Here is a 72089-nt window from a genome sequence, read left to right on the forward strand (position 1 = left end):
TATAACTGCACAATGCCAAAAGTTTGCTGTCTTTTCAAAGATAATGCTCTATACCATAGTACAACAAAGGATGCCAAAAGAAAAGAAAAAAAAAGAAAAAAACAAATTACAGAAGATGACCGAGACTGGTAAAAATTGGCATAAGAAACTACCGCCTACTCTCTATGCTTACGCTGGGGCAAACACCTTCAATTCCAGTTGTTTCAAAGGTTCCAACCATCATACTTGGAATGGGTGCATTGTTTGGCTTTCCTGAACAGTCTGATGTGCCGTCAATAGCTACGATGGTTAGCTCCAGGCGGTGGCCATTGATTTCCAGCTATGGGGCATCAGGCCGTACACAGTCTCTAAAGCTTAAAATGATAGATTCTTTCTTCAAAACCAGAGTCTGACAAAGTGGATAATGGTATCATGAAGGAAGCTCTCTTAGACTTCTATACAAGTTCAGGGAAGAGGAAACCTGATCAAATCATTATTTTCAGGGATGGGGTTAGCGAGTCTCAATTCAATCAAGTTTTGATCAAGTTATTGAGGCTTGCAAGTTCCTTGACGAGAAGTGGAACCCTAAAGATTGTGGTTATTATTGTACGAAAAACCATCATACCAAGTTTTTTAAGCAGGGATCTCCTGACATTGTGCTACATGGTACTGTCATTGACAACAAAGTATGCCATACAAAGAACAATGATTTTTAGTTTGGTACCCATGCTGGAATGATTAGAATCACGACACAGACCCACTATCATGTTCTCTTAGACCAAGCTGGGTTTTCTACTAATGATCTGCAATAGTTTGTTCATTCTCTATCCTATATGTATCAAAGGAGCACCACAACCATATTTATTGTGGCTCCTATTTGCTACGCTCATTTGGCAGCTTCACAGTTGGGGGCAATTTATGAATATTAGGAATGCTTCAAAAACATCATCGAGTCATGGTGGGATGTATGCTCCGGGAGTAATCTCTGTACCTCGGCTTTTCAGGTTGAAGGATAAAGTCAGCAACTTCATTCTTATCTGCTGAGAATCATTGAACCATCTTTTTGTAGGGTTTGACAAACAACAGCCAGGACTGCTGTTGGGGCAATCCCTTTCTCATAGGTTTATGAATCAAGATTTTTCCTCCAAGCTTTGATGGAGTCAAGAACTGAATACCTCTAGTAAACTTAACTTGAAAGTATTCATCCTAAGCAAATGTACCAAGAATGGATGACACAGACTTATGACAAAGAAGGTTCATCCAAAAGAATTTCATAAAGGAAACCTTGTGCTGAAAGAGATCCTTCCCATGCAAAAGAATACCGAATTGGAAAGGGCCATATGTTGTGAAGAGGGCTTTCTCTAGAGGTGCACTGATTTTGACAAGAAATGGATAGGAAGAATTTATCTGATCCAGTGAATTCGGACTCGGTCAAGGAGTATTTTGTCTGAAGGAGAAGGGAAGCCAAGGTGAAAACCCGCAAAGGGCACTTTGGGACTTCTATTTCAAAAAAAATGGAAAAAAAGAAAAGAAAAAGAAAATTAAAAGGAAAAATAAAAAAAGAGAAAAAAAAAAAGAAAAAATGGAGAGGCCAAGGTGAAAACCCGCAAAGGGCGCATTGAGACCAAAGGGGTTTTGAGTTGAAAACTCGAAAGGGCAGCTCAAATTTGGAAAGTCATGCAGTGACCTTGCTATACCGGATTTGACAAGAAGTGAAGTATGTTACATATCGAGGCATCATGAATTACTTTAGATCTTTTAAACACATGTTGAACTCAAGAAAGTCTTCATAGAGCTGGTGTATAGACACTCAAGCGGCGATATCTGGAGCATCTGATTTCTGTCCTATTTACTATCTTTGGATTCTTTTTCTTCGCAAAGATATATTCTCAGGTTAATCTTTTTGCATTCCTTCCAATAATTTGTCCAAATCTAATTATCCTCAGGATCAATTTATTTGTCTCCCATTATTCATAAAACATGTTGCATTGAAATAATGATAGATGAACTAAAATATCTTCACAAATGAAGTTTTGCATATTACTCTGGAAATTTCTAGATAATACAAGAAATTGAAACAAGACAATTGTTTAAGGAATTCTCATATGTATGGGTTGGAAATACCCGAGAGATTTTTTTCTTCAGTCCAAAAGGTGGTTGGACGTTTTAAGCAATATTGATCTTAAGAAAGGATCATTTCATAAATATCTTCAGTTGGTCGTAACATTCGGGGAATGGTACGGTAGACCAAATTGATAGAGAAGATTCGAGGCATACGAGCAGAGTATGATTGATATGTCGAGAAGAACGAGGTGGAAAGCTCGATAGATGAATGAGTGATGACGTCCGAAATAGGAGTTATTTTCATAAACATTCTGCATCATAATATGTTTAATTAGGAGCATTTGACTCATTTTGATCATGGCATCTTAATTATTTGGCATAAGCATAAATTCCAGGAAATCAATTCTACAGGTGGATTCCCAGTGGACAATGTAGCAAGATTGATTGAAAATTACAAAATTCAGCGCCTTGATCCCCTAAGCAGTAGGGTAACATGTTAAATTTGCAGATCTTATCTCCCTAAGTAGTAGTGGAGCAGATCGAAGACTCGCCTTAATCCCCTAATGTAATACCCCAAAAATTTTATAGTAAAATATTATCCATGATATAGTAAAATAAGGAAATAAAGTGACAAAAAGGGAAATTTTGAGTTATGTCAATATTGGGAAGTATATTATGACATATTGATTCAAGAAAAGATTAAATTGTAAACGTGAGAAAAGTTTTGTGGCCCAAGAGTAAATACTCAAAATTTGAAGGATTAAAGTGTAAATATGAAAATTTGAAGGACTAATAGTGCAAATATTTTAAGGGTGGAATGATCTAGAAACCAAGGGAAATTGCTGAATTAGGACCAAATTGAATAGATGAAGAATTATGAGGGACTAAATTGTAATTTTACCAAATTAAGTGATGACTCAAGAATGGAATTTTAAAAGATCACAAAGGGCAAAATGGTCAATTGGAAGAGAGAGAAATCTAGAGACAATGATGATGTTGGAGATATTTTAGATAAATTAAATAAAAATTGATTTTTAAATGATATTTTATTATTTTATTATTATTTTATTTAATATATATATATGAAAGGAAAGAAAGGGGAGGATGATATGATCACCTTTATCATGCAACTAACGTGAGAAGAAGAAGAAGAAAGAAAGTTTTCTTTTTCTTACAATTTAGTCCTTCCTCTAAAAATTCATTATTTTCACCTAAAAATTGAAAAAATTTCCGTAGCCATCAAGAGATAAAGATAGCAAGGAGATGATGGAGAGCAAGAATATCAAGTTGGATTCAAGAAATAGAAGTTGGAGGAGAGAGAAAAATCAAGTTAAAGATTGAAGTCAATAAGAAAAGGTAAGTACATCAAGATTTCAATATGTTTTTAAGTTTGTTATTATTAACAAAGCATGGAAATAATGTTATAGTAGAGTTTTCTTACATAAGGTCCTATGTTCTTGATATGTTAGTGAAGAGAAAATAAGAGAAAGTGATGAGCAATGGTGTAGAAAAAGAAAATAAGGGTGTTATAACATGGTAATTAATATCTTGCACTAAAACAGTTCTAGACAGCAGCAGTAGTCTAACTTTGAAAAATCACCAAAAATTTTAGAAATCGAATTACAGGATGAATAAAATATGAGATTAAAGCTTATTGAGTCTAGTTTATTATAGAAGAAACAGTGTAAGTAATGGATTTGTAAATCATGAGATTAAATCATAAAAAATTGGATAGAAATAATTAGGGGCTTAAATTTATAATTTTAGAACCTTGAATGAGTCTATTTTCAATATAAATAAACAGGAATATCATTTGAATTACATACGAGGAGATAATTAATTTTTAGTGAAGAAGGGTCGAATCATGGACAATGTAATATGGGTAAATTTAAAGAATAAACTGTACTTATTGGCTAAACCAAAAATTCTGAAACTTTTATGGAAAGAAGATATATGAGCATAGTTTTAGGGAAAATTAGCGGATCTTAATTTGGAGCTCTATAGCTCCAAATATAAATAATTTAGTGACTATGACACAGATGGACAGTTTGAATATTCATAAAAGTAAATAATAAAAATTATAAATGATGTTACTTCCAATTGTGTTATATACATTAAGGATGTGGAATGGAGAGGAGGAGGAGGAGGAAAATATATATGAATATTCAGCTAGCATGGCTAATATGCATGTTTTAGGCTTAAGGACTAAATTGAATAAAAGTAAAACTTCAGGGGGCAATTTTATAAAAATGTCAAAATGACCAAATTGAAGGGAATGAATTGTTTTATTATCCAAATTAATTAATTGAATGAAATTGTCAATTTAAGATCGAGTGAAAATTGGGAAAATGGTAAATTACCAAAATATCCCTGAATCTTGATATTTTTGCAATTTCGCTAGGTAAGTTCGTATAACTTGAATTATATTCTTAAATGCTTGAAATGTATGTTATTGATGTGAATATGATTTGAAAGTTCATTGTATGAAAATTTATGAAACATTTATATATTTGATAAAAAGGGGAAGAAATCCCGGTTGAATGAAAGGAAATTTTGATGGACCTCTGAGAAGGAATTGACGGTAAAAAGGATCTAGCCAGGACGCCTGATATAGCCCTCTCGAAGAATATGTGGAAAATGGATTTAGCCCAGACGGGTAATCCGAATTAGGGTCTGAATTTAGCCTGGACTGGTAATTCAGATCCAAGCTCATTAGAGTAATTGTCGTTGCAGGGGATTGAGCCTGGACTGGTAATCCCGCTATAAGGATGAGGTTCGCGGGAGTGTGCTCTTTGATATGAAATGTGTAAGACCATGGTTGAAAGATACCATGGCAATCTGATATGAAATGTGTAAGACCATGGTTGAAAGATACCATGGCAATCTGATATGAAATGTGTAAGACCATGGTTGAAAGATACCATGGCAACCTGATATGAAATGTGTAAGACCATGGTTGAAAGATACCATGGCAACGTGATATGAAATGTGTAAGACCATGGTTGAAAGATACCATGGCAACGTGATATGAAATGAATAAGACCATGGTTGAAAGATACCATGGCAACATGACGGGAAATGAATAAGACCATGGTTGAAAGATACCATGGCAACGTGATATGAAATGAATAAGACCATGGTTGAAAGATACCATGGCAACATGACAAAAAATGAGTAAGACCATAATTGAAAGACACTATGACATCATGTCAAAGATAAATAAGACCGTGGATGGGAGACGCGATAACATCTATTGAACAATTGATATTCAGGTAATATGCATTAGATGACGAATGGTTATATAAAATGGTTGTGTGAAATGTTTACAAGAACTGGTCATATGGAAATATATGTACAAAATAGTTGTATGAAATAATTATGAAGATAGATAAACGAAATAAGAATAAGTACATGGAATATAATTTATGTTAAGTTTGATATAAACTTTACTAGGAATAAATATACATAAAATATATGGAAATGATGGAGCATGAAATATTGATACAATGAAATGATTGATATATGAAATGATTGATATATACTTATGAAGAAACGGTAAGAGAATGATATGTTTCATGACATGTACATATATGATTATCTTTGATATGTTGATACAAGGAAATTATGTAAGTAAAGACAATTATTAAACTCAAGTGTGACTTGTCGAGAAAATAAGTATATCAATGTTGAATTTATATAAAATATGTGCAAGTATACTAATAATGATGTGGCTTGACGCTTAGACAAGTGTCAAGCTATTGATTGAATGGTAACATGTTTAATTATAAGAAGCATTGAAATAGTAAGTATTTAGATGAAAATAAAATTTAAGATTTTGCGAATTTTTTTATGATCCCGATTTAATTCCGGTTGGTTTTTAATGTATGTTTGGGGCTTCGAGGGCCCAATAAAGAGACGTTATGATTATTTTCAAAATCTGAATAATAAATGACTCAGAATTATCCAAAAATGTTAAGTAAACTCCGGTAATGCCTCGTACCTATTTCGGCAATAGATACGGGTAGGGGGTGTTACATAGCAGTAGGGTAATAGGTTAAATTTGCAGATCTTATCTCCCTAAGCAGTAGTAGAGCAGATCGAAGATTCGCCTTAATCCCCTAAGCAGTAGGGTAACGGGTTAAATTTGCAGATCTTATCTCCCTAAGCAGTAGTGGAGCAGATCGAAGACTCGCCTTAATCCCCTAAGCAGTAGGGTAGCAGGTTAAATCTGCAGATCTTATCTCCCTAAGCAGTAGTAGAGCAGATCGAAGACTCGCCTTAATCCCCTAAGCAGTAGGGTAACAGGTTAAATTTGTAGATCTTATCTCCCTAAGCAGTAGTGGAGTAGATCGAAGACTCGCCTTAATCCCCTAAGCAGTAAGGTAGCAGGTTAAATTTGCAGATCTTATCTCCCTAAGCAGTAGTAGAGCATATCAAAGGCTCGCCTTAATCCCCTAAGCAGTAGGGTAACAGGTTAAATTTGCAGATCTTATCTCCCTAAGCAGTAGTGGAGCAGATTGAAGACTCGCTTTAATCCCCTAAGCAGTAGGGTAACAGGTTCGTAGATCTTATCTCCCTAAGCAGTAGCGGAGCAGATTGACGACGACTCGCCTTAATCCCCTAAGCAGTAGGGTAACAGGTTAAATTTGCAGATCTTATCTCCCTAAGCAGTAGTAGAGCAGATCGAAGACTCGTCTTAATTCCCTAAGCAGTAGGGTAACAGGTTCCCAGATCTTATCTCCCTAAGCAGTAGCGGAGCAGATCGACGACAACTCGCCTTAATCCCCTAAGCAGTAGGGTAACAAGTTAAATTTGTAGATCTTATCTCCTTAAGCAGTAGTGGAGCAGATTGAAGACCCGCCTTAATCCCCTAAGCAGTAGGGTAACAAGTTAAATTTGCAGATCTTATCTCCTAGCGGTGAGTGGAGCAGATCAAGACTCGCCTTAATCCCAAGCGGTAGGGTAACAAAGTTAAATTTGCAGATCTTATCTCCCTAGCAGTAGTAGAGCAGATCAAGACTCGCCTTAATCCCCAAGCGGTAGGGTAACAAGTTAAATTTGCAGATCTTATCTCCTAAGCAGAGTGGAGCAGATCAAGACTCGCCTTAATCCCTAGCGCAAGAGGGTAACAGTTCGCAGATCTTATCTCCTAGCGATGGCGGAGCAGATCCTCGACAACTCACCTTAATCCCCTAAGCAATAGGGTAACAGGTTAAATTTGCAGATCTTATCTCCCTAAGCAGTAGTGGAGCAGATTGAAGACCCGCCTTAATCCCCTAAGCAGTAGGGTAACAGGTTAAATTTGCAGATCTTATCTCCCTAAGCAGTAGTAGAGAAGATTGAAGACTCGCCTTAATCTCCTAAGCGGTAGGGTAACAGGTTAAATTTGCAGATCTTATCTCCCTAAGCAGTAGTGGAGCAGATCGAAGACTCGCCTTAATCCCCTATGCAGTAGAGTAACAGGTTCGCAGATCTTATCTCCCTAAGCAGTAGCGGAGCAGATCGTCGACAACTCGCCTTAATCCCCTAAGCAGTATGGTAACAGGTTAAATTTGTAGATCTTATCTCCCTAAGCAGTAGTGGAGCAGATTGAAGATCCGCCTTAATCCCTTAAGCACTAGGGTAACAGGTTAAATTTGAAGATCTTATCCTTAAGCAGTAGCGGAGCAGATCGAAGACGATGCACCTTAACCCCCTAAGCAGTAGGGTCCAAGATGATTTGGTATCTCTGCAATGATAGGGAATAAGTCAAAGATAGTAGATTTGGCGTCTCTGTATTAGACGGGGAGCAGATCAAAGATAGTAGGTTTGGTGTCTCTGTATTGTCAGAGAACAAATCAAAGAAACATATTTGGCATCTCCATATTTGACGAAGAGTAGATCGAAGACATAGCAGATCTAACCTTCAGATGTTTTTACTGAAGTAGATCCAAGATGATTTGGCATTCTTGTGTTTACAAGGAGCAAATCGAAGACATAGTAGATCTGACTTTCAAATGTTTTCACATCAAAGCAGATCCAAGATAACAGATCTAGCGTCTCCATATTCGACGGAGAGCAGACACATAGCAGATCTAACCTTCAGATGTTTATACTGAATCAGATCCAAGATGATTTGGCATTCTTGTGTTTACAAGGAACAAATCGAAGACATAGCAGATTTGACTTTCGGATGTTCTCACACCAAAGCAGATCCAAGATAACAGATCTGGCATCTCCATTTTGACGGAGAGTAGATACATAGCAGATCTAACCTTCAGATGATTTTACTGAAGCAGATCCAAGATGATTTGGCATCCTTGTGTTCACAAGGAGCAAATTGAGGACACAGCAGATTTGGCTTTCACGTGCTTACGCTGAAGCAGATCTAAGATGATTTGGCATCTCTGTATTGTCAGAAAACAAATCGAAGAAGCAGATTTGGCGTCTCTGTGTTCGATGGAGAGCAGATCGAAGATATCAACATGACAATCCTGAGTTTGCAAGGAGCAAATTGAGGACCATGAAGTCTGAAGCTGATGAGACCGGGCAAAATGGGTCCTTTTATAGTCTTTGCTCTATTCTCGTTACACGAAAATGAGCAAAGAGGGGCAGCTGTAATAGCCCATTTTTGCCCGGCCCACTTCAGTATTTAAAATAAACCCTCAAAAAATAAATATAAAACAAAGTCCAAGTCCAGTACAAAATTACAAACATATAATTTGGCCCAATCGGAATGGCCCATTACTTGAAAAGATTTAAGGTCCATCTATAAGCTTGACTCATATGGAAATATAATCTTTAAGGATATGCAATCTTAGATATGATATGCAATCTTAGATATGATACAACCTTAGATATGATATGCAATCTTAGATATGATATGCAATCTTGAAGATATGATCTTGTAATCTTGGAGATTTAATTTGTAGATATCATTTAATCTTAACCGTTGATGTAATTGATCTGTACCGTTGGATTTGGAGAGGCTCAACTATAAATAGAGGCCTCTCCCTTCATTGTAAATCACTTGAGTTTTGGGAAGCAATAAGAATTCTTGAGAGCATTCACTCAAATTTCTCTCCCTCTTGCGTTCTTACTCTCTGTGGTTTGTTCTTATTTTATTCTTTGTCTATCTTAGTTTTTCAACCTTTTCTTTTTATTTTAATTTCTTCATTTTTCAAATATGTATATTTATTCCTATCTTTTATACATTTGATTATGTATTTTATATATTATAATATTTAACCTTTTTATATAGTTTATTTTCAAATATATATTTTCTATGCATGTATATATATTATATTATCATTTCATGTATTTTGAGCTATTGCATTATATTTTTTGTAACACCCCTCGCCCTCATCCGATGCCGGGACGGGGTTCAAGGTGCTACCTGACTTTTACTAACACTTCCATACTAAAGCAGGCCATGAAATCTCAAATAATTAAAAACTTTTCTTTTCACATGCAATCATCCCTTATGCGAGCTTACGAGGCCCAATACATGCATTCGGGGCGGTTCAGGACCCAATCGAGAACTCATAAAAAACTTAGAAAAATCTCTTGCGTTAAGGCTTCACACGCCCATGTGCTCAAACCGTGTGGCCAGAAATAGGCTAATTATCAAGCCTTTTGTCACTCTCACACCACATGCATAGATACATACTTATCCAATAACACACAACGTGGCATAAATGAGCTCTTAAACATCTACAAACATGATATGCTCAAGTTATTTTCTTATGTAATAAATATTATAGAATTTGCCCATATCATTACCACATACTAGACATAACTATCATTACATCACAAACCATTCATGAAGCATTATTAACTATTTACCAATCACTTAATCCTGCATTAGTTACTAGCTCATCAATGAATCTCAATTCAATCTCTAGGCATACATGTTGTAAGCCACATCACAAGAAATAATAACATAAATGCATAAGAATAATCATATGGGCCCATAACGTCATTAGCCGACATAGGCCAATTTACATGACTAATACTACCTTAATAACAAGCCAATGCCTTTGGCTAAATCATAATATTACATACTCACATTAAAACCCTATACATGCCATAGACTCGAATCACTTGAGTTTACTTACTCCGATAACGTTAACTCGATAGGGTGATAATATCTCCGACGGCCTCCAACCCGAGCTAACCTGGAACTCTAGAAAACATGGGAAAGAAGGGGTAAGCTTTAAGCTTAGTAAGTTCATATGAAAACAATAAGCAACTCATTAACTTGTTTTATCAATGTTTACAACATATTTTCAAGTTCACTACAAGCTGTCTTTCTGAGCAACGGTCACTAAATTATTTATATCTGGAGCTACGAAACTCCGAATTAAGTTCCGTTAATTTTCCTGAAACTAGACTTATTTTATTTTTTCCATAAAATTTCCAGAATTTTGGTTAAGCCAAATAGTACAGTTTATTAGTTAAAGTCTCCCTGTTTCAGGGTATAACCACTCTGACCCCTGTACACTACAAACCGAATTTCTCCTGTACAAAATTCCAACGACCATGCCGTTTATTCCCCATAAAAATAGACTCAATAAGGAATCCATTCATGTAAGGTATAACTCTTAATAATTTTTTACAATTTTGGTGAATTTCTAAAGTTAGAACAGGGATCTCGAATTCATTCAGACCCTGTTTCACAAGAATTCAAATATCAAACAATATGGAATTCTTTTCTTCCTCTGTTTCTTTCATGTGAAAATAGACTCATTAAGCTTTAATCCCATATTTTATTCTGCCTCTAACTCATTTTCCACTATTTTTAGTGTATTTTCAAAGTTACACTACTGCAGTAACTCAAATCTGTCAAGGCTAAATTACTCATTCATGATCATTGTTCATAATATTAATACAACACCATTTTATCCATCATGGTAAGAATACATATTATGCATCATAGATCATCACATATCAAGGCATTCTCATAGGATTAGTATACATACTTGCACAACTCGTAACATAACTCGAGTGCATACTCACCAATGACTTACCTCATTGAGACCATCATTAACTCTTTCCTTGGATTGCCCGTTGAACACTTGGAATACTAATTAGATACTCGGAAAAGCCTTTGCACATAAGTGCTTCAATTGTAGTTAAAGCTACCTCATATCTCATGACATTTCAATGCTCACTCTCGAGCTAGTCATCTAGACTCATAATTCCTAGTGACATGTCACTCGTATCCTATTCTATTCCTAAGGTTCAAGCGGGATTTTTCCTCGTCTATTAAGGCTTTGTCTTATCATATTTCTATTAATTACATACACATTAATATCTGTACAATTCATGCAATGATAACATTTAAATACATGTATAGCATGGTATTGTTTACATCTGAACTTACCTCGATACCACAAATGTGAAAAGGACATACTCGTCCATAAATCGATTTCTTTCCGTTCTAGGTCCAAGTCTCAATTTTCATCATCTATAACATCACATTTAGCCTACCAATCAGTCACAATATTCATATGGGTCTAAAATCATATTTTTACAAATTTTCATTTTGACACCAAAACTTTTACATATTTACACTTTTGCCCCAATGCTCGTAAATTAATTTTTATTCAATTTCTATAAGGTTTAAGACATGCTGAACATTTTCTCTTCTATGGCAACTCCAAATTTTCACTAATTCACACACTTATGACCAATTTGTAACTTTCACAATTTAACCCTTTTGACATTTTACCAAAATTCATTCAATAAAACTCATATTTAACACATCAAACATTCATTATCCACTATAAATCATCAAAACACAACCATATCATGAATGGGTAAATTTTAAACTCTAATTTCTCTTCAATCAATTGGTAGAAATAGAAAATTTAAGCTTCGGGATCTCAAAATACGAAAATCATTAAAAGCGGACAAAAACCATACCTATATAAGCCATAAAAGCTTGGCGAATGGAGCTCATCCATGGCTGCTATTTTCTGTTCTTTCCACGGTTGAAGAAGAAAGAATGAAAAAAATGATAGCTTTTATCATTTGTCTTATTAGGTTATTTTAATTAATTTACAAAATTACCCTTTTATTTCAACCAAATTTCAAAAATACCAAACAAATATCCATTAACTAACTTATTAAAGGAATAATTGTCACATAAGGACTTTCAATTTAAAACTCATAACAATTAGGCACCTCATATATAAAGAACTCAACTTTTGCACTTTTTACAATTTAGTCCTTTTGACTAAATTGAGTGCTCAAACGTCAAAATTTTCGAATAAAATTTTTACGAAATATTTTCATAAATTTATAGACTATAAAATATAATAAAATAAATTTTTTTCTCGTCGGGTTTGTGGTCCCGAAACCATCGTTCGATTAGACCCAAAATCGGGCTATTACATTTCTTCCCCTTTAGGGATTTTCGTCCCGAAAATCTTACCGAAAAAGTTGTTCTCTACTTTCACGAGTCACTTATATCTTTTCTCACAACTTACAAAACAATTCCACACAAGCTCATACTTAAGATTTCCTATAGCTTTTCCATAGTTGAGGTATAAACCTAGGAGCTCAATTTGAAACACTGGAGACTGACATTCTTGGAACTATAAACTTAGAAACATACAACTCAGTCACATCGGTTGAATAATATATCTATACATACTAAAATAATCATGCAGACTTCCATCATCAATCTTTCACAATTCAACTTGCATCTCTCCTTTTTCCTGGAAATGAGAGACATCCCGATACGAAATTCATAACAGTCCTTTATCATTTTCTTCCCTTGTCATCATCGACAATAATAATCTCTAATACATTTGATATTCGACTTTACCCTATAGACAATTCGACATCCTTTGAACGAATAAACAAGATCTCTTTGTGAACTCAGACTCAATTCTCTATATACCCGAGTTTCTCAAGATGAAATCTTACTCGAATTAATAGTAATAGAAACCGAAATCAAATCCTCCTGCAATTCCAAATTAAAAGTCGAATCATCTGTACTTGTTTAATTTACCACTTATAGCCACATTTCTATACTCGATCATCAACTGTTTAGAAACTTTACTAACATGAATCAAATGATTCCAACTTCATAGATGTGGTCTTTTATTAATCAGATAACTATACTTATAACATCTCTCGAACAAGAGAAATCCAACTAATATGTTTCCATAACATACTTTCAAGAATAAAACCCATCATTTACATTGTCGACTACTTACCAAAGAACACGAACGGTATTCTCGAACCGGATAATAAACTTAAATGCACATAACTCGATTTACTTTTGCGAATAACCATTCTTTACCCGAAATTTTAAAGAAATCTAAACCTTTGAAATCCCCACACTTCTATGATCGAGCCAGAAGCTTAATCATAACAGATTCTAATATCGCAAGTCAAAGATTACTCGTAAAGATAAACCAAGCTTGATAATTCTCGAAACAAGAACGATAGAAAAGCCAATATAAGAAATTCCAAGATATAAAGATTATACCAGAAATCTGAGAATATAATCCAGAAGAAAATAATAAAGATGATCCGAAAAATCCCTCGAGAAAACCGAAGGAAACTACATCAGTATGCTTTAGAATTTCTCATAATAGAGATAATATAATTCTCGCATATATAAACCATAATCAATAGAACATCAGAATAATCTTACATAGATTTTTACTGTCAACTTCATTCCAATATATCAGAATAGAAATCTGAAGAGATGGGGAAATGTAGATCATAACTAACTGAACCAATAGAACTTTTCATCTAATATCACAGTCTCCAGCATCCTCACACAATAGAATTCCCACTCGAAAGGGATAACCATACGTATTCCCTAGAATAGAGGAAAACATAGAATACTCAGAAGAGAAAGATAGCCATCACTTTTGTTTAATTGAATTTGTCATACTCAGACATCTGTGCAAGTCCGACATTATTCCTCTAACTAATTCTGTCTTCGCTAATCTCATACTATTCCATTTTTGTACTCTTCAGTTTCACTTTTGCAAGCTTATGCAACATATCTCTCGAGAATCTCATCGTATAAATCTATTCTGGTAAGGGGTGAAGATTGTAAAGCCTCTAAACTTTTGACTCTCAAGCAAATACATATTCAATAACAGCATAGCTTTACGCATATTGATTCAAACATTTCAAATTTCCAACTTGTTATAAACACATTTTCACATATCTCAGTAATACATGTAACTTTATTTCATGCGAATATTAGCTAAACATAATTGAATTTATCATAACTCAAACTTTCATTTCTTTTCTCGAATTACCCTTAATGTTTTATCAAATTCCCATATTTAGTCTTAATCACTTGCCAATATTTATCAAATTGGAGAACGTCTTATGGTTTTGAGTACATCGCTACTTGATGCCATAGTTCAACTATGGTCTTGTACTAGCTCTCATCCATCGTGTCGATGCCGTGTCCCGACATGTGTCTTACACGACACATGTAATCGTCTTGACGCATGTCCCGGACATGTCTTACACTAGCACATCTCGTAGTCGACGCATGTCCCGGACATGTCGACATCGCTATCATCTCGAGGTCGATGCATGTCCCGGACATGTCTTACATCGCTCTCATCATGGGTGATGCATGTCCCGGACATGTCTTACACTAGCCCTCGTCTCAATGCCAATGCCATGTCTCATACATGGTCTTACACCGCACACAAATCTCATGTATTGCCATGGTCCAACCATAGTCTTTTCCGTCAATTCATTAGTGAACGATCGTACTCATTCCTGCGTTCCACCCAATTTGATCTTTCATTACAACTTTCATGCTATTGTGACATTTATGATTACAGAATCGAGATTATAAAGCATAACATTATTGCATATTGACTTCATCAATCTAGACATAAATGTCAACCTCATGTATATATCGATTATTAATCATGCAATAAAAGCATTCATACATACATTCTGTCATTTCAAGCAAATTTCTTTCTTTTCCTAAACACTTGACCAAATCAAGTTGGACATTTAACATCGTATGAATACTAACATGCATAAAAGCGTTTTCACAACTTAACGTGTTTTACTCCACTATTTCACATTCTTTATCTCAAGAGCATCACATAATGAAAACTAGTTCATATAAAAAAAATCATGGATTTCTTTTCATACCTTTCCAAATTTTCAGCATATCATAAGCATGATTCAATAATCTCAACTTTACTCTTATCTCTATCAAGATTTGCTCGGTTGGAACTCATTCTGTCTTAATCAACAGGTTTCTGTTAGGGCGAGAGATATCACACTATCACGAGTAATACTATGGCATGTATAGCTAGACTCTCTTACGCTAGGTTAGTCCGAGAACCGACTAAACCATGCTCTGATACCACTAAATGTAACACCCCTCGCCCTCATCCGATGCCGGGACGGGGTTCAAGGTGCTACCTGACTTTTACTAACACTTCCATACTAAACAGGGCCATTAAATCTCAAATAATTAAAAACTTTTCTTTTCACATGCAATCTGTCCCTTATGTGAGCTTACGAGGCCCAATACATGCATTCGGGGCGGTTCAGGACCCAATCGAGAACTCATAAAAAACTTAGAAAAATCTCTTGCGTTAAGGCTTCACACGCCCATGTGCTCAAACCGTGTGGCCGAAATAGGCTAATTATCAAGCCTTTTGTCACTCTCACACCACATGCATAGATACATACTTATCCAATAACACACAACGTGGCATAAATGAGCTCTTAAACATCTACAAACATGATATGCTCAAGTTATTTTCTTATGTAATAAATATTATAGAATTTGCCCATATCATTACCACATACTAGACATAACTATCATTACATCACAAACCATTCATGAAGCATTATTAACTATTTACCAATCACTTAATCCTGCATTAGTTACTAGCTCATCAATGAATCTCAATTCAATCTCTAGGCATACATGTTGTAAGCCACATCACAAGAAATAATAACATAAATGCATAAGAATAATCATATGGGCCCATAACGTCATTAGCCGACATAGGCCAATTTACATGACTAATACTACCTTAATAACAAGCCAATGCCTTTGGCTAAATCATAATATTACATACTCACATTAAAACCCTATACATGCCATAGACTCGAATCACTTGAGTTTACTTACTCCGATAACGTTAACTCGATAGGGTGATAATATCTCTGACGGCCTCCAACCCGAGCTAACCTGGAACTCTAGAAAACATGGGAAAGAAGGGGGTAAGCTTTCGCTTAGTAAGTTCATATGAAAACAATAAGCAACTCATTAACTTGTTTTATCAATGTTTACAACATATTTTCAAGTTCACTACAAGCTGTCTTTCTGAGCAACGGTCACTAAATTATTTATATCTGGAGCTACGAAACTCCGAATTAAGTTCCGTTAATTTTCCCTGAAACTAGACTTATTTTATTTTTTTCCATAAAATTTCCAGAATTTTTGGTTAAGCCAAATAGTACAGTTTATTAGTTAAAGTCTCCCTGTTTCAGGGTATGACCACTCTGACCCTGTACACTACAAACCGAATTTCTCCTGTACAAAATTCCAACGACCATGCCGTTTATTCCCCATAAAATAGACTCAATAAGGAATCCATTCATGTAAGGTATAACTCTTAATAATTTTTTACAATTTTGGTGAATTTCTAAAGTTAGAACAGGGATCTCGAATTCATTCAGACCCTGTTTCACAAGAATTCAAATATCAAACAATATGGAATTCTTTTTCTTCCTCTGTTTCTTTCATGTGAAAATAGACTCATTAAGCTTTAATCCCATATTTTATTCTGCCTCTAACTCATTTTCCACTATTTTTAGTGTATTTTCAAAGTTACACTACTGCAGTAACTCAAATCTGTCAAGGCTAAATTACTCATTCATGATCATTGTTCATAATATTAATACAACACCATTTTATCCATCATGGTAAGAATACATATTATGCATCATAGATCATCACATATCAAGGCATTCTCATAGGATTAGTATACATACTTGCACAACTCGTAACATAACTCAGTGCATACTCACCAATGACTTACCTCATTGAGACCATCATTAACTCTTTCCTTGGATTGCCCGTTGAACACTTGGAATACTAATTAGATACTGAAAAGCCTTTGCACATAAGTGCTTCAATTGTAGCTAAAGCTACCTCATATCTCATGACATTTCAATGCTCACTCTCGAGCTAGTCATCTAGACTCATAATTCCTAGTGACATGTCACTCGTATCCTATTCTATTCCTAAGGTTCAAACGGATTTTTCCTCGTCTATTAAGGCTTTGTCTTATCATATTTCTATTAATTACATACACATTAATATCTGTACAATTCATGCAATGATAACATTTAAATACATGTATAGCATGGTATTGTTTACATCTGAACTTACCTCGATACCACAAATGTGAAAAGGACATACTCGTCCATAAATCGATTTCTTTCCGTTCTAGGTTCAAGTCTCAATTTTCATCATCTATAACATCACATTTAGCCTACCAATCAGTCACAATATTCATATGGGTCTAAAATCATATTTTTACAAATTTTCATTTTGACACCAAAACTTTTACATATTTACACTTTTGCCCCAATGCTCGTAAATTAATTTTTATTCAATTTCTATAAGGTTTAAGACATGCTGAACATTTTTCTCTTCTATGGCAACTCCAAATTTTCACTAATTCACACACTTATGACCAATTTGTAACTTTCACAATTTAACCCCTTTTTGACATTTTTACCAAAATTCATTGAATAAAACTCATATTTAACACATCAAACATTCATTATCCACTATAAATCATCAAAATACAACCATATCATGAATGGGTAAATTTTAAACTCTAATTTCTCTTCAATCAATTGGTAGAAATAGAAAATTTAAGCTTTGGGATCTCAAAATACGAAAATCATTAAAAACGGACAAAAACCATACCTATATAAGCCATAAAAGCTTGGCGAATGGAGCTCATCCATGGCTGCTATTTTCTGTTCTTTCCCACGGTTGAAGAAGAAAGAATGAAAAAAATGATAGCTTTTATCATTTGTCTTATTAGGTTATTTTAATTAATTTACAAAATTACCCTTTTATTTCAACCAAATTTCAAAAATACCAAACAAATATCCATTCACTAACTTATTAAAGGAATAATTGTCACATAAGGACTTTCAATTTAAAACTCATAACAATTAGGCACCTCATATATAAAGAACTCAACTTTTGCACTTTTTACAATTTAGTCCTTTTGACTAAATTGAGTGCTCAAACGTCAAAATTTTCGAATAAAATTTTTACGAAATATTTTCATAAATTTATAGACTATAAAAATATAATAAAAATAAATTTTTTTTCTCGTCGGGTTTGTGGTCCCGAAACCACTGTTCCGACTAGACCCAAAATCGGGCTATTACATTTTTATAATTTGTAAATGTTCTATTTATTCATTTTTTCAGTGTATGTCATTTATCTTATTTGTGCATAGTTTCATTTTTTTTATATGCTATGTTATTTCTTTTATGTGCTATTTTATGATATATATTGTTGTATAATTTTTGCATGTATTGTGTTTTTCTTTTAGTTTACTCATATTTTTATTTGTTTATTATCTTATATTTACCCTAGTATGATTTTTTCATTAAACGTATGTTCATGTTATTTAGTTTTGTCTTAATGATATTATTTATGTTTGTATGGAAATGTTAGAATATTTTGTACATCTATGATTCATGATGCATTAATATGTCATCCTAAAACGTTATTTAAAATAATATTCCAAGGTTTTTTAAAAAAAAATAAAAGGCAATGCTTGATGTTTAGAAACTTCGAGAAAGTTAGTGCCCTAACTTACTGGGTTGCGACTTTTCTCGTTGAATTCGAATAGTCAAGCACCCTTCTAAGTGATTTTGAGTTTTCAAAACTTAAACAATTATTTCGAGATTTCAAAACATAGTGTCCTAAATTACTGGATATGGCATTTTGATGTTTCGAGATAAAAATTTTCGAAAGACGAGCTTAGTTTCGAAGGTTTTAAAATGTTGCGTCCTAACTTACTGGATGTGATGTTTTGACTCGTTTAAAATAAGTGAGCCTTAATTTTCAAAATTGAGACATTCTAATTAAAAGATGTTTGCATCTTAAAACTTTCAAATTTCCGACATTAAAGACACTTGATAATCAATTAGATACCAATTTTTGGGCGTTACGAGGGTGCTAACCCTTCCCCGTACGTAACCGACTCCCGAATCCGTTTTCTCGACTTTCGTAGGCCAAAATTAATGTTTTAAAACAACACATTTTATAAGGTGATCCAATCACACCTAAAAAGATTGGTGGCGACTCCTGTTTTTGTTTTTCTTAAAGTCGATTCTCATTTTCTAAAACTCGATTTAAAAATGGTTTCGACAAACCTGATACAGTTAATAGGGTTTCCGATTCACTTTTCAGACACAACCAATATTCAGTATTCCACTGTCACAAAACTCACATTTCAATACCAATCAATAATTTCATCAATCACAAATTCATATAATCTCAATTCAATATCAAGATACTAATAAACAACACTCACCTTAATTACTTACCATACACATTAATTTAAAATACAACAAATAAAAATTTCTAAATTCGGATTATAGAAATACAAACTGTAATTCTCGAGCTACTCCTCGTTAATCTTGTCTTTTCCTTTCTTAGCCAAGGTCTCTAGCACAATGTTAGCTACAGAAATTAAAACAATTTAAAATCATTAATGTACACAATTTCACATTGAATATTTAAATTTTTATTCAACTTTTGCTCACATTTCAATTTAATTCTTAATCAAAACTAACTTTATTTATTTAAAACTAATTTCCATTCAACTCCCACTTTAGAATAATTTCAACCTTCAAATTTCACCGTAAACCCTAATTTTGAAATTCTCTCAATTTTGTCCCTATTACTCAAAACTTATGATTTATTTTACAATTCAATCCCTTTTTCACTTCTAACTTGAAATTCTATCAATTTAACCCCTAACACTTCAATTTATTCATCATGATCAACTTCTAAAAATTCACCAACTTCTAAAATTTCAATATAAATCAAGTAGTATTTTGTTCTAAGATTCTAAAAATATAAAAATTTTAAAAATTGGACTAAATTGACTTACCACTTTGAGTTTGAACCTTAATACCCTAAATTTTCTCCTTTCTTTTGTTTCTTTCTTTTTTTCTTTCTTTCCCTTGTTTTGTTCCCCAATTCTATTCTTTCTTTTCTCTTTCTTTTTCTTTTATGTTTTGTTATTATTATTATATTATAATATAAGATATATATTTTACATATAATGTAATATAATATAATATAATATAATAATATTTTCTTAAATAAGAAGTAAGTATATATAATTATTACAAGTATATGTAATATTGTTACACATGTAATTTACTATTACCATACAATTGTAAAATTTATGGTTTATTTCTTAATTAGTCCCTTTACTTTTTCTATTCTATTATTAAGTGTCACACTTTATTCAATTTAATTCTTATACCTAATTAACTTTAATTTAAATAAATTCACCTAACCAAAACCTAATTAATTACACTACTAATCGCCGTAAATATTTTTAATAAATATTTACGAATTCGTTTTTTGAAAACAGAGACCCGAAAATACACTTTCCGATACTTGTGACTATTGGGTCGTTAGAAGATGAAATGATAGTTTGGCATGTGTTTAATGTATGGACTTGTGAATTTTGAATGCAAATAAGTTTGGTATGAAATATGGTTTTGGTTTGATAATTGAATTGTGGTGTCAATGAAGGCACATTGGTTAAACACTTAAATTGTATGTTTTGGTATGCTTTAAGCTTGTTTGAATGTGCTTTGAAGATATATAGATGTTTGGTTTTGGTTTGGCTTGACACTTAAGAAATGGGTAATGTTTTGGCTTGTTTTAGATTTCATTTTAAGTGCACATAGCCTGGGACATGGGTTATCACACGGCCGTGTGTCTTATTCATTTTAGATGCAAGATTTTTCACACGGCATCAGCCAGTTACACGGCTTGGCAACACAGGCGTGTAGGGTAGCCACACGGCCATGTTTGAGGCCACACAGGCTGGTTTCTTTCACACGGTCTGGCCACATGGCCGTATGACCCTTATTTTCAAAAATTTCAAAATTTTCTAAAATTTTTCTGTTTTATTTCAAATTAGCCCCTGATTATTTTCAAACTATTTTTAAGGCCCCGTAAACTCCATTTAAGTTCCGAAAATGTATTTATGCTATGAATGATATTTAGATTTGAATATTGGTTATTTAATTTAATAAATGAATGGTTAATGATGTTAATGGTTTTAATAGTGTCATAATACTCCATAACCTTGATCTGATAATGGAGACGGGTTAAGGGTGTTACACCAAAACTAAATAACAACACCATTATATTGTTTTCCATTTCAATAACAACAACAATACCAACTTATGCCAGCTATCACATAGGCTAGTTTTTCATTTTAACAACAATATTACAAATAACAACATCAAACATCATGTTTTTCTCTCCCTTCTCCTTGCATCCTTCAATGTTTTAACTTGTTTCAAAACACCTAACAATGAAATTCATGAATGGGTGTCAATGGTGGATCAAACCAAGTGAAAAAATGACATGAATTTTGAAATTCACTCCAATACTTCTTACACCTAAAAAACCTCTTACCTGGGTTGTCATTAGACCAAAAAGTCTTTAAATTGGCTGGGTTTCCACAATAGCACACTAGAATCACGGTTGACATCTCTATTTCTTCTCTTTTTCTTATTATCATCTTATTCTCCTCCTCCTCCTCATCTTCTTCTACTGCCCTACTAAGGTTATTAAATGAGATTATTTAAATGACAGCAAACCCTCCAGTTGGCCAATTAAATGACAGTAAGGAATTAGTTAAATGCCAGATAACTTTTCCATTACGTCTGTAAAGGAAACTAGTTAGTGGGACTGATTTGTTATTTTTTGAAAGTTGAACTAAATTGAAAGTTGAGTGACTGTTGGTGTACTTTACCCTATTTTTTTTATCATCATTATATATATTTTGCCATGTAAATTAGATGGACGAAAAATGTTGATGTGCTTTCTTAATTGTTTTTAGTTGCTGATTTTTGAAATTAATAAGATTACAATATTTTAAATTTTTTAGGTAAATTACATCATTAGTCACTAAATAATGGGTAAGTTTTTGTTTTGGTCACTTAAATAAAAAAGTTACGATTTGGCCACTGAACTATTCAAAAGTTCTCATTAACCCACAAAATTATTTAAAAGTTTTTATTTAAGTGATTAGGTTGTTATGTTTTTTCTTTTAAAAAAATTCTGCCAGCAAGCTCCAAGTGATGATTTGTCTATCAATACAATGGATCAGTACTCATCGTCGAGTAGAAGAACATACTTTAGATCCAAGTCGATCTAGCAATCAATGTCGGAATCGGAGAAAAAAGTTGTTTGGATTTTCGTTCACATATTCTTGACGTCTAAAGTTTTTCATGAAAGAAATTGAACTATAGAAGAGAAGGGGAAAGAGAACTTTCTATTGGTGCATATAGTACGAACAAAGAAAGCTATATAACATTGATTTTAACAAACCCAATAACTTAAATTAAAACTTTTGAATAGTTCAATGACCAAATTGTAACTTTTTTAAGTTAAGTGACCAAAACAAAACTTATCCTAAACCTACCTAAATTTTTAAAAGAACCAATTTGTTAAATCTTGAAATTGAAAGGAACCAATGAAGAGCCTTTACCAATAAAATTACATACAAATATATATATATATATATATATATATATATATATATATATTGTTTAAAAGCAAAATTTACACTCAAACTATATCATTTTCCTGATTAAGATACTTGAATTATTTAGATTAAATCTAGTACTTAGACTATCAATTATTTCATTTTACTCATAACACAATAACAACTAATATGGACGTGATATTTTATATTTTTGGATAAAATAAATCGAAATTAATATTTTAAGTATCACTTTTAATCAAAAATTAAGTACCTAAATAAATTATATTTAAATTTATATATTTTTATAATGTTTTATAAATAATATCAAAGTGTATTACGTAAATGAACCTATTAAAATAAATTATATCGAAATGAATTATATTAATTTCAAAATAATTATCTTTAAGTTTAAAACCATTTAAACTAGATCCAGCCCATTGTTTCCATCCTAAGCTTAAAACCACTTAAAATTGGTCCAGCCCATTGTTTCCATCCCAAGATGCACGTGGTTTTATAAAAAGAAATATATTTCAGTTTCATCCTCTATACTTTTCATTTATGCGAGTCCTTAATTCATATTTTTATATTATTCAATTACAATCAATCATTCCCTAAATTTGTTGATATGCGTACTCATGATGTACAATACACTAATGAATCGAATTATTTATTACACAACATTAAACAGGTATAACCTTCAAACATTCTACACCTTTCACCAATTTACTTATAATTACAATAATAATAAAAAATATTCTTTCTTTGTCACTTATCAGATATTTTTATTATCATTGATATATATATTTTACCACGTAAAATAAATTGACAAAAATGTTGAGGTGCTTTATTAAACGATTTTAAAATTAATAAAACTAAATTGCTTTAAAAATTTTAAAAGAACCAATTTGTTAGATATTAAAATTGAAAGGAACCAAAGAAGGATTTTACCAATAAAATTATATATATATTTTTTGCTTAGGTACAAAATTGACACTTAAACTATATCAATTTTCTCATTTAGGTACTTAAAATTTTGGAGTTAAATATAATACTTAAACTATCAATTTTGTTTTATTTTATCCAAAACACAAATACCAACCAATAAGAACACTAGATCATATGCTTTTTGAAAAAGAAGGAGATGAAATTGATATTTTAAATATCAGTTTTAACCTCCCAAAAATTAAGTTATATTTCAAAGGTAATAAAAGTATCATGGAGGGTTTTATGCTAGAAGTCATATTACATTTTGTACCTTTTATTAAAAAATAAGTAAATTAATCCTTATACGCTATATTAAATAGCAAATTAGTCGTTCTATTCAAAATTTCATCCACTTTTATTGTTTATAATTTATTCATGTATGTCAAAATGAGGTACACCTGGTACGTCATGTGTGATTGTTTAATTATTTTGTCAGTTATAGTAATTTTTAATAGTAAAAATACAAAAAATTTTAATAAGAAGGATCAATTTACTAATTTACTTATTTTATCATCCATGTTACGTTTTACCTTCAAACGCCAATTTTATAATTAAGCCAACTGATTTTCCTTCTAGACACCTGTATAAATTTTCCGACCCACTCTGGATCTCTCTCACATCTTCTACCTTTATTCTCTGAGCCAATCCCTCTCTTTCCTTCAAGTTCCAAACAGACCAGGAAATTAAATAAGGTAATTATTTTTGAAACCCTAAATTTGAACGTTTCTAATCGAGTTATCTGGTTTTGATTTTTTCTCTTTTGGTTTTTCGATGTTTATGCTTGTTACTCTGTCTTATCTCATGGTTTTTTTTCTGTTTACTTTGTTGATAAGGAGAATTTTTTTACGGAAATAGCGTTTACTGCCGTTATTTCCGATAACACTACTGCCGCGATCTTTAGCGGTGGTGGAGGACGGTGTCGCTACACGAAATAGCGGCAGCGATGCCGGCATTTGAAACTCTGGCAATAAGTATTTATACATTTCTTAAAACTATCCATCAGCCTGAACCGATATTATGTCCTTAAGCGTATTTGAACTGTAATAGCAATGGTGTCAATTTAGGACTCAATAGCCTTTAATTATTTACTATAATTTGTTTTGCATAATAGATTTTCCTTTTAGAAATTTGAGTAGGTGATATGATTCGAATGAAAAGTGTATATATTGTGACGTAGCGTAATTGTTTCTTATAATATTTTACCGAATTCTTATTTATAATTATCATGTTTGTTATGAAGTCCTAATATAAACATCGAATGGACACGCAAAAGAGTCAACCCGACAAACAATCGTCGTCTGCTGCTGCTCCCCTAGTCTCGACTTCGTGTAGGAAGAAAAAGAACGAAGAGGCCACCTTCCTTGAAGACTTGAAGGATCACATCGATGAGTTCATTAATGCTTCAGTGGAAGAGCACAAAACTTGCTTTAAGAAGACCATCCAGAAGGTTCTTTCCTTGATCTTTCGCGCTATCGTTTTTTCATTGTCCTGTGCAAGCTTTTGTGTTATATATATATATGTTATGTTGATATTGTTGTCTTAAAAGAATTCGGGGTCCTTTTCAGATGTTTGGGATGTCGAAAGTTGTAGCAGAAAGGAGTGCGGCTGAATCCAAGGAAGCCGAAACCGTGTCGAAATAAGATTATCTTCTTACCTCTTTAGTAATGTGACTTGTGGACTACATTTATATGCATTGAGGTTGCACTGAAATGTAGCTTTTGGTTTGGTCTAAACCGTGTAGCAGTGCTTTCATTTTGCTTTGGTTGCACTTTCCTTTCCTTAAATTAGTTTTTGTTTTTATAATTATAAATGCCTAAACCGATTCTGTAAGTTTACCGTGGATTCATGAACAAGGTTTTGTAAGAAATGAACTTGTGCTACAGAGATTGGTAGAAAATTTTGGCATGAAACATGTTGAGTGTTAGTATAGCTAGAGGCAAAAGAAAGATATTGTGGCTTCAAACAATTTGACTAAGTACATGTATATTTCACCATAACTTTCCCCAATGGAACGAGTCTTGTTGCTCCTCTGGTGTCTTTTTGTTGCTGAGCTTGAATGCTGTGTACTCAATAAGGTTAAAGGATTGCATGGTGGATTATTTATAGAGTTGATGTGATTCTCTAGAACTATACCACAGCAAATACATATTTTGTGTATATACATGGTTAAAATATACTCCCAACTCTGTAGTTTTCACTTATGTGGAACTTAGTCTTTGATTTATTTTCATGAATTTAGTACCATTACTTTTAGATTTTAAATTTATGGTTCAATTATTAATACCCATTTAGTACTTATACTTTTCGGATTTTAAATTTATGGTTCAATTATTAATACCGATAAAATTGTTTTGTTGAATCTATTGGTGTGATATTTTGAAATAAAAAATACTAATCTAGTAATGATGTAAAAGACATGATGATGTAACGAATATAAATTTAACAAAAGAGTTTTAACGATGTTAACCATTAAACTTGTATTTTCAATCTGAAAAGAGAGGGATTACTTTTTTAAACATAGAAGTATGATTAAATTATAGAAGTATGATTAAATTTCAAAAGTATGAAAGAATACAATAACTTACAAACATGCTTTAATCTATATATTTGTTTCCATTGTGTAGCTTGCTAGTTGCATTATTAAAATAAGGGTAAACTATAAAAATAGTCACTTTTATTTGTCTTAGGTTATATTTTAGTCACTTATGTTTGAAATGTTACGTTTTAGTCATTTATGTTATTATTTTGTTACGAAATGATCACTCTTTCGTTAAGTTCTGTTATCTCCCTAACGGTAATCCTACGTGGCAGTCTAACTAGATTTTAAGTGTCAACTTGAATTTCCTAATGGGATGAGAATAAATTTTTTATTAAATAAATTTAATTAATTAAAATTTTTAAACCCTAAATTTTAGTTAAAAAATCGTTTATCTCCCCTTTTTTTTAGTTTTCTTTTTTAATTGACTAAAAAGGCTATTATTATCAAAAAATTTTATTCACGTACAAAAACAAAAGAAGATTCAATGGAGGGTCCAGGTATGTCTTCTTCGCTGATAAATTTATGTTCTAAAACTTAAAATGAAGTTGTTGTCGACAAATAATAAGATGGTAATCATTTTTGTTCCTAATCATTGTATTTTCCAATTCTTCATGTTCTTGAATAATTAGTTTCTCAATCCGATTTTTTTTAATCTAAATCGGTTTGTTTGTTCACAATCCCTTTGTGGGTATCCTTTTTTTTTATCTAAAATTTTTTTAGTTGTTAATATTCATATCAATAATTTTAATTTAGGGTTTTCATTAAACAATAAAAAATCTAATCTTTTGTTTTTCAGTATTGAATAAAAGAGATAGTGGAATGCAAAGAAGACATACCTGAACCCTCCATTGGATTCATCTTTTTGAAGCAGTCAATTTGATTTCAACTATTTTGATCTTAATAATAATTTTTCCAGTCAAATGAAAAAAAACCATTGAAGAAAAAGAAGAGAGTGAAGAAAAATTAAAAAGAGGATATGAACAGTTTTTTTTAGTTAAGGTTTAGGTTTAAAATTTTTAATTAATTAAGTTTTTTAATTAAAAATCTATTTTCATCCCATTTAGAAATCTAAGTTGGCATCTAAAATTTAGTTGGACTGCCACGTAGGATTACCGTTAGAGAGATAACGGAACTTAACGGTAGAGTGATCACTTCGTAACAAAATAGCAACATAACTGACTAAAACGTAACATTTCAAACATAAGTGACTAAAATATAACCTGAGGCAAACAAATGTGACTATTTTTGTAGATTACCCTTAAAACAAAGTAACTGTTTATGTCTTGGCGTTGAGGTACATTTGTTTTAGCAATGTGATATTTTCACCTAAAATATCCGAAATGTTTTCACCTAAAATGTCTATTCGGAAAGCTCTCACATAGTCGGGTTTGGAAAATGGTATGATTGGAAGCTTACATTCTTAAGGCTTAGTTTGGATGGGCGGTGTGTTTACCTTCGGTGAGGTTAAAAACAGCTGTGGCGGTGAGATTAGTTACTGTAGCAGTGAGATTAGAAACAATGGTGGAGTGTGTGTTTGGATTCAAACGCGCTGTAGTGGTGAGGTGAGAATAAAAAATGACTATTAAGGACATCGATTAGAATTGATATATAATAGAAGTTTTTAAATTATTTTACTTTTTAAAATAATTAAAATATGTGAATTTATAAATTCATTTAATAAAATATTGAAAAGCATCTTCTAATATTTTATTATAAATATTTTAATGAATTATATGATCAATTTAAATTATTTATTAGATAAAATGATAATTATTTTTAATTTTTATAGTTAAATATTCTTTTATAACAATGATAAATATTATTTTCACAAATAGTAACATTATACTTGGATCAAATTTTGAAGTATCTAAACGGATGATTTTAATAAAAAAATAGTAACATAAGACATAACAAGTTTCATTATTACTAGAAATTAGGTTATGATACAAAATAGTTTTATAAATATGGATTCATTAAACTAGTTGCAATGGTTTCCCTTAACATCGCAATTTTAATGTCACTTTAACTGTTAGAAGTGTAAAACCCATATTTTACCCGGCCCAAAATACAAAACTATTGCATTTTAAACAGGCCCAAAAAGTTTTACAATGGCCTAATACTGAATGAAATGAACCAAGCCCAGTAGGCCCAGGTTTTTGGAGTTTTCAGAACCCTTTCCCTTTCCCCCTTGCGTTGCTGCTGCCTTCGTGCCAGCCTCTACGCACGCCATTGCTTCAGCCCACGCTTCCACCTCCCATACTTCACGTTGACACGCCCATGAACGCCCTCTTCACATCTCCACGTACCTGCAAAATGGAGAATAGCAAGGAACTGCTTGTATTTTGGCTATAAAAGCCTTCGATTTTTAAGTGTATGGGTTTTTTTTTCAGAGAAATAGAATAGAAATCGAGTACAAAAATTCACACGAGATACTGAATACAAGCAAAAAACAGCAAGTGAATATTAGTTTTTATTTTGAAGGTGATTGCATATTTTATTTCCCTCTATTACTTTCAGCTCTTCATTTAGATTCTTTTGTGTACTAAAGTATAGGGGAGAGAGGGAGACTTACCGCTTCGTTGGAGGGCCTTGCTGGACATTAGCCATTCGGCTGGAGGTTGAGAGAACATTTAAAAATTTTAGGGTTTTTTTTAACGGAAAAAGCTTTGGGTTCTCTAGAGGTTTTTTAATGTTTTAAGGAAAAGAAATAAAATAAGGGTTTTATTAAATTTTAAAGCAGTGCAATGCGCGTTGACTGATCCATGGGGTGGATTTGCGCATTTCCACCTTAAATGGTTAATTTCCGCATCCAGTCCCTCCCATGTGCACCATTTTTGATTTAATTCTATCCTGCTTCTTTCACTTTTTCCCTGAAATTTGAGCGCCTTTCCAATTTAGTCCGCCCTTGGGTGTTGTTATTTGGATTGAGAAAATTTTCATTTTTAATCCTCAGACAATGGCGCGCGATGCATTTTAATCCTTAATTTTGTTTTGTAACTTTCTTTATTTGTAAATTGTCCTCTGGGTTTTATTTTTACTTCAATTGAGTTTTTTACTTCAATTTATGTTTTATTCCTTATTCCCCCCCTCAAAAATTTGTTTGTTATTTATATTTAAACATATTATCTTGGATTATTTCATTAATTTTGCATGGTTCTCGTTATTATTTCCTCTATTTTTTATTCGTGTATTTTGCGATTTATTTATTTCAAATTTTCTTTTATATATTTCTATATTTAAAGATCTATAGATATTCAACTCAATACTATTATACATATATATACGTAACTTATACTAAATTATTTTTATTCTAAGTATACATTATTGATTTCCTATTATTTTATGTAAATATTTATTATTATTATTATGTATATATATTATTGATTTTATATTATTTTGTGTATATATATTTTCTTCTAAGGACCCTATTTTAAATGGTATATTTTATTTATTTTAAATAATTTCATATACAAGTACCTTTGTTTTTTATATATATAAAATGTTCATTTCAAGTATATTATTTATTTAGATTGACAAATACTATGTTATATATTACTTGCTTTTTTTTATGTATTTTGAAATTTCGTTTATATATTATTATTTCATATTTTATTTTTATTATTTTGATTTATTTGAACTTTCATGTATGTTACCTTAAGATTTTTATATATATTTGTTTGTTGGCATATTGATGATTCCAAATTGCATTTCTTCTATATCATCTATTTTGTTTGTTTTAAAACTTGCCATATGTTGTCCGTGTTAATTTGCTTGGAATTTCTTTAAATTTATTTTTAATTCATTAGCCTTCAAATGTATATTAGTATTTTTATAATATATAGTATGTCGCTATTGCATGTATCCTAATTCGTTCCTTTGTATTTTCTCATTCTTTATCCATGACATATTATAGCTTTTACCCAAAGGTGAACCAAATGAATATACCTTGAGCCGGTTTTGCAATTGTTTATTTACAAGAACTTCTAAAACAAAGGCAATGTTTGACATTTGAAAATTTGGGAAATCGTGCCCTAACGTGTTGGGTTTCGATTTTCTGCTTGCCCAAAATAGTCAAATATTCCTTTAAATTTTCATTCATGTTTTCTAGATTTTAAAACAAAGCAATGTTCTATGTTTGGAAATTCGAGAAATCGAGCTCTAACGTGCTGGATTTCGTTTTTTCGTTGGACCAAATAAGTGAATACCCTTTTCGTTGCTTTTGGAAATCATGAGGTGATCTCAATTTTTGGAGGCTTAAAATATCGTGCCCTAACGTGCTGGATGTGATATTTTGTTCCTTTGGAATGAGAGAATCTTAAAATCCAATTCGAGATGTTCACACATTTTAAAAGGAATCGTATTTTTAGCATTTTCCCTTCAAATTTTAAACAATAGGACATTAAATAATTAATTGGTACCAATTTTGGGCGTTACGAGGGTGCTAATCCTTCCTCGAGTGTAACCGATTCCTCTCGATTTTCGCAGACCTAAAATTATTGTTTTAATAAATCAAATGCTTTATTAAAATGATCAATCTCAAGGTGATCCGATTACACCTCAAAAAAGGATCGGTGGCGACTCCGTACCTCTTTTTTAAAGTCGACCCCCGTTTTTTCCAAAATAAAAATGGTTTCGACAAGAAGAACTCGATTCACCTCTATCAAAATGGCCTGAAGAGACTGGCATGTCGGGTATATTCTCAAATTGTCGAAAATCCTCATCATTTGACCAAGTATGTCTTCGAATGTAATTATGCAAAACCATTGTTGCAATAACTATTGAAACTTGCTTGTTGAATGAATAACTTGGAATATCTCTTAATATTAGCCATTTTTTTTTCACACTCCAAATGTTCTTTCAATCACAAAGCGTAACGAAGAATGGGCATGATTAAAGATTTCTTTTTTTCTAGATACTTGATGATTACCTCGACGAAAATCAGGTAAATGATATCGTTCCCCACTATATGGATCTAGAAAACCTGCCATTTATGGATATCCTGAACCCACAAGATAATATTTTCCTACAGAAAAGTAAAACATAATTTCAAGTTTAAAAATAAATTAAAAATTTTAAATTTTTTTATGTAAAGATTAATTAAAAAGTTAAAGTTCAACCTGATGGAGGGTGTGAAAATTTAACTCTTGTTTTCTAAGTGCTTGCAAAAAAATTCTACTATCATATGCTGTTCCTTCCCAATCAGGAAATGCAAAAATAAAGCACATGTTGAAGTCGCAAACTGCCATAATATTTTGAGTTGGTTCACCTTTCCGTCCGATATAAGGTATTTGACAAGAAGGCGAAATGCATGCTTTTATGTGTGTTCCATCTATGGCCCCAATACAATCCTTTAAAATAAATACAAGTAATGAGATAAAAGTTAAAAATAATTTATATTTTAAAAATATAAAGATTGTGTAAATTTTACCTTAAAGTGAGGCCAATATCTTGTATGATGTCGAATATGGTTCGGTATTTCCTCGAATTGACCTTCAGTGGGTTTAATCGTGTCTATTCCTATTCGAGCAAATATATGCAACATGTATAAGCCCAAATTGCCTGGGCCCGTAAACAACCCATCAGTCAACCCTTACCCAAACCCCAAATACCCATCTAAACTAACCCAACAGAAGCCCAAACCCCTTATAAAACCATTAACCCATTAAGCCCAAATATCACCAGCCCAAACCCCAAATACCCATCTAAACTAACCCAACAGAAGCCCAAACCCATTACAACCCAATACCCATTGAAACCTTAGCCACCTACCCCGTCGCCAAGGTCACCTCAGCGCCGCAACACCCCATGCCGTCTGCCACATCCACCACCTGCTCCACCTGCAAAACAAAAATGACACGCAACAGCAACAAAAAGGAAACATACAGTATAACAAATGGGATATATAAGTCGAATGGAAAATATTGTAAAGGGGGGGAACGAAAAAACAGATACGAGAAAGAAATAAAAAAACATAAATTAAAGGTTTTTAAAAGGAGAAAAGGTTGTTTCTTCATACCGATTAGTCTAGCATTTTATCTTTCAGTCGATTCAACACATATACACACACAAAATACATGCATATTCAAAAAAAAAAAAGAGGAAAGGATATTGTTACGGTCTCGGAGATCGGAGAAATCAGAACCGATTAGTTCCCGTGGTTCGATCCAGTCTCCTAGGCTTCCTTTGGTTTGCCTGGAACTCAAATACGGAGCGGGGGGACGAGAGGAGTCGATTCGGAGATTTTAGCACCTCCGACCGCCGTACATGGCGGATATCGGTAACCGACGGGCACCGATCCGGCGACCGGAAATCGCCTAGGCCGGACTCCCTCACTCCCTTCTTTCTTTTTTTCTCTCTGCACTGATAAAATGATGATTTCTTCAAAAAAAATTTACTTTTATAACCCCTTGGTACGGCGTCGTTTTGGGACAAACATCCAATACCCAAAACGGCGTCGTTTAATCGCTAGACCCGAACTCCGACCCGAAAACCGCTTGGGATCCACGTGTTTTTGGACTGAGGGTCTATTTGCGCCCTCAGTCCCTCCGCTTCTGATGTCGGTTCGATGTGGTCTCATTTTTTTATTTTCCCTTGGAATTTCATTACTATTTTATCTTGGTCCCTGATTGAGCGGTGCGTTTTGAGTGGACAGGTTTATTACCCATTCGGTCCTCCTTGGTTTTTCAAGCATTCGTCTGGGTCCTTTTTTATAGTCCACCAGTTTGTTTTATTTGTAAACTATCCTCCTTATTTTAAATCGATTTCAATTAGGTTTTATTTAGATTCATTTTTCAGTTTCTTTATTATTCGTGTTTATTTATTGATATTGATTGTATTATTTGCATCATTTTGTTTATTTATAGGTTGTAGTCTGATTAATTATAAATTTATCTTGTACGCATTTTTCTATATTTTATGCATTATTATTATTTTACCATGTTATTATTTTATACATTCTTGTTGTTATTAACAAACTATTACTATTATTATACTTATTAATAATATTATTAGTACTAGTATTGATTTTCATTTAATATTTATATGTGTATATACATGTACGTATTTATGTATCGTATTAATATTTTTTTTATATATTATCATTTCTAATATATATACATCGTATATGTTTATGTATATATCATGTATTTTTATTTTTTTATATTGTTAGTTATATATATTTTTATATACTATTTCATGCATATATTTTATATTATCCTTATTATTATTATTAATCTTGGTATATGTCATATTATATATGTATATATTTTTAATATATGTATAGGTATATATTTATGTAATATTGTAATAGTTTTCTTTAACATCATTATTTCCAATATGTATATATTATGTAAATATTTTAATGTTATATTATATGTGTATTTTTTATGTATTATGTGTGTGCATTTTTAATATTGTATTTTATATATCATGCATATATATCGAATACTGTATTATATTTTTACATATTATATTATGTATATGTTTTTCATATACGTTATGTACATACATCTTTCAATATTTATTATTATGTATATACTTTAACATTACTAGTTATATATGTTTTACCACTTCATGTATATGTTATTATTACATTTATTTTATTCCTATTATATTTATTATTAATATTAGTACACATATTTTATTATACGTGTATATATATTTTATATATATAGTATTATTTTCATATATTATTATACTCATTAATATACTTGTTATTTTCCTATTGTCACTTATTATTTTATTTTAATATTATTATGTGTTATTTGGTGTACATATATCTCTTTATTATTACTATTATTACTATTATTATTAGTATATGTCATTATATATGTATATTGTATATGTTCATTTTAAATATATTATATATATATATTATGTACCTATATTTAGTATTATTATGTAAACATTTTCATTCCTATATTACGTACATACTTTAATATATACATATAGCACCATTAGTATTTTTAATACACTACAACAAAACTGACTTTTAGCAGTGTTTTTTAGGCCTTTAGCGGCATTTTTACAAGCGCCGCAAAAACGCCTCTATAGATGGCGCTGCTAAATTTTGCGGCGTTTATTTCAAATAAACGCCGCTAAAGGTCATGGCCTTTAGCGGCACTTTTCACACAAACGTCGCTAAAGGTTATGGCCTTTAACGGCGCTTTTTTCACAAACGCCGCTAAAAGTCATGAAATTTTAAATATATATATATAAAAAAGATCATGAAAAATATAAAAAAATTTAAAATTCATTATCAAAATATTGAGAAGAAAAATATCCATGATTTAAATATAAAAATTTTCTATTAAAATTCATTATCAAATTAAAATAAAAATAAAAATATAGAATCAAAACTAAAATAAATAATAAAAATTAGATTAAATATAAATATAGAATCAAAATAATAAAGCACCAAACTTGTATACTGCCCACCATTATAAGTCACTAAAAGCAAGAAAAACAAAATGACTTAATTCATGGAATTCACGAATGTTAACATCAGACATGAGTTTAAAACTTTGCCTTCGGAAAGATGTTCAAAACCAGAATCCACAATAGATCGAAGCAGCTCCGGTTTCGGCAGAAAGTTTCTGAATCCCAAACTGTGAATTCCAACATACTCCCTACACCACATAAAAAAGAACATTACTTTACACTAAAACTAGCAGATTATATTAGAACATTGTTTACCTTAAAAATATGTATAAATTAAAATCAACTAAGGCTAAAATACCTGAGGAAGTGCTTTGACACAGCTGCGATAAGTATAAAGCACTGATGCCATCTCCTTCCCATCCTGGATAAGTGTGTTCTGCCATGCCATCAAATACAAGATCAGAGACTAAAACAAAACACTAAAAAGTTTATCAAAATTTTGCAATTAACTTTAGACTCTAACTAGCTTGGGCAAAAAATAAGTTTTCTAAACCGTTATTATTTTAATAGTAAATATAATTTAACTGATACTAAATGAGTTAAAAATTTTAATATATATATAATTACATTAATTTATCAATTTATTAATGATTTTTCGAAAAAATTATTAAAATATTTAAACAAATAATATTATTATAAATTTAACACGCAGAAGAACGAGAATACAAATTAATTATATATATATTTGACAATTATTCATACTGGTTGTATTTTTACATGCCAATAAAAAGCAATAAAAAGCAACGTTTTACCCTAAAAGACTAGCGTTGAATCATGGTATCTGAAAAAACTTAAAAGAAATAGAAATGATTGTAAAGAAGCAGTGAATAAGAACATTACATACTATGAATTTATATTCAATGCACTCTCTGTAAATGGTTATCAACATGGAAATGAAAGGATCCTTATATGAAACAAATGGTAAATTTTGAATTTGGCAATTGAATCTTCATATCCTTATATGAAGTTTGGTCGGCAAATGAAAATGAAAGAAAACTAAAGCAACATGGTTCCAAAGGTAGAAAGCTATCTAAGTTAATCTCTTCGTGCATACATTTGTCTAAACCAATAGCTCTACCATGCTTTTATACCTAGGAAGACTCAATTAAGGACTACCACAAATGATGAATGCTAAGTCGAGAACCACCAAATAAAAAAACAAGGCAATTAAAAAATGTAGTAGTTAAACTCAAGTATGTTATTCAAGTAATAAAAAAAGATTCAGGTTTAATTATGAGCCCGGGAAGTGAGCTGAAGTACTTTTCCACTACAATCAATGAAATCTCTTCAGCCTGGTGGCCTACAGTAGCAACAAAAAGGTACCTACTTCTATGGTCTTAAAGTTAAAAGAAAAAACAGAAACCAATTCCATAATTTCATTCTATGGCATGAAAATAATCAGAAGCAAGTTCAATTTTACATCAGGCATCCTTGGTCTGCCTAACAATATAGTCAGATTCACATCTAGATTATTAAATGATTATTTAGTTTCATACCAAGAAATTTAAAGAGTTTAAAAGTAAATCTAAGTTTCATGGTGTAAAAAACTTAGTATATCACAGTTAGCAATCGAAAGAAACACAAAATTGGAATTTGGAATGATACCCTTCAAGGTCAATACTCAAAGCTTCTCAACTGACATAAGAAACAGAAAGCATAAATACTAGGGTCCAAAATTGATCTGAGCTTAAAAACTAATCAACATCCAATAATTGAAACCAGAACACCCAGAGTAGCAAAAACAGCTGCAGGATTCTTTTAAATATTAGCACTAGAAACAAATTTGCACCAACATTCAAAGAGGTAATAATCCATAACTTCAATTTACAGCATTAAAACACTTCAATTTGCAGCACTTTAATACTTCAATTTACAGCATTAAAACACTTCAATTTGCAGCACTTTAACATTTCAATTAAAATATTTATAGCACTTCAATTTGTAACATTTAAGCACTTCAATTTACAGCATTCAAACACTTCAATTTGCAGCACTTTAACATTTCAATTAACAACATTTAAACATCTCAATTTCCAGCAACTAAACACTTCAATTTGCAGTACTTAAACACTCCAATTTACAGCACTCTAACACTTCAATTTGCAGCACTTTAACAGTTCAATTTACAGCATTTAAACACTTCAATTTGCAGCACTTTAACATCTCAATTAACAACATTTATACACATCAAGTACAGCGAAATGGAATAGCTTTGTTCTTTTTCCCCTTTTTTTATTACTATTAGTAACCACTAGAGGGCTGGTGGTAGCATAGCAATATTAGTTTTTTTATAAATAAATAAATAAATAAGATCATAATGTTTTGTATAACTTAAGATCAGAGAAATGTTTATGGCGTATACCTGAACTTTGCATCATTCTTAGGAATTGAAGGTATCCTAGTCAGCCTTCTGGTAGATACACTTCCTCCAAGATTTAAGTGATAATGATATATCTTATTATCACTAATGCCTACAGCCAGACACAAAATTGACTTTATTAAATACATAACGAAGAATTTAACAGAAGGGACACACACACACACACACACACACACACACACACACACACACATATTAACATCTCAATTAACAACATTTATACACCTCAATTAACATCTCAATTTCCAGCAACTAAACACTTCATTAGTGATGTACTAGCAGGTTAATTAGAGCCTGAAATTGCTTCATTAAAAAATTATAAAATATACTTCAAACATTTTACTTTAGAAATTGAGGGTAGTAAGCAATTTATTAAAAAATTTAAAAAAAAGTTATATAAGATTTTTATTATAAAATATTTAATAAAAAAGATAAAATTACAAATAATTATAATTAAAATTAAATGAATATAATGAAACTTAACCAAACCAAGAGATATTGATTCATTGAAGTTATCAAAACCTAAATTGATATCCACAAATTTATCATTCTCTTCTCATTTCAGCTAAACTTCGTACATAAACCACATGTCATTATGGAGGTGAAGTTAATAGTTAAACAATGAACGTAATCATTTTAACTAAAATGTTGGTTCACCTCTCTGACTTGTGCAATCAATAAACATTTCTAATGAATTTGAAATTAATGAAAAAAGAATATATAAATCAAATGCTATTCAAACAGTGAAATTTGAAGTACCTTGTTTACTCCTTTCAGCAAACATATTTCTCCCAGTAAAAACTGATATAGGGAATGAAAGAATTATTTGGCTAATGATGCCTTTATTCTATATGGTGATAGAAGTCACAAAGATCAACACCTCAAGCAAGCCGTATGCAAAACGTAAACTCTCATACATCAAGATTTCAACAGCATCTTGTTCAGTAGCCTTTTCCTGATGATAGAGAAAACACTTATATTATTTAATTGCTGAAATCCCATATTCAGTTCTACTACTGGAAACTTACAAAGAGCCTATTCAATCACTTCTAAAATGTCAAAGCTAAATAAATATATCATCAGTTCCTACTGTTTGTGGAGGAAAAGAATTTCAAACCATGAACTAATGAAAGCAGCTAATTTCAACAGCTTAACAACAAATGTACCCTTTTCCTATACCGATATGAATAGTTCTCTCATAGGCAATTCATCAAACATAAGGAGAGTAAACTTTAGATTCTTTACCATACGCAATCCAACACAAAAAAAAATTCCTATAATTCTATAATCTCAATTGAATCCATAGAGAAACCCAAGAAACGGCTGGAACAACACATTGCGGCATATTTTAAAGAGCACCTCAAAGAAAGAAAGAAAAAAGTCGATGGCATAGAAAATAAAATAAAGAAAACCCATTAACAGGAAAACGTGAATGCGTCTGATACCTTGAATTAGAAGAAAACCAGTAGGAAGAAAACCAGTAGGTTACCTTCAATCTAAGCAGGGAGAAAAAACTACTAAAAATAGTAATGATTTAAAGCTATCCAGTAAAATTGAAAGGAAAAAAAAAAAGAAAAAAGTACAGGACATGATGGAAAGAAAGTTAAAAGAGATAAGCCTGACTCACTTGACGACCATCGATTTCATGTGCTAAGACTCGAACATGCTCGATAGCTCTGGCTTCACAGAGTTCTTCGCTCTGCTTTGCTTCCAAAAACCCTTTGTGCCTTTTTCAGTTTCTTTTTTTCTTTTATTCCAGATCGAGAAAAGAAAAGTAGCTAAATTTTATTTGGGATATTTAGGGCAAGTGACATAGATGAGAAAAAGAGGGAGTAACGAGCGGGTAAGAGTGAGCGGGATTTTGATTTTCTTTTTTTTTTTTGGTAAAATAATGTTTTTTTTGCGGTATTTTTAAAAAAAACGTCAGTATAGCTTAATTTTTTGCAGCATTTTTAGTATAAATGCCACTATAGCTTAGTTGGTTAAGTTTGCTTGCTCTTTACCTTAGTACCTGGGTTCAAATCTCGTTGTTAGCAATTTTGAATCTTTTTTGTACCCCTCCGTACCTTGCTCTTTTTTGTACTTGCATTTATTGTTTTTAATCAATTAACTCTTCAATATTACATTAATATATATTATTAGTACAATAATATAAACGAATTGACAATTTGAGCTACATATTACAGTAATACATTAACATTAATATACAGGCACATAATACATTAATATTGTAACGCCCCAATTTTTGGGAATTCTGTGAATGTTGGCATAGGTTTAATTATGTTTGTGGGCCTCTAGAAGGCCCAAGCTTAAGATAGAACCCGTAATTTTAGTTAATTTTTGTTCCATAAGAAAAAGGGAGTGAAATTATGAAATAGGACTTATGTGAAAATGTTTGAAAATGCTATAGGCTAAATTGAAGTGGCCAAATAAATAGGAGTGCAAAATAGGAGGATTTGCATGACAAACCTCCCATTTTACATGAAGTGGCTAGCCATCATGTTGTTGTAGACAATATGAGTACTTGATATCCATAATTTATGGTACAAATTGATACAAATTGATAATAGGTTAGGTAAATGTTCCATGATAATAGGTTAGGTAAATGTTCCATGATAATGGGTTAGGTAAATGCTTCATGATAATAGGTTAGGTAAATGTTCCATGATAATGGGTTAGGTAAATGTTTCATGATAATGAGTTAGGTAAATATTTCATGATAAGAATTTCATGTCTTTTATATTAAAGAATTAAATAGATGAAATATGAAGTTTTATTAAAAGAAAAAGGGGTGAAAAGAACAAAGTTTTGTCCATCTTTGTTCATCATAGCTGAAAGTTAAAGAAGAGAAAGGAGAGGAGAAAGCTCTTGAGTATTCGGTCATTAGGAGGAGGAAAATTGAAGGTAAGTTCTTGGTACCTTGCTTCTATTTTGAGGTTCATGAGTTCTTCTTGATTCTACCTTAACTCTTGAAGTATATTTTGATTTTAGTTGTGTTGTGAGCATTTAGTCATGAATTAAAATGAAGGAAATGGTTGTTGTTTCATGTTCTTTTGATGAAAAAATGGAAGATAGGTGAAGTTGAGCCAAACAAATGAGCATGCATGTGCCTTAGATGTTAAAGGGAAAAATCAGCTAACATGTTGTGCTTTAAAATGATGAAATAGAGATTATACTTAAGTAAAATCATAGATATGTGATGATTGATTGGTGATATACATGTTTAAATAACAAGCATGCAAGTTAGGTGTGAAAGAGTGATTTGGTAATAAATCTGCTTGGGACAGCAGCAGTAACGTGACTTTGGAAAATCACCATAAATTGTGGGAGATGAGTTAGAAGCTGCATAAATTATGTAATTAAAGCTTAATGAGTCTAGTTTCAAATGGAATAAACGAGAACATATTTTGAATTCTGTACAATGAGAAATTTGATTTGTAATGAAGAGTGGTCAGATTAGTCAAACAGTGAAACATGGTAAACTTTAAGAAAAATCTGGTATTGATTGGCCATACCAAAAATTCTGAAAATTTTATGGATATAAGATATATGAGTCTATTTTTAGGGAAAATTAACGGCACTTGATTTGGAGTTTCGTAGCTCCAGTTATAAATGATTTAGTGACTGTTGCTCAGGAAGACAGCTTGCAGTGAAATTATGATTATGTGGTAAACATTGACAAAAATTTGTTAATGAGTTGCTTATCGATTTCTTATAAGCTTACTATGATCTGTAGGTGTGGTTGGCCGAATATTGTAAGGGGTTAATACGTAGTTTGTATTTGAATAGTTAAATTAACGTGTTAGTAATCCAATTGTAGGCGGTTCGTGTGGATCTCGTCAAGATATCGTCGCAAACAGTGTGTAACTAACACCTCTTTCTTAGTCTAGATCGGCAAAAGTCGAAAAGTCGAAATGCCGAAAACTCGTATTTTGTAGATTTGCGAGTGTGCGAATGCTCGTGAGGTAAATCGATTAATGTTTTTGGTAAGTTACAATGTTTGACCGCAAAGTGCATGATTTCGTGCCTCAATATTTTTGGGCTTAATGGGCCAAAATTGGAATGATGGGCCAAACTGCCCAATTCGGTAAGAACCCTCGACGTGATTACGTTAGTACGTGAAAAGTAAGAATATGCATGAAAAACCCTAAAATAGATAAATTACTGAAATACCTTTAAAAGTGAAAATTTACGTTTACCCCTAGTAGATAAATTACCAAATACCCCTAGGGTTAAATTGACCTAAATGCATGTTTGATTGTTGTTATTTATCGCATGCCATGTTGTTATTATCGATGCATGGACTGGGATATTGACGGAGGAAGTCTTGAAAGTGGCTTGTCCACGATCTTTGGAGGCTTTGCCTCAATTTATCGATAACTGAGCTGACAATGTTTGCAATCGTGTGGAGTGTTAATGGGTGGGTTGAGCTATCCCACATGGAGTGTATGGCTGGTACGGTGGAGTGTAGTGGTTGGTGGGTTGAGTAGTCTCCCCAAATGGGCTTGCATATGTTTACTGATGTTGCATGTATTTTGAAATGGGCCTATGAGCCATACTGTTATCTGAATAAGGGGCTAAGGCCCAGTTTATTGTAATTTGAAAAGGGCTCTGGCCTAGTACCACTGTTGCCTGAATGGGCTTAGGCCCAATAGGCTTGAGTTGACTTGGGCTTTGAATGGGTTTTCCTTACACACTGAGTTTCCCCAAACTCACCCCTTTTATTTTTATCCACGCAGTAATCCCCAACCATAGTGGGCTTGAGTCGTGAGGGAATTTGAGTGGCCACCCGCTCGAAAGTTTGATTTTCTTCTGGTGAACTGGACATCCTTTTAATTATGTTTGAGGTTTTGGGCTTTTAAATGTAATAAGGCCGCTTATTTATTTTTGATGGTTTTTAATATGTATTACTAAGATAGGTAATACTTATTTTAACTGTTGAAATTGGATAGCTTTAGGGCGCGTTTTCAAAAACAATAGTTGATTTCAAAATAACACGACAATAAGCAAAGCTTCCGCAATGAAAGTATTTTCCAAAATGAATCACTTTTCCTAAAAATGACTTAATCAAATCGGTTTCCTAGAAATATCTATGACGTTAAGGTGTGGCAATGGCGGTATGCATGTCTAGGATTGGATCCGAAGGGAGCTTGGTACTTAAGCAGTCCGATGGACTCACCACCTCTTTTCCGGTTTCCTACCTGGTGCACAGCTTCCATTCACTTTAACCCTTAATGAATTAATCTTTTGAACATCAAGTACGATTTTCTGGACTTAGAATGGAATTTTTTTTTTTACTTTTTTTTGATGTGGCATGTCGGATCCGACCATAACTTCTGGGCCGGGTTTGGGGTGCTACAAATATATATTATTAGTACAATAGTATAGAAGGATTCACAATTGATATACGGCGACATACATAATTTGAGCTATAATATTATGAATATTAAATCGCTAAAGCTAAAATTTTAGAATTGTTGTATAAATTTTAAAATTTAATAAGTGTAAAGGATAGGTGCAATAAATTATACATTATACAAGATTTGTGTTTTAAGATATTATTAGAATAAAAAATATATCTTATACAAAAATAATGACGGTACTAAAATATACAAAAATACCGCATATAATTCATTCCTTGTTTCACTGTAATAATCTTACAATGGTATTTCTATATATTCATTTTTTTTGTACTTCAATTTTGTTTTCCTCTATTGTTTCATGTTCACTTGAATGTGTACATTTGTCCACTTCTCAATTGTTTTGTACACTGAAAGTTTATCTATTATCTCTTAAATAATTTAAACTATAATCATAAGTTTAATATATTCAAATTATGATTATCTCTTTTACAATTATATAAGAAATCATTTAATATATAAATTAAAAATACTAATTAATCTAAACCCTAAACCTCTTAACCCCTATCCCATAAACACTAAACTCTAAACCCTTAACCCTAAACCCTAAACCCTTACACATTAAACTCCAACACTAACCCCTAAACCATAAATCATAATCCATAAACCCATAATTCATCATAAACCTTCAAATACTAGTTAACTCCTAAACCTTAAACCCTAAACCATATATCTTAAACTATAGTTAACTCATAAACCTTAAACCCTAAACCATATATCTTAAACCATAAACCATAAACTATAATGATAATTAATTCGATATTTTAAATTCAATACTATCTCTTTTACGATTATATTTAATATATTGTATAACCATAAATTTTAATAATTATTGTTTTAGGGGTTATAAATTAGTGTTTATGATTTTTTTGGGTTTAGGGGTTATATGACTTTTAGCGGCGTTTTACCAAAAGCGCTGCTAATGCTCTGGTTTTTAGCGATATTTTTCCAAAAGCGCCGCTAATGCTCTGGTTTTTAGCGGCGTTTTGCAACAAGCGCCGTTAATGCTCTGTTTTTTGCGGCGTTTTTTACTAAAACACCGCTATTGCTCTGTTTTTAGTGGCGTTTTTGGTAAAACACCGCTACTGCTATGTGTTTTACAATTTTTGAAGTGTTTTTTGATAAAACGCCGCTAAAAACGCCGTTAAAACCCTATTTTCCTGTAGTGATATTAGGTTTACGTCATTTCATTTATTATTATATGTTTATATATATCCATGATTTTATTTCACGTTTAATAATATTGTCATCATGTTTAATATTGCATACGTTATTATTGTTTTAATATAGTTATCGAAGTTATTATTTGTTTCGACGTATTTCTAACTCTGTTATGTTTTGTTACCTCCCATTTTTGTATCATCTCACTATTCACCACTTTAAAGATTTTATCCATATTGTTGTAAATAAGGAAATGTGCTGATTTAACATTAAGCCATAGATTTCATCGTTATGCTGGATGAAATTTTTCGGCTCGTGTTAAAGACGGAACACCCTTCTAAAAAACTGAATTTGAAATTATAAAAACTCTCGTGTTTTGGTCGGATCACGATTAAAATTTAAATTGAAATTGTATTTTTGAGAATTAAGACAACGCGTGTTTTACAAGATACCAATTTTGGGCGTCGCGAGGGTGCTAATACCTTCCTCGCGCGTAACCGACTCCCGAACCCTATTTTACTCTGATTTTCACGTAGACCCAAATTTGGCCTTCATTTTTGTTCGAGAATAAATTTTCTTAAAAAAGATGATTTATTAGGTGTCCGATCACACCTAGAAGAAAGATCGGTGGCGACTCACTTTTTAAAAAAAAAAATCAAACCTCGGTCTTTAAACTTTCAATCAAACACCCCAATTAGCGACCCAAGCTAAAATTTTTACGTCGCTACACAACATATCAATAAAAATTCGACTAACAATCTTCCCTGATCGTTGAAATCGCTCTGTTGCATTTGAATTTGATTCTCTATTTCCAAGAATGTACAATGATAATGCTAATTTCTCCATCGCCGATACTTCCCCATGCTTTAAGCCATAATTTGTTTGCAAATCATGCAACAAGCTATGAAATATATTTTTTGGCATCCTAAAACTATTCATGCAACGATCATCATGCCCATTTAATACTTCGTCCACCCACATTTGACCTGTATAATTTGAATCCATACGCAGTTGCATAGTGAAATAAGTTTCATGGTGTATCAATACACTGCTTAGTACATATTCTTCCTCTTCATGATAATTATTGTGCTCAACTTGAGTAACAATTGTGGCTATTCTTCGTTGAGCTTCTTCACTTAATTCAGGGGTATCATAATTCATATAAAAACTATTATACATATTGTTAAATTCATCCATAACCTGAAAAAGTAATTAAATGAAAAGAAATTAATATTTTGTGACATTCTATACAACACAGAAACTTGAATAAAAGCATAGCATAAAAATACCAAACATAAAAAATATCATACATTAGTTTTACATATAAAAAAGTAGTATAATTATATTACAATAATAATTCTAATGAGCTTATGGTGGAGGTGGTTGATGGTATGGTTGGAAGGGAAATGAGGATGTTGCTACCAAGGATGAAAATGATACAATTGGATTTTGTTCAGTATACTCACGTCGAAGTCACCAAACCCTAACATCTAGATCTAAGTTCAAAAACACTTCTCATTTCACCAGTATTTAGAACATTTTGATGGCAAAATAGTAGTTAATCTTTTTTTGGAATTTCATCTCCCAAAACACGCAAAGCATCCATTGCATTTGAAATAGTATATTGAGAGTGAGGAAAAATAATTTCATTCATTGACTTCCTTGGACTAGCCATACTCCACACAATTTCTCAATCTGAGTAGTTAATGTATTTCTTAATGATTTTCTACTTGAACTTGATTTTTTCCTTTACCGAGTACAACCCCAAGTGTTTGCTTTCTTCGATTAGAAGTTTCATGAGAAGGGTTTGATGGTACCTCATTAGGAGGAATACCTTCATTCTCATTGTTATGTTCATCTGAATCACCAAATCCCTCATTAGGTGTATCATCTCCCATAGGAACCCCACTTGGAAGAACACCAAACAAAAGTGCCCATGCATTCTTTCAAGTGGCTACAATGTCACCAAACATTTGCCACATTAACTCATTCAATGGTGGTTCAATTCATTTCTTCTTAAATCCTTTAAAATCAGGATTTTTCTACATAACACGTTAAATGTTAAATGATATACTAAGATTTTTATAATTCTAAATTATTAATTTCAATAAACTTTATGCATTAAAATAATAATAAAGTTAACACTAACCTGTATTTTTTTAACCCACCAGTCTTTGGTAGCATCGACCTTCTTTTTAGATGGACACCATCCAATACTTGTAGATTCCTTAAGCAACTCTTTTCATAACCTCCATTCCTTTTTTAATGTATCCCACTTATTTTTCAATTGAGGTTTTCCATAATTTTTTTTTTGTATTTTTGCTTGAAAAAGAGTATAACATTTTCCCATCCTTTTGAGTTTAGATGAGTTGTCAGTCTATTACGAGCATTGGCTTCATTCACGCAAAGTTCACAAAATATCAACGTCAGCTCATCATCCCAAACAACTTTTGTTGCTAAGGTACTATCTCCCTCCACAAAATTTCGTGTCTTTACCATCTATTATTATTATTTTGATTTTAAATGTCAACCGACATAAAACCATAAATATATAATTAGATATAATAATATAGTTTGATAAAAAATAAGAATAATACATCACAAATGGATGAAAGCCATAAGATTAATACTAAAGAAAAAATTCTCAAAGATCCATGGTAAACAATTGTAACGCCCCAATTTTCGAGAATCCTGTGAATGTTGGCATAGGTTTAATTATGTTCGTGGGCCTCTAAAAGGCCCAAGCCTAAGATAGAACCCCGTAATTTTAGTTAATTTTTGTTCCATAAGAAAAAGGGAGTGAAATTATGAAATAGGACCTATGTGAAAATGTTTGAAAATGCTATAGGCTAATTTGTAGTGGCCAAATAAATAGGAGTACAAAATAGGAGGATTTGCATGACAAACCTCCCATTTTACATGAAGTGGCCAGCCATCATGTTGTTGTAGACAAAATGTGCACTTGATATCCATAATTTATGGTACAAATTGATACAAATTGATAATGGGTTAGGTAAATGTTTCATGATAATGGGTTAGGTAAATGTTCCATGATAATGGGTTAGGTAAATGTTCCATGATTGGAATTTCATGTCTTTTGTATTAAAGAATTAAATGGATGAAATATGAAATTTTATTAAAAGAAAAAGGGGTGAAAAGAACAAAGTTTTGTCCATCTTTGTTCATCATAGCCTAAAGTTAGAGAAGAGAAAGGAGAGGAGAAAGCTCTTGAATGTTCGGTCACTTGGGGAAGAAAATTGAAGGTAAGTTCATGGTAGTTTGCTTCTATCTTGATGTTCATGAGTTCTTCTTGATTCTACCTTAACTCTTGAAGCATATTTTGGTTTTTGGTTGTGTTGTGAGCATTCGGTCATGAATTAAAATGAAGGAAATGGTTGTTGTTTCATGTTCTTTTGATGAAAAAAATGGAAGATAGGTGAAGTTGAGCCAAACAAATGAGCATGCATGTGCCTTAGATGTTAAAGGGAAAAATCAGCTAACATGTTGTGCTTTAAAATGATGAAATGGAGATTATACTTAAGTAAAATCATAGATATGTGATGATTGATTGGTAATATACATGTTTAAATAACAAGCATGCAAGTTAGGTATGAAAGAGTGATTTGGTAATAAATCTGCTTGGGACAACAGCAGTAACGTGACTTTGGAAAATCACCATAAATTGTGGGAGATGAGTTAGAAGCTGCATAAATTATGTAATTAAAGCTTAATGAGTCTAGTTTCAAATGGAATAAACGAGAACATATTTTGAATTCTGTACAATGAGAAATTTGATTTGTAATGAAGAGTGGTCAGATTAGTCAAACAGTGAAACATGGGAAACTTTAAGAAAAATCTGGTATTGATTGGCCATACCAAAAATTCTGAAAATTTTATGGATAGAATATATATGAGTCTATTTTTAGGGAAAATTAACGGCACTTGATTTGGAGTTTCGTAGCTCCAGTTATAAATAATTTAGTGACTGTTACTCAGGAAGACAGCTTGCAGTGAAATTATGATTATGTGTTAAACATTGACAAAAATTTGTTAATGAGTTGCTTATTGATTTCTTATAAGCTTACTATGATCTATAGGTATGGTTGTCCGAATATTGTAAGGGGTTAATACGTAGTTTGTATTTGAATAGTTAGATTAATGTGTTAGTAATCCAATTGTAGGCGGTTCTTGTGTGGATCTCGTCAGCATATCGTCGCAAACAGGTGTGTAACTAACACCCTCTTTCTTAGTCTAGATCGGCAAAAGTCGAAAAGCCAAAATGCTGAAAACCGGTATTTTGTAGATTTGCGAGTGTGCGAATACTCGTGAGGTAAATCGATTAATGTTTTTGGTAAGCTGCAAAATTTGGACTGCAAAGTGCATGATTTCTGTGCCCTCGATATTTTTGGGCTTAATGGGCCAAAATTAGAATGATGGGCCAACGGGCCCAATTCGGTAAGAACCCTCGGTACGTGATTCTGTAGTACGTGAAAGGTAGGAATATGCATGAAAACCCTAAAATAGATAAATTATGAAATACCTTTAAAAGTGAAAAATTTACGCTTTACCCCTAATAGATAAATTCTTGAAATACCCTAGGATTAAATTGACCTAAATGCATGTTTGATGTTGTTATTTACTGCATGCCATGTTGTTATTATCGATGCATGGGATTGGGATATTGACGGAGGAAGTATTGAAAGTGGCTTGTCCACGTCTTGGAGGCTTTGCCTCAATTTATCGTTAATCGAGCAAGAAGGTCAAGAATCGTGGAGTGTTGAAATTTGGGTGGCTTGAGCTATTCCCACATGGAGTGTATGGTTGGTACGGGTGAGTGTAGTGGTTGGAGGGTTGAGTAGTCTCCCCAAATGGGCTTGCATATGTTATTGATGTTGCATGTATTTTGAAATGGGCCTATGGGCCATATCATTATCTGAATAAGGGCTAAGGCCCGGTTTATTGTAATCTGAAAAGGGCTCGGTCCAAGACCATTGTTACTGAATGGGCTTAGGCCCAATAGGCTTGAGCTGACTTGGGCTTTGAATGGGTTTTCCTTACACACTGAGTTTCCCCAAACTCACCCTTTATTTTCATCCACACAGGAAATCCCCAACCATAGTGGGCTTGGAGCTGCGAGGGAATTCGGAGTGGCCACCCGTTCTGAAAGTTTGATTTTCTTCCGTGAACTGGACATCCTTTTATTTACGTTTGAAGTTTTGGGTTTTAAATGTAATAAGGCCGCTTAATTATTTTTGATGGTTTTAATATGTATTACTAAGATAGGTAATACTTATTTTAACTGTTGAAATTGGATAGCTTTAGGGCGTTTTCAAAAACAACAGCTTGATTTCAAAATAATACGACAACAAGCAAAGCTTCCGCAATGAAAGTATTTTCCAAAATTAATCACTTTTCCTAAAATGACTTAATCAAATCGGTTTCTAGAAATATCCATGACGTTAGTGTGGCAATGGCGGTATGCATGTCAGGATTGGATCCAGAAGGGAGCTGGTACTTAAGCGATCCGATGGACTCACCACCTCTTTTTCGGTTTCCTACCGGTGCACTGACTTCCATTCACTTTAACCCTTAATGAATTAATCTTTTGAACATCAAGTACGATTTTCTGGACTTAGAATGGAAATTTTTTTTAACGTTTTTGATGTGGCATGCCGGATCCGGCCATAACTTCTGGGCTGGGTTTGGGGTGCTACAACAATAATGAGGATATAGAAAGAATAATTGATTATGATTATCTTTTCAAAATGAATAAAAGCATTTTTAGAGACTTTAAACTACCTCTTGCTTTTGGATGGATTTAGATAGCTGCTCTTGTCGTTGCAAACATTGAAATCAAAAAGGGGAAACATTAGGATAAATAAAGAAGAGACAAGAATCACTAGCAGATTCAAGGAGCAACCATTATTATGCTGCTTGAAGCGAAATCAAAAAGGGGAAACATTAGGATAAATAAGCACTAAGCTGCTTAGCTCCAGTGTAAAATTGCACTTGATGCTGACAAACCACTTCAGATTCTCTAGAATTTGGATTAAAATAATGATACGTACAGGTTTCTACCAGAAAAAGTGTAAGCAAACTTGAGTAGTTTGGTTTTTCTTAGCAACACTAGTTATCAAATTTTTTTTCGCTTAATCAAAATCAGCAAAGCAAGGCTAAAGAAAAACAAAACAAATAGTAGGAGCAAAAACATAAAATGAAACACAAACCCAACACAGTAAGAAAACCCCGCTCACCCCAACAAGCCCTATCCGATAAACAGACCACAAAACTGATAAACCTGCACAAACACCCCATACAATCACAAAACAGCCTGCAATAACACCTGTAATTACACCTATAAATACACCTGCAAACACCCTTGAGAGCTTTGTTTGCATGTTCTATGCAGAAGTCTATGACAAGAAATTAATAAAAAATACCTTCAAAAACCAGACTCTAACAAAAGCAAAGGATAAAATGTAGCAGCCACAAGAACAAAGAAAAAAAGATGGGAGATATATACCAGCAATTATCACTGTTTTAATTCTCAAATATGAAAAACAAAAGGACTGTTTTCTTCCCAAATCTGAAAACAAATAAGATTGGAAAAGAAATTAGTTTAACTTTCAAGGATAAAATGGTAAAATAATAAATAAAAGTATGGGTATTTTTGTCCGTTAAAAATAGCTACTGCCCCAACGCCTTTAATTGCTGCTGAAATCTCCAGCTTATGTTGCTTTACGATAGATTGTTTCCTGCACATTTGATTAATTTGTTAGTTCCACTTTAAGCCCAAATCGATTTACTAGGTCATAAAACATCACAAGAAGCTCAATTTATTTAATTGCAACTAAAAATTAAATACTTCTTAAAGTGAATGCAAATGACATAAAAGTACTTGAATACAAACTCCTTAAGTAGTAAAAAAAAGCTTAATTTGCCACAATGAATTATAATAGATCAGTCGAGATGCGGTGTTACAATACATGTTTGAAAAAAATTTAGTCTAAAATATTTGATAAAAATACACTTAATATACTACTTCCTAATTTGCTCCATTTCCTCAAATTTGCACTTTTTTTATTTTCTTAATTAAAATCTAAAAAAAAATCAAAATTAAAATTTTTGGGTTTCTAAGAACTTCATTTGAAGTTTCATGTTTTTTCTATATCTATAGTCATTCATAACAAAAAATTGTTATTGCATGGGGATAAAAATAAATTTCTGAAAAATTAATAAAAGCTTTAAGACCTGTATCAATGCCACTTTCTTTAAGATTCTATTCTCCCCCACCTAGATTTAGTGTGCAAAAGAGTTACTGATAAATGAACCTCGAGGATACTATGAAGCCTAATGTTTGTCTATATTTTGCACTGATTTAAACAGTCCACTGAGCATTGAGCACAGCATAGCAATGATATCAATTTCTATAAAGAATTTTTCCTGTAATTCTTTATAGAACAATCTAGAAATATAAAAGGTGGTGGGAGAATAGAAAAAAAAAAACTTTGATGTGCTTTCTGGTGTGTCAGGTAAATGAAATTTGGCTCCTATTCATAGGAGTTCTCATATCTCTTCATAAGAACATAGCTATCTAAATGAATAGTCACATCTTTTAATCATAAACATAATTATTCAATAGATGTAGTTTGAATAATCATGATTCATTATTAATAATAAAGTAATATAATTTTTGAATTTAATAGACATAATTCATCACTATGAAATGTGATAACTCTTAGTTATTAACCAAGTGATATAACTTTTGATTATTTATATCTTTTCATTTGCAACTATTAGAACACTATAAATATTTTGAAACTATTCCAACAGTCCCCCTATTTTTAAAATATTTAGATTTTGATAATCTTGGAAATCAATTGCATAAATGAAGGTGCCTTACAATTGAACATTTACTTAGTAAGAATATGTAAGTTTATCAAATATTTCACTAACTATTCCATTTGATTAAGTGAACACATCTCACACAATGATCTTAACACCAATCACATAAGTAGGGGTGTGCAAAATTCGGGTAAAACCGAAAAAAATTCGATTAACAGACCGAATTCAGTTAATCAGTCGGTTAACTGAATTAATTCGGTCAGGGGTCGGTTAATAATTTTTTGAGTTTTCGGTTAATGGTTAATTCGGTTCGAAACCTGTTGGTTAACCGAATTTCTTCGGTTTAACCGAAAAAATTAATAAATAAAATTATAATATATAAATAGCCCACTATTCACTCAAAACCAATTCAACATAAACCCAAATACCCAATCTAATATATATTAACCCAAGTACCCCACCCAACCCAATTACCCAACCCCATCATAAAAATTACAAATAATTTAATAAATAAAAATAAAAATCTAAAACTAAAAATAAAAATAAAAAATATAATTTTATACAAATAATTCGGTTAGTTCGGGTAATTCGATTAATTCGGTTAATTTTATACTTATTTTAACCAAAAATTAAAAAACATATAATTTTTGGTTAATTCGGTTAACCGACTGAATTAACCGAAAAATTTTCGGTTCGGTTAATTTTTTGAAAAAATTTCGGTTTGGTTAACGGTTAAAAATTTTGAAAGGTCGGTTAATTCGGTTAATGTTATTTCGGGTCGATTAACTGGTCGGTAAACCGATTGAACACCCCTACACATAAGTACTATCAGAGCCAAGCCCTTGAGCTCCTATAATCGACCACACTTCCACTCACATAAGTAAATCCCATCAAGAGTGTTCCCGTAATTATAACACTTTAGCATATTTATGTTATGGGTCTATTAATAGTATAGTACTCATCATTCCCCTTATCACTACGTATACCTAACACTTTTTACCTTGGGATGATATATTATATATATTATTTTATAGTGCTAACAATCACACAATGATGATGTAATTTATCTTATTGAATTCAAGACTTGACGTTATACCAAGCGTTGAGTTAAGTTTCCATCATGGGTGACTCAAATATTATAGGCTTGTACCTTATCCCTAAAATTTTAAAATTTCAACATAGCTATGTTAATTATCTATACCACATGGTGAAACTTCATATTTATTTGTGTCTTGAAAATTTGCAAGGCCAGCATCCTTACTGTATTCAATTACTCATTCTTGCGCAAAAGAATGCTATCAAGGATATCTTTTTTATTATTGTCAAATTACTATGATCACTTTATCTTTTCTTATTATGACAATTTCATATTTGGCTACTTTAGTTATATCTTTATATTCAAGAAATTAATTTCAGAATCACCAAATATATGAAACCATACATCATGTCTCTTTCACCAAGTAAGTTGTGGTAAAAAGGCCTCAAATCTCTTGGTGAAACTAGACAACATATTTTGTATTTGTCATAACTTCTTTTTAGAGTCAATACATGAATTCATAGTCAAATAACATTATTTTTCTTAACACACCATATATATACAAGGGTGTAACATATATAGTCATATTAGAGGACCATCAATTATTCAATCAAGTGACTACAAAATTACACATTTATTCACCCTTCACCATGGACATTATCAATTATTTTCTGACTATAATCAAAACCATGCCCATCACCTAAATGCGTAGAATAACATTCTATTTCTATACTCACAAGATCTTTGATTCATGGCCTCTAAAGTAAATTTCAAAATTTACTATATCTTAAAATTTTATAAAACCACAAGATTATAGATAATATCCAAGTCGTATATAAAAAACCACATGCACTATCGTAAATATGCACAGTATGATCTTGATTTCACATATATGATTATCACATTATATATTCTCACTAGAAGATTTCATACTAGAATATCAATTTTATTATATAAGCCAATGTTTTGCCCTATTCTACATTGATTAGAAAAATAACCATGCATGCATAGGATAGAATAAAAATGTGCAATCATATATAAAACTCATTTAGCTTATGATTGTTTAAGAAAACAAACAACCAAAATTATTTATATTATATGATCATCTACAAACTTTCATTTTAGCAACGAAAATAATGTTTCACTAAAATCATCCAAATGCTAGTTACTAATATCATGATTTAAATAAACAAATAAATTCATATATCAAATTAAATATATATCATAAAAAATAAAGAACACTTTTATACTAATGTGACACTATTTGGTGACGTCATGAAGTGGAGGAACTGACGTTATATGTTGACCCTAAAATTTTGAAACTTTGCAATTTGATCCTATTTCATGCCCAGGTCAATAAAAGAGTTTTCATCAACTCGATCAAGGCTCTAATTTAATTGTGTATTATAATGTAAATGTGTATATGATATGTTTGTATGATTGAATTATTGAATTATTGGAAAAACGAATTTGAAAAACATAGCGGAAAATAAATTTAGGAAAAATCTGAGTTTTAATTTTTTTCCCAAAATAAGATCTTGGTTGTTACAGGCCAATTTTTGGGTCACTTACAATAATTTAAACCCTCAAACCCATTAAACCCCAACCCAACAAATCACTACCCATTACAAACAACTAACCCAAACCCGGTTGGCCCACTAGCACCTAACCCACTAAACTAACAACCCAATTGATCCTAGCCCAAACACATGAGGCCCAAACCTTTGACCCAAATTCTGACTTAAGGTTTCAGTTTCTGAAACCCTAAACCTGCCTAGCGCCGCAACCACCCCCAACAACCCCACTGCGCCCCATGCCGTCTGCCACCGGTCACCTCCACCATGCCCATTTTCTGCAATCAGACAAGACAGAAGCAATAAAAAAATAGGTGTGTAAAAGGGTTATAAAAACCCAAATCAAAAACTGTAAAAAGGTTCCCCTTTCTTTTCTTTTTTTTAGACAGTTTAAAAAACAAAAGAACAAGAGAAGTATCTCAAGTTTATAATCAAAGTAGCAGTTTTAATTAGTACTCAAATACAAGCAAAATATCCAAACAACCAAGCATCGATATCAACACTAAGGTGATTTTCTTTTTTTCTTCATTTCAGTTTCGGCCTTCTATTTTATATGTATACATACTAAATAAAATAATAAAATAATAAAGTAAACAATAACAAAAAAAGAAAGAAAAATTTTACCTTTTCGAAAATCGGTGGCCGGTGCAGGTGCCGGTGAACCTCCGGTGACCAAACGGTGGCCGGCTTTCCTCACCGGAAATCGCTCCCTCTCCTCTTCTCCCCCCTTTTTTTTTCTAATCTGTTTCCAAATGATTTTTTTTGGATTTTTTAGGCTATTTATACTAGTTAAAAACGGTGCCGTTTTGACTTTGAAGTTCAGACCAAAAAGCGATGTCATTTTACGCGTGTTTTTTAAAACGAAAAGGCTATTTGCGCAATCGGCCCTTCCGCTTTTTAAACGTTTTACAATCAAGTTTTTATATTTTAATTTGGCCCCAGAATTTTTCCTGTTTTTCAATTTAGTCTCCTCGTGCTACGCTGCGTTTTGTATAAATGGGAATATTGTGCTCTTGGTCCCTCTAAGTCACATGCGCGTTGCAGTTCGGCCCCATGGCTTATTTTATTTCAATTTTTGGCCCAAAATTTTGTTTTGTGCTCGATTTACTCCTTTTGTTAGTGTATTGTTTATTTTCAAACTATTTTGTTATTATGTATTATTATAAATTATAATCTATATAATTATTTTATTTATTTATTACATGTATAGTATAGTATCTTTTATATATGTATATGTACTTAGTATACTTAGGTATTATATTTTATATACATTTTATATGTTATATATACTTTTAATGTTGTATTTTATATGTATCATATATATTTTTAATGTTGTATTATTATATTTTAATATTATATTATATATATTTTCATATTATATTATATACATGTATTTTTCATATATACTATCATGTATATATTTTGATATTACTAGTTATATATTACTTATATATTTCCATGTATATATTTTATATTGTCCCATGTACATATTTATGTAGTGTTATTAATATTTTTATGTTATTAGCATTTCTAATATGTATGGTATATGTTCATTGTCATATATTATGTATATATATATACTTTCAATATTATTAGTTATATTTTTTTATATACCATTCCATGTACATATTTCCATGTTACCTTATGTATATATTCTTAAATACTCTTACATGTATATGTATATTTTAATACCATATTGTGTATATATTATTATGACATTTATTTTATTCCTATTATATTTATTACTAATATTAGTACGTATATGCCGTTGTTTTTGTATACATACTTTTTATATATCATCATTCCCATATATCATTATATTATTTATTATACTTATTATTTTCGTTATTATAACTTATTATCTTTTTGCATATTTTATTATGTATACATATATCTTTTATATACGCTATGTACATACATCTTTTCAATATTTATTATTATGTATATACTTCAATATTACTAATTATATATTTTATCACTTCATGTATAGCTCAAATAATATATGTAGTATATTTCTAACATTATTATTACTTATACATATGTATATAAAATATATTATGTACATACTCTTAACTGTCAATTTTATATGTATATTCATTGTGTTCTCATATTTGATACTATAATTATATTTAATCTTGCATGCATAGTTAGCGTTTTCTAATACTATTGTCATATACGTTATTTGCTTTAATATATTTCTAGTTCTTCCATTTATCCTTCGAAAATCTTGTTCGTGTTTTCTAATTAATTTCAATAATCAAGGCAATATACCGATTTAACATTAAGTCATCGAATTTCATCGCTATGTTGGATGGAATTTATCGGCTCGTGTTAAAGACGGAACACCCTTCCCAAAAAACCGAAAACTAAAATTTCTCGTCTTTTCAATTGGATTACGACTAAATGTTACGTTGAACTCGCATTTTTGGAAATCAGGACAACACGTGTTTATAAGATACCAATTTTGGGCGTCGCGAGGGTGCTAATACCTTCCTTGCGCGTAACTGACTCCCGAACCCTAATTTTTCTCTGGATTTTCACGTAGACCTAAATTTGGCCTTCAGTTTTCAAAAATAAATGTCTTTTCAAAAAAGATGATTTATTAGGTGCTCGATCACACCTAGGAGAAAGGATCGGTGGCGACTCCCCTTTTTTTGTAAAACCGAGATTCAATTTTCAAATTTTCACTAAATCGCCACAATTAGCGACCAAGCCAAACCAAAAATTTTTACGTCGCTACATTGGTCATGATATCTAAAGTAATAAACACTTAATCAAAATTGTACATTTTCAATTCATCTAGGATGAACTCTTCGACAAGTAGTCTTCTCCGCTATCCTCAAGCTTACGTCTGCCAAGTGTGGGCTCACTTCAAATCAGAAAATATTTCACAAAAATTACCACTGAGGTAATTTTACAATTTCTCTAAACTTTTTGGTTAAGTTGTAGATCAGAAAAATATCTCTAAAAATTTTCTGGAATAATCTCTTTAGAGAATTTTCTCTCTACAACTTTCTTTTAAATTAAAGTGTGTGTAAATAATAAATCAAGGCTCTGTAACAACCTAAATTTTAAAGTCATCGAAAAAGTGAGTTTTGGGGTCTTCGATTCTGAAAATTATATTCATAAATATTTATTAGAAATATTTATGAAGTTAATCGAGAGGTTAATTAGATCTTAATTAAGTAAATTTAGCTTAATTAAGGTTAATTAGGTATAAGGATTAAATTAAATAAAGTGTGAAAGTCTAATTATAAACTATAGAAAAGTTAAAGGACTAAATTAGCAAATAATTCTTTTGTGACAAGTGTGTGGTAAGTATAAATACATGTATATTATTTTAATTAGTACAAATGTATGTATATATATGTATTTACTTATTATATAAGTAAATAATAATATAAAGTAAATTATATTATATTATATAATTATAATATATCAATTAAATAAAGAATGAATAAAGAAAATAAAAGAAATAAAACATAAAGAAAAAGAGAAAGAAAGGCATGGATAGGAGGGAAAGAAAGAAGGAAAAAGGGAAAAAAAAAGAAAAGGAAAATTTAGGGTTTTGGAGTTTCAAGCTTGATGGATAAGTCAATTTAATCCCTTTTCTTGTAATTTTGGTGTTTATGGAATCCTAGGAAGAAATACTATTTGAGTTATGTTGAAATTTAGAAAGTTAATGAATTTTTAAATGTTGATTAAGTTGTATAAATTGAAGAATTATGGGTTTAATTGATAGGAATCTAAGTTAGAAGTGGGTGAAGGATTGAATTGTAAAAGAGAATATAAGTTTTGTAATAGTGGGGATTGGATTGAGAGGATTCTATAATTAATGTTTTATGCTGTAAAATTTAAGAGTTGGAATAGTTTAAAGTGATAATTGAATGAAAATATAGGATTTATTTTGAAGAGAAAGAATGGCTATGGTGATAGGACAAAATTGGAATTTAAGCAAAAGTTGTATAGAAATTGAAATGTGGAATGTGATATAGTATATTGATAATTTTTAAATGTTAATTATTATGTAGCTAACGTAGCACCGGAAACATCATCGAAGAATGGAAAAGAGAAAACGAACGAGGATATCGAGTAAACTCCAGAATTACAGTTTGTATTTCTATAAACTAAACCTATTGCATATTTATTGATGCGACTCCCGAAAATATATAATAAATGAAAATAAAGGTAATTATATTTATTATCGAATTATGAAAACCCTATTAACAGAGTCGGGCTAGTCGGATATAGTTGGCATGACATAGGATTGGAAGTGTTTAGGGATATTCCGACTTTGTGTCGATGAGACACTATAAGTGTCGCCTTCTTTATTATCGTTCGGATTCGTTCAAGAGGTACCCAAGACTGATTCTATCATTACCCTTACGGTGTATTAAACCTCGCTGATGAAACACTATATACTATCCCGGTGTGTGGGTTGGATCTGTGTATTCGTCCAGGTCCGAATTATGTTAATAGGGTATATAAAGGTCTTGTAGTATTGTTATCGATTATTGATTATGGTGAATGTTGATTGTTAGTGAATATAATGATATCTTGATATATAATTATTGAAAGTATTGAATGATATGAAATATGTAAAGAATTGTTTAACAATATTTAAAGGTTAAGAAATAAAGATGAGTAAACAAACCTTAATATCATGAAAGTAAAGGTTTAAGGTTAATTGTATTAATAATTTATTAATGCTTAAGTGTTAGTTTATAGAAATATTACTGAGTGTATACTCAGCGTACAGTTTTGTTTCCGTGCACAGGTTTAGGTATTAAAGAGCTAAGGACTCAGCATCCAAGCCAATCCCGGACTCAAGCGGTGAAGTACCTTTCTTTTTGGTAAAATGGCATGTACCTAGACTATTAAGTTGTTGTTTTATACATGATAGTAAATGGTATTAAAAATATTGGACTATGGTATGGAATATGTTTGTTTGAAGTTAAATCTAAGTATGTTTAATTGTTGTGATAATCTAGTATTTGACATAAATTGTGGTACCAATGAGGGTACATTGGTTGAATGATTTATTGTTGAAAGTTAAGAAAATTACTAGCTTAAAACTTGAGTTTTGCAGGGTTGGTAGGTTTGTGATTAAAGGCTCATTTTGAGTCACACGGCCTAGCACACGGGTATATTGTTATGCCGTGTGTCCCCTGCACCTAAAATGCTACAAACAGATTGCCACACGGGATAAGCACACGGGCGTGTGACTTGGCCGTGTGAAATTAGTTAGCTATGAGTAAATTGACAGAGGGTTACACGGGTAGAGAACACGAGCATGTTAAAAAGGGCACACGGGCGTGTGATACTGTTCATAGGGAGAAAATTTGAAATTTCAAGAAAAAATTTCTAAGCTTTCGATCAAGTCCCAGTTTGTTTTAAATGTACTTTTTAAGTACCGAGGGCCCATTAAAGGTATATTAAGATGTACAGTATTACATTTATTCTTGTTTTACGTGTAAATGTATTGTAATGACCGGTAATACTCTGTGGCCCTATTCCGACGAGGGGACAGGGTTAGGGAGTGTTACAGGCTCTCTTTGTATAGGGGAGTTTAGAGAGTTCAGCTATGATTAAGCTTAATCGCTTTAATATTAAATTAATATAATATATATTAAGATAAATATTAGATTAAATTTAATATTAAATCTTATTAAAATAATAGAATGTTTATATGCAAGATAAACATTAAATTAAATTTAATATCAAGATAAACACTTTAATATTAAATTAATAAAATATTATTAAGATAAGTATTAAATTAAATTTCATATTAAACTATTAAGATAAACACTTTACTATCAAATTAATATTAAGATAAGTATTAAATATTAAGATAAACACTTTAATATTAAATTAATAAAATCCTATTAAGATAAGTATTAAATTAAATTTTATATTAAACTATTAAAATAATATTATTTTTGGAATAATTAATCTGAAATAAAATTCTCTGGTAGAGTCTTAGTAGGAGTGTAACTCTTCCACTACTCAATCACCGATGACTAACCACCATTGGCTACCAGGACGTCGCCGTCACAACCATCGGCACCGCCGTGTCTGCTGATGCATGTGCGATACCTTTACTGCACCCCGAGCTGGTTCGGCTACTGCCGATTCGATTTGGATCAATGATGACTCGACCGGTTCTGTCTAGTCACCGGTTGGACCGTCAGCCCTGTTTTACATACCAGGCTTGATTCAACAATTTTTGGGTCTTGGTCTCAGTTTTGGGCTCCTGGGCTCAATTTACGATTTCGCTTTCAATTTTCAAGTTTAATTACTCATTGGGCTAATTGTCTGACTTTAAAATTAACTTCCAAAAATATCATATTAGTTTTAATTGATTTGATTAATTTAATTTTTCTTTACCAAAACTAATTTTTCCAAAAGTCACTTAGATTTTCCAAATTAATTTTTCAAGAAAATTCTTTAATTAAATTCTCTAGTTGAACAATTCTCACAACCACCTAATTTAATTCCACATTGAATAAATCAACTCAATTAAATTATTCCCAAAGTTGTAGAATTTTATTATGATTTAAATGCAGTATAATCGAGCTTTTGTTGAGCGAGCAGAGGGACCAATCAAACGTATACAATTAGACTCTAATGATTGCAATTATGTCCAGAAATCAAGGAGTCAGTCCACAATAAGTACCATGATTGAAAATGCCTTATTGTATGCTTTTTATGAAAGCAACTCAACCAATTGCTTTGTCCAATGACATCTTCATGTGTGTGTTACGCTTATATGATATCATTGATTCCTTTGAGTTAAATTCGTTCATTCAATACAATCCTATTTTATCTCATTGTCATCGTTGTGTCTTCTTAATGATTAATATGATCACTATCAACAAATGACTGTGATAAATTGCTCGTTTGAGAACCATCAACTCGTAGCCAATTTCCATATTTATCAATCCACACAATGCGAACGAGAGGATATCATTAACTCTTTAATTGAGTTATGAATTTCACTGTTGCTAGTAAAGTCATGATATAAACAAGTCATGTACCCAACATATCATCTATGGGCTCAATCATCTTTAGAGTTTAAGCCTCTACTTATATCAAAGCACATGAGTTGTATACGCATGATCAGTGACTAACTCAAGATTTAGGTAAATCACACATGAACGTTACAAGTGAATTAATTCACAAACAGATTCAAAATTAATTTATCTTCGGTTCAGTCTAATGTATCATTCTACCAATGAATACATTTATGTCTGTACTCGTAGAGTCAACTGTTCTGATAACCAAGACTAGCCATCTCCCTAATTGGAATTGTAGGAGACATAATAATCCTTCTCAATATTTGAATTAAATGCTCACTGTGGTTCTTTTACGATATTACAGACTCATTTAGATTATCTACTGAAGTAAGTTATCTTTCTCGCAATGTAAACGTTCTTTACAATGCCACTTATCTTCAACTTGAATTTTGCTTGTCACAATTTCGCTATGCATGCAAAATATAACAGACATAAATATAAAAGATATAATAGTGAAATGTGAAATTAACTTTATTTATTTATTTATCGTTCAAATAAATAGAAAACAATTATATGTTTACTACAATATTAACACATTTCCCAACATAAATTACTGTACATTTGACTGTAGTTGCTCTGACAACATCTATAGCATCCTGTAACTTGAACTCAGTGACTGGGTCGGGTGAAGGGTGTTGCACATTTGATTTTTTTTGTCAAGTAGTTGATGTATGAGACACCCACATCTTTTGCATAATGCAATTTAATAAACACATAACAATTGAAGTCTTATTCATGTAATAAGAGTAAAACAATAATTTTGACATACCTTTTCTTGTGATAAAGATTTCTTTTAAATCAAAATTTGACAAGATCATTGGCCTTTATGCAACCACATTTGCCGACATCCATCCTCATAGTATCATGTTTGTAGTGGCATGTAAATGCACAATAAACAAACAAGCCTTCTTTAATTTCATATAAATTGCGAAAATAGAACATTAAAATTGTTGGTGCGTGGGAATAAAAATAAACTTATGAGAAATTAACGAAGGCTTAAGGCGTGTATCAATGCCACTCTTGTTAATGTTCTATTTGCCCCCACCTATATTTTGGTGTGAAAAAAGAGTTATTGGCAAATGAACCTCGATGATACAATGATGCCCAATGACTATCTACGTTTTACACTGATGAAAATAGTCTACTAAGCATCGAGCGGAGCATAACAATGATATCAATTTCTATAAAGAATTTCTACAGTAATTATAGAATAATCTAGAAATATAAAAAAATGGTGGGAGAATAGAAAGAAACATTTGATGTATTTTCTGGTGTGTTAGAAAAATGAAATTTTGTTCCTACTTATAGTAGTTCTCATGTCTCTTCATAGGAACACAACTATTTAAATGGATAGATGATTCATTGTTAATAATAAAGTGATATAATTTTTGAATTTAAAAGACATAATTCACCACTATAAAATGTGATTACTCTTGATTAAAAACCAAATAATATAACTTTTGGTTGATTATAACTTTTCATATGCAACAATTGGAACATATTCCAACAAAAATCAAATTTATTTTAATAGTAATGGTGGGCATAAGTTTGTATGAATACATTCGACCCTCATTGGCACCTTGAAATATGAGGAACACAACATGGTGCTGTTATGGAAGGAAGGTGAAATTGGCTTTTTGTATTAGCACACCAGTTGTTACGAGAAGGCAACAGTTCCCCATGCAAAGGCATTCGCTCATCGTTCCGAGTCCACAATGATAATGAACCATATGACATTTCTGAAGCCTGTCAAAGAAAACAATATATATATTTGTGCGGATAAGATTTAGGCAAGACCTCCCCCAGGCCCAGGTGATGGCGTTTTTATACTATCCAAGTGAGGTGTTTTCATCTTCAAGTCAACCTAGATTGGAGCATACTCTCAGTTGCTTCCAGGTAAGGCAAATTTTGGAGTCAACCCATACTCCTCACATTAATTAGTAGAATAAAATTGTTGAAAAATGAAAAATAAAACAATATAAATGTTTTATATGGTAGGACTTTGAAGGTAAGTAGGATGTGTTTGGAGGAGTTCAAATAATCCCAGCATTATGGTTGATTCTGAGTGGACTGTGAATACAGCATGGGTTCTGGGAGAGGTTTTTAAAGCTATTGATCATTTGGTGGTTGGTATAAAGACTGTCCTTTGTATATCAACAATTCATTAAATGTTAATACATCAAACGTTTAAAAAATAATAAACTTTTATATATCAAACATAGATTCATTAAATTGAAATTTTTGTAAATTTATTAAAATAAACCACCTCGCAAACTCACTAATGGGTTAGACATATATTTACAATAAATCTAATATTAATTTTTATTTTTGAAATTTTAATGTGTAATAATTAATATATGTAGAATCAAATTCGTCCATAGTAAAAAAAAAAAAAAAAAATTGGTAAATAATTAAGTTGCTTCCTTTACACGACGTGGAACTTTCCTACGCCCTTTCCACTTTTCTATCAGTAAAGTGGCTCCTAAATCGTTTTCACATTTCCCGGATTTTCTAAAGGGTTTTATTACTATATTGGCTCCTAAATTATAGCAAAATTTCTAACGTGATCCTAAACTGTTTATTTTTATCAAAAGTAAATTATCAATTTTATCTAAAAAGTGTTTCACCTCTTATAATAATATGCCACATGTTGGTATTAATTTTAAGGCTGAACTACAAAATTACCCCTAAATTATGTTGCTTTTTCACTTAGGTACTTAAAATTTTATTTGTTAAAAGTGATATCTAAACTATAAACTGAATTTCATTTTACCCAAAACGTATATGACATTCAACAAGAATATTTCATTTATCATGTTCTTATTGGTTTATATATACGAAATTGATAAACAACTTTAAATACTTAAGTATAAGGGATCAATCTGAAAATTTTATTATAATTTAGGGTCAATTTTATGAATAAAACATTTCCTAAAGTCTCACTCAGCTCCACATATACACTTAAATAATATACTTAAAAATAAAAACCAGTAAGACAGTCAAAAGGAAGCAAAAGAGAAAAAAAAAAAAAAAGAAAAAAAAGAAAGAGAAAAAACCTCTCCTCAGCTTTCGTCCCAATCGTTCTTTGCTTATCTCAACAATCAAACAAAAATCAACTCCAAAAGAGAAAAAAAAATCAAATCAAATCGCTTGATCTTTTCGTGTTCTAGATTTCTAGTCATGGCGGATCGCGCGTCCTACAGTTTGGCTCCTCGATTAGGTTAGCTTTCTGCCGGTCTCTTTCACCTACTTTTTAGAAAAGAAATATTTACATACAATATATTTGTTTAGATTTCCGTACCTTTTCCACGCGTTTTTATTCTCAAATTTGCGCGTAGTTCTGTTATTCTCATTAGTGTTAATTTTACATTGATCCGTTCTGGGATTGTGTTTGTTTTATGGGGGTTTAAGACTAGGGATGATAATTGAATTCTATTTACTGAGAAAAATGGAGTTTGAGTATAGAGATATAACTTAATTTGATTACTGGGACTGGGAGGGAGGAATTGTTAATTGTTAGCTTTGAAGAACATAGTATCATATTGGGAAATAGATGATTTAGGGTTTGATTGTCCAGTGATAGAATTAACGATGATTTGAGCTATTTTCTGCTTGCATTGAAGAGTAGAATGCATTTCCATATTGATAACTTTGGTTTTGAAGTAAGAACACTTTGTATAACTTTACAAAGCTTTAAAGAGATATAGTAGTTTAGATTTCCATACCATATCAATGCTTTTTTAATCTCAAATTTGTGCGTAATTCCTTTATTTTCATTAGTGTTAATTTTATATTGATCCGCTATAGGATTGTGTTTGTTTTACTGGATGATTTACAACTGAAGTCTATATATAACTTAATTTGATTACTGAGATTGGGTGCAAGAAATTGTTAAATTGTTAGCATTGAAGGACTTAATATCATATGGGAAAATCGACGATTTAGTGTTTATTGTCAGATGATAGAATTAATGATGATTTAAGCGTTCTTCTGCTTGCATTGAAGAGCAGAATGTATTTTCAAATCAATTAACTTTGGTTTTGAAGTAAGAGCACATTTTATCACTTTAGAAAGCTTTGAAGAGATAATGCTAAAAAAATCTTATCAAATAGGCTTAATGAATTAGAGAATGTTCCTGGGTGCTGGATTGTTTCTGGTAATTTATATCAATTAATACAGCAATTCATGCCTTGATAATCTGCTGTAAACACAGGAAGGTAAGCTTGTGACCTTAGGTTATGCAGACAGAAGCATTTGCATTATGAACAGTTTGCAGTTTTATCTCTCTTTAAGCACTCGGAATGCTCCAATGTAAAATTAACAGTTGGATTGCAAATAAAATTTTGCTTGGTTTGAGTTAGAATATCTTTCATTATCCAACTTTCTTGAGTTTTTGAGAGTGGAATATAGGTAAGGAATGTTATTTAATGATAATACAAATGAAGCTTTTTGCTAAAATAGGTCTCTCTGTCTCTTGGACAGGTGTGAACTCTTAATATGGATTAAGTTTTTCATGGTTTATATCTCCATGTCATATGTTTGCTTGTGCCAATGAATCTTTTACTAATTATATTTTGTTTCCTGATTTGTAGATATTGAACAGATTTTACTAGAAGCGCAGCATAGATGGTTAAGACCTGCTGAAATTTGTGAAATTCTTCGTAATTATCAGAAGTTCCATATTACGTCAGAGCCTCCTACCAGACCTCCAAGTATGAACATTAATGTTTATTGTGGATAATCATAATTATATTATGATTACTAAGTGCTTGGTAAAAGCATACAGGAATAATAATTTCAGAAGTATATTAATGTTGTTCTGTTGTCAGCTTTGGTTGTTGCTTGCCTTTTTTCCTTTTATTTTTTTATAGATATATATTTTTGCTTTCTTATACTTTACATTCCTAAAAATTGTTTTGTTTAATCATGAAAGGTGCACAGAAATGCTTTAAACATGGATGTTATCATTGTGAAAGTTCTTTTTTTTTTTTAATAAATGAAGTTATGATTGATTATAGGGTTAAACAACCTGTTGGAATTCCTTAAATTAAGCAGATTTTTTACCTTAGTTCTAGGAATTTCCTTGTACTATTAGCCATAATCAAATTACTAATTTTTAGGGATAGGCTAATTTCTAGAGATTATTTCCTTTTATTTTTCCTGTTATTCTTTAAAAGGCTATAGTCGATTAGAAAAATAAGAATAATTCTTCTTCCTAAACTTGTTCATGGTATCGAGCATCGAGAATTGATTGATCCTACTCTTTCTTCTCTTTTCTTGTTCTGTTTTCTCTGTTAGAAACCGTACTCCCATAGGTGACACCGAAAATTCCTCCGAGACTCTTCATAAACTTCACTAATCAAAACTCAACTTGAGGCTCTTCATAAACTACTCAGACTCCTACACCGGTGGGTCACTAGCTATTCAAGGTCTTGCTTTAAATACTACACACGAATCTATCACAACTTCTTGGATACTAGACTGGGTGCATCCGCCACATGATGTAATCTAAGTTTGTTTCACACCTATTTACCTTGTCATGATCACTCTGATTCGCATAGTGATGGATCTTACTCGCTAGTGGTGGAATTGGGACAGTTAGACTTCTTGAAAATTTTTCCCTTGATAAAGTTTTACATGTTCCAAATCTTTCTTATAATTTACTCTCAATTAGCAAGCTTTCCAAGGATGAAAAGTACTTGTTGAATTTTACGCTTTAGGTTGTGTGGTTCAGAACGTGAATCGGGAAGATGATTGGCACTGCTAAAGTTGATGATGGCTTATATGTTTGGAGCAAAAACAGTTCACAAGAAGGGATGGCCTTATCTACATCAAAAGAAGATTCTATCATGCTATGGCACCGTAGACTAGGACACCCAAATTTCATGTACTTGAAGAAATTGTTTCCTCTACTATTTCTAAATAAGAAAATAAGTTCATTGAACTGTGAAGTTTGCCAATTGTCTAAACATACTCGTGTCCCTTATCCTTTGAAACCTTATGTTCGATCTCAACTCTTCTCTTTAATCCACAGTGATCTATGGGGAGCCAGTCGAGTAAAAAACATCACAGGGGCTAGGTGGTTCATAACTTTCATTGATGACCACACTAGAGTTTGTTGGATCTATCTCCTTAAAGCAAAATCCGAAGTCTCTAGAGTTCAAAAATTTTCATTCAATGATTCGAACCCAGTTCAATTCAAATATTCACACCCTTAGAACTGATAATGGGAGAGAGTACTTTAATTCTATCCTAAGTCCTTATCTTTCTGAGCAAGGAATCATACATCAAAGTTCTTGTCCTGACACCCCTCAACAAAATGGGGTTTCCGAGAGGAAAAATAGACACCTTGTAGCCATGGCTCGTGCTCTTATGTTTACTATGGGTGTACCAAAGTATTTATGGGGAGAAGCTGTCCTCACTGCTTGTTATCTTATAAATCGACTCCCATCTAAGGTATTAAACTTTCAAACACCTTTACATACTCTTCAAAAATTTTTTCCCTTGTTTCGTGTTCCTAATCTCCCAATCAAAACATTTGGTTGCAAAGCATTTGTCCACAACCATCAACCTAACCGATCTAAACTTGATCCTAGAGCCCACACTTGTGTCTTTATTGGTTACTCACCTACACAAAAAGGGTACAAGTGCTACTCTCCAAACTTACACCGGATGTTTGTGTCCCTTGATGTTACTTTCTTCGAAAACGAGCCATATTTTTCAGCCTCTCATCTTTAGGGGGAGATACTTAGTGAAGATGAGACCTTGAGCAATCTTCTCATTATACCTCAAGACTCTATCAGCCCTACCACCACTACAAAACCTGCTGAAAATCCTACAGCCACTGTTTTTCCTGTTTTGGAACCTGTTTTTCCTGTTTTGGAACTGTTTTTCCTATCTCCACTGTGCAGCAACAAGAAATAAGGGTGATTAACCATGCTAATGAAGAAAAACAGCCCACTCATTCTGAAAAACAACAAGAAAAAACTCAGGGGCTTCGTGTATACTCTCGAAGACATCAGCTGCCTGAAACAGAAACAGCAGTGCGAATGCCATCTTTACCCGAGGACTGTCTTGAGGAAGAAGTTTCACCTCCCTCATCTTCCATCTATCTTCCAATTGCAGTAAGAAAGGGCACTAGGAGCTGCACTCAACATCCCATTTCTCGGTTTGTATCCTATGGAAACTTGTCTAAATCCTACAATGCCTTTGTTTCTAATGTTGACTCTATAGAAACTCCAAAAAAACATAGAAGAGGCTATTAAGTCAACCAAATGGAGGCAAGCTGTGTTGGAAGAAATAAAGGCTCTTGAAGACAATGGAACTTGGGAAATATCTAAACTACCTACTGGGAAGAAGACCGTGGGTTGTAAGTGGATTTTCATCACAAACTTTAAACCAGATGGGAGCATTGATCGATACAAGGCTAGACTTGTGGCCAGGGGTTTCTCTCAAACATATGGGTTGGACTATGAGGAAACATTTGCACCGGTGGCCAAATTGAATACTATTCGAGTGCTTCTCTCAATTGCTGTCAACTTAGAATGGCCTTTGATCCAATTGGATGTAAAGAACGCTTTTCTCAATGGAGAATTAAATGAAGAAGTCTACATGGATTTTCCGCCTGGATTCGAAGGAAGCAAGGGCCAAGTATGCAAGTTGAAGAAGTCCTTGTATGGACTAAAGCAATCCCCTAGGGCTTGGTTTAATCGTTTTGCCAAAGCCATGATTAGTAGACATTATACTCAAGGTCAAGTCGATCACACCTTATTCTACAAACACTGGATAATGGGAAGTCTGTATTCTCATTGTCTATGTAGATGACATAATATTGACGGGGATGATTCTATTGAAATTGAAAGACTAAAAGAGTTCTTAAGTCTTGAGTTTCAACTTAAAGACTTGGGGAATCTTCGATATTTTCTAGGAATGGAGATAGCAAGGTCAAAGGCGGTATTTCAATCTCTCAAAGAAAGTATGTTCTTGATCTACTTTCGAAGTCGGACTATTGGGTTGCAAACCAGCCGAGACTCCTTTGGAACCCAACCTTAAATTAGGAACCGATAAGGATGGAGAAGAGGTAAGCAGGGGAGATATCAGCGGTTAGTGGGAAAACTTATCTAGCTTTCTCACACTCGTCCGGACATAGCTTTTGGAGTAAGTGTTATAAGTCAATTTATGCATGCTCCTAGGGAGAAACATTTGGAAGCTGCCTACAGGATATTGAGATACTTAAAAGGACTCTGGTAAGGGTTGCATTTCAAGAAAGATGTAAATCGAAGCATAGAAGTCTACACCGATGCAGAGGCAAGGGGCGATTAATGACAAGCGCTCCACAAGCGGTTACTGCAGCTATGTTTGGGGTAATCTCGTGACATGGAGGAGTAAAAAGCAATCTGTTGTGGCACGCAGCAGTGCTGAATCTGAATATCGAGCTTTGTCCCACGGTATATGTGAAGGAATGTGGTTACAACGGCTAATGGGAGAACTAAAATTATCCTATACAAAACCTATAACATTATACTGTGACAACCAGGCAGCAGTTAGCATAGCTCATAACCCTATACACCATGACCGTACCAAGCATGTGGAAATTGATCGCCACTTTATTACGGAGAAAATTAACAAAGGGGAAGTTTATGTTTCATATCTACCTACAAGACAACAAGTAGCAGACGTGTTGACCAAAAGCTTGAGCAGAAAAATGTTCGAAGAAATTATGGGCAAGCTGGGTTTGATTAACATCTACACTCCAGCTTGAGGGGGAGTGTTGGAATTCCTTAAATTAAGCAGATTTTCTACCTTAGTTCTAGGAATTTCCTTGTACTATTAGCCATAATCAAATTACTAATTTTTAGGGATAGGTTAATTTCTAGAGATTATTTCCTTTTTATTTTTCCTGCTATTCTTTAAAAGGCTATAGTCAGATTAGAAAAAATAAGAATAATTCTTCTTCCTAAACTTGTTCACAACCAGACATATTGACATGAAACAACCAGACATATTGACATGAAACAACCAGACATATTGACATGAACTTAAACTTTTCAGGTGGTTCACTGTTTCTTTTTGATCGAAAGGTGTTAAGATACTTTAGGAAGGATGGACATAATTGGAGGAAGAAAAAAGATGGAAAGACTGTGAAGGAAGCTCATGAGAAGCTGAAGGTAAGTATTGCAACAACAGAAATATGAAGTTTTCTTCAATGCAGCCATATATTTTTATCAATTCAGGAAGTCTTTATCAGTGATTCTCTTATCGATTGGAAATTTCACCTAAGAGTAACTTCTTTAAAGCAATTTTAGGTTGGAAGCGTTGATATGTTGCATTGCTACTATGCCCATGGAGAAGAGAATGAGAACTTTCAGAGGCGCAGCTATTGGATGCTTGAACCGTATGGGTTAATATATATGATATGTTTTTGTGGTTAATGATAGGGATGTTCATGTTCCTATAGTTGCATGCTTTCTTTATTTTGTTTTTTTCTTTATTACAATTAATTATATATCCCTTTGCAGCCATGTGCTAGTACGATAGTGCTTAGAAGGGTACTTCTATGGATCCCAGATATGGGGGCAAAAAGAAATATCAAATTAACCGTGTTCAATCATTTGTTTATGCCTGGGCCTTATTGCCCACATAATACATGTCAGATTTCCATAGAAACCTCTACTGGTTGTCAATGCGGGAACTTGTGTAACAGATATTCATCTTTTCTAGAGTCTGTCACAATGATTGTTGCATCATCTTTGCTTACATTGACTTGTAAAGCAAGTTGGGGAAGTCAACATTTGAATTGCTTTATCAGATTTTTTGGCCAGAGAAATTTACAAACAATACTTTATTTGCAAATAATGTAACTTTACTCTGAGTTCTGTGATATATGGAACCCTCCTAGGACTATTGGCAGTATGATTTCTTTGAACTCTTATTTTTTTAAATAATAGTACTTTTTTTTGGTTGGGGTAGGCTGGGTATTTGGAAATTTATATGTAATTTCTTGTCTCTAAGCCTTGTTAATTTTGGTTTGAATGGTTTTGTTGCTATTGTAGGGATTTGATGCACATAGTTTTTGTGCACTACTTGGAAGTTAAGGTAATTGCTCTTTTCTTTTATTAATTCTGATTGATTATCACAAAGTTGTTAATTTAGTGACAAATTGATTTCGACTAGACCACTCTTTAGCTCCTTTGAATAGTCGATCTTTCCTCATGTTACCTATATTCAGATCAGACATTATTGGTTACTTTCCTTCAGGGTAGTAGAACAATTGGAGGCATAAGAGAGAATAGTGATTTATCAAACTCCCAAACTAGCAGTCTTTTGACTTCTAGCAATTCTGTTACTCATACAAAAGAACCTTCTGCCCATGCGAATTCAGCATGTTCAATAACCAGTTTAACTTCCTTATATGAAGATGCTGATTCTGGTAAATTTTTTTTCCTGTGCTGTCATATTCATATCCTTCTGCCAAAATAGTGTAATGGTATTTAGTTGCCATATTTCCTCTCTCATTATGCATGCAAACTCAATGGAACTTATGTGAGATATCATGCAGAGGATAGTCGCCAAGCAAGTTCTAGAGTCCGTACATCGCCCCAAATAGGAAATGCTACTGTGATGGACAAGTTGGATCCTGGCTTTTTAAATCATTATTCTCCACATCCCATTCAAGGTAAGCATTGGTTTTTATGATTTTGTTTTTATCAGGCTGCTTCTGTTAATTGCTTTATGCATCAAACTTGAAACTCTTACAATATGAACATGAAGGCCAGTCATCAATTCCTGGAGTAACTGAAGTTT

The 72089-nt window shown here is 32.1% G+C and overlaps 3 protein-coding genes and 3 long non-coding RNA genes across 7 annotated transcripts in view; 2 read left to right on the forward strand and 4 right to left on the reverse strand.

Annotated features, from left to right (window-relative positions):
• Nucleotides 1–9852: 9852 nt before the first annotated feature.
• Nucleotides 9853–11496, reverse strand: LOC128286623 (uncharacterized). Its single transcript, XR_008277243.1, has 2 exons — nucleotides 11408–11496; nucleotides 9853–10207 (listed from the first exon to the last, which is right to left on the reverse strand). It is a non-coding gene; the product is annotated as an uncharacterized LOC128286623 (long non-coding RNA).
• Nucleotides 11497–15890: 4394 nt separating this feature from the next.
• On the reverse strand, nucleotides 15891–17532 carry LOC128286622 (uncharacterized). The gene is made up of 2 exons (XR_008277242.1): nucleotides 17444–17532; nucleotides 15891–16245 (listed from the first exon to the last, which is right to left on the reverse strand). It is a non-coding gene; the product is annotated as an uncharacterized LOC128286622 (long non-coding RNA).
• Nucleotides 17533–24349: 6817 nt separating this feature from the next.
• LOC108462907 (uncharacterized) lies at nucleotides 24350–25726 on the forward strand. Its single transcript, XM_017762819.2, has 3 exons — nucleotides 24350–24508; nucleotides 25057–25263; nucleotides 25382–25726. The coding sequence occupies exons 2-3, from the start codon at nucleotides 25075–25077 to the stop codon at nucleotides 25454–25456; spliced, it is 264 nt and encodes an 87-aa protein (XP_017618308.1). The 5' UTR covers nucleotides 24350–24508; nucleotides 25057–25074; the 3' UTR covers nucleotides 25457–25726.
• Nucleotides 25727–28309: 2583 nt separating this feature from the next.
• Nucleotides 28310–29075, reverse strand: LOC108463036 (uncharacterized). Its single transcript, XR_001867981.2, has 2 exons — nucleotides 28928–29075; nucleotides 28310–28661 (listed from the first exon to the last, which is right to left on the reverse strand). It is a non-coding gene; the product is annotated as an uncharacterized LOC108463036 (long non-coding RNA).
• Nucleotides 29076–34718: 5643 nt separating this feature from the next.
• Nucleotides 34719–38994, reverse strand: LOC108461912 (uncharacterized). Of its 2 annotated transcripts, none has more exons than XM_017761894.2 (5): nucleotides 38802–38994; nucleotides 37934–38129; nucleotides 37157–37265; nucleotides 35093–35170; nucleotides 34719–34982 (listed from the first exon to the last, which is right to left on the reverse strand). In XM_017761894.2, the coding sequence occupies exons 2-5, from the start codon at nucleotides 37956–37958 to the stop codon at nucleotides 34829–34831; spliced, it is 366 nt and encodes a 121-aa protein (XP_017617383.1). In that variant the 5' UTR covers nucleotides 37959–38129; nucleotides 38802–38994; the 3' UTR covers nucleotides 34719–34828. The 2 variants fall into 2 exon arrangements, with proteins under 2 accessions (XP_017617383.1, XP_052879902.1); XM_053023942.1 differs by lacking the exon at nucleotides 38802–38994 and adding an exon at nucleotides 38620–38683.
• Nucleotides 38995–64243: 25249 nt separating this feature from the next.
• LOC108463771 (calmodulin-binding transcription activator 2-like) overlaps nucleotides 64244–72089 on the forward strand; it is a 12648-nt gene continuing 4802 nt past the window's right edge. The window contains exons 1-8 of the mRNA XM_017763677.2: nucleotides 64244–64506; nucleotides 65879–65998; nucleotides 70338–70453; nucleotides 70592–70680; nucleotides 71339–71381; nucleotides 71544–71715; nucleotides 71845–71961; nucleotides 72057–72089. The exon at nucleotides 72057–72089 is cut by the window's right edge and continues 275 nt beyond it. Coding sequence (XP_017619166.1) covers nucleotides 64467–64506; nucleotides 65879–65998; nucleotides 70338–70453; nucleotides 70592–70680; nucleotides 71339–71381; nucleotides 71544–71715; nucleotides 71845–71961; nucleotides 72057–72089 — 730 coding nt within the window. The 5' untranslated portion in view covers nucleotides 64244–64466. The remainder of the gene's footprint in view (nucleotides 64507–65878; nucleotides 65999–70337; nucleotides 70454–70591; nucleotides 70681–71338; nucleotides 71382–71543; nucleotides 71716–71844; nucleotides 71962–72056) is intronic.

The sequence above is a fragment of the Gossypium arboreum genome, chromosome 13 (genome assembly GCF_025698485.1).
Source record: "Gossypium arboreum isolate Shixiya-1 chromosome 13, ASM2569848v2, whole genome shotgun sequence".
NCBI lineage: Eukaryota > Viridiplantae > Streptophyta > Magnoliopsida > Malvales > Malvaceae > Gossypium > Gossypium arboreum.

What these genes read in the sequence shown, in the direction of transcription:
- LOC108462907 (XM_017762819.2), top strand. Translation starts at nt 25,075, where the DNA reads ATGGACACGCAAAAGAGTCAACCCGACAAACAATCGTCGTCTGCTGCT. An exon ending in TTAAGAAGACCATCCAGAAG is followed by an intron (nt 25,264 to 25,381) that starts GTTCTTTCCTTG and finishes GGTCCTTTTCAG; the next exon opens with ATGTTTGGGATGTCGAAAGT.
- LOC108461912 (XM_017761894.2), bottom strand. Translation starts at nt 37,958, where the DNA reads ATGTTTGCTGAAAGGAGTAAACAAG. An exon ending in TGCTGAAAGGAGTAAACAAG is followed by an intron (nt 37,266 to 37,933) that starts GTACTTCAAATT and finishes GTCTGGCTGTAG; the next exon opens with GCATTAGTGATAATAAGATA. An exon ending in GTGTCAAAGCACTTCCTCAG is followed by an intron (nt 34,983 to 35,092) that starts GTATTTTAGCCT and finishes TATGTGGTGTAG; the next exon opens with GGAGTATGTTGGAATTCACA.